This window comes from Cryptomeria japonica, chromosome 5, assembly GCF_030272615.1.
Source record: "Cryptomeria japonica chromosome 5, Sugi_1.0, whole genome shotgun sequence".
Lineage (NCBI taxonomy): Eukaryota > Viridiplantae > Streptophyta > Pinopsida > Cupressales > Cupressaceae > Cryptomeria > Cryptomeria japonica.
Genome location: NC_081409.1, coordinates 805,162,944 through 805,234,281, shown reverse-complemented (window position 1 = coordinate 805,234,281; position 71,338 = coordinate 805,162,944). Strand labels below are relative to the sequence as shown.

General features: G+C 36.2%; 2 protein-coding genes across 3 annotated transcripts; one reads left to right on the top strand and one right to left on the bottom strand.

Annotated features, from left to right (window-relative positions):
* Positions 1 to 12,223: 12,223 nt before the first annotated feature.
* LOC131042091 (heat shock factor-binding protein) lies at positions 12,224 to 41,577 on the top strand. Its single transcript, XM_057975405.2, has 5 exons — positions 12,224 to 12,418; positions 39,516 to 39,590; positions 40,504 to 40,527; positions 40,682 to 40,724; positions 40,835 to 41,577. The coding sequence occupies exons 1-5, from the start codon at positions 12,416 to 12,418 to the stop codon at positions 40,963 to 40,965; spliced, it is 276 nt and encodes a 91-aa protein (XP_057831388.1). The 5' UTR covers positions 12,224 to 12,415; the 3' UTR covers positions 40,966 to 41,577.
* Positions 41,578 to 43,584: 2,007 nt separating this feature from the next.
* On the bottom strand, positions 43,585 to 53,044 carry LOC131042080 (rac-like GTP-binding protein 5). 2 transcript variants are annotated; one of them, XM_059221759.1, is made up of 9 exons: positions 51,766 to 53,044; positions 51,454 to 51,541; positions 50,884 to 50,993; positions 50,690 to 50,753; positions 50,482 to 50,546; positions 50,283 to 50,348; positions 49,996 to 50,096; positions 48,271 to 48,453; positions 43,585 to 43,978 (listed from the first exon to the last, which is right to left on the bottom strand). In XM_059221759.1, exons 1-8 carry the CDS (start codon positions 51,868 to 51,870, stop codon positions 48,402 to 48,404), a joined length of 651 nt encoding a protein of 216 aa, XP_059077742.1. In that variant the 5' UTR covers positions 51,871 to 53,044; the 3' UTR covers positions 43,585 to 43,978; positions 48,271 to 48,401. The 2 variants fall into 2 exon arrangements, with proteins under 2 accessions (XP_059077742.1, XP_057831378.1); XM_057975395.2 differs by lacking the exon at positions 48,271 to 48,453.
* Positions 53,045 to 71,338: the final 18,294 nt, after the last annotated feature.

Sequence of the window (71,338 nt, the reverse complement as noted above, 5' to 3'; positions counted from 1 at the left end):
ACTGAGAAAAGGGCCATGGAGATATAACAGAATGAAGCTCTTGAGCTGGTGCATGAATATAATCTCCATGAATCTGGCACTTGTAGCACTTTTTAACAAATTCATGAACATCTTTTTCCAAAGTGGGCCAGTAATACCCAGCACGAATCAACTTTTTGGCTAGGCTAAGACCATTGAAATGGCCCCCACATATACCATCATGAACCTCGTGTAAAGCCGTTTGTGCTTCGTCAGAATCCAAACACCTGAGGAGGGTATGGTCAAAAGAACGACGGTAAAGAGTGTCGGCGATGATGACATATTTGGATGTTTGTCGAATAAAGGCTCGGCGTTGGTTAGCGGAAAGGTTAGGTGGTAAAGTTTGGGATTTCAAATACTGATATATATCATTGTACCAAGGGGAATTGGGACCAACAAGAACGCACATCACCTCAGCAGTCGGAATGTCAAAAGAGGGGACTAGCAATTGTTCGACCAGGAATTCACACTTGTCCATATTCTGCGGCATATTTATCATAGAAGCAATTGTAGCCATCGCATCTGCCGACTTATTTTGTATTCTTGGCACTTGACTGAAATGGATAGCTGTGAATTTGGTCTTGAAGAAGTCTACCATGTGCTTATAAGGAATAAGCTTTTCATCCTTTGTCTCGTAGTCATCATTGACTTGTCGGATGACTAATTGAGAATCTCCATAGACTTGCAAATGCTTGATGTTCCAGTGAACTGCCACTCGGAGTCCGGTAACCAATGCTTCGTACTCTGCAATGTTATTGGTACATGGGAAAGTTATTCTGTACGACTTTGGAATAGCATCACCTTGAGGGGTGACAAACAAAATGCCTGCGCCGGATCCGAACTTGGTATGAGACCCATCAAAGTATAACTTCCATTCATTGGATGGTGTGAGAGCAAAGACTGATTCATCTGGGAAATCAGTCAACATGGGATGATCGTCTGAAATAGGAGCATCTGCTAGTTGATCTGCTATGACTTGTCCTTTTATCGCCTTTCGCTCCATATACTCAATGTCAAATTCACTGAGAATCATGACCCATTTTGCTAGGCGACCTGTCAAAGCTGCTCGGCTGAGCAAATATTTTAAAGGATCAATTTTGGCAATCAACAATGTTTGATGGCTTAGCATATAGTGTCGGAGCTTTTGTGTTGCAAATACCACTGCTAAGCATGCCCTCTCAATAGTTGAATAATTTAGCTCATAGCCTACCAGTGTCCGGCTGATATAGTAAATAGCTCTTTCTTTGCCATTCTCATCTTGTTGAGCCAAAAGAACTCCTAATGCTGTTTCAGTTGCAGAGATGTACAATAAGAATGGCTTGCCTTCGATAGGAGGCATTAGGATAGGCGGCGACAACAAATAGTCTTTAAGAGCTTGAAAGGCTGATTGGCATTGCTCAGTCCATTTAAAAGCGACACCTTTGTGCAATAGATGTTGAAATGGATGACATTTGTCAGCCAACTGAGCTATGAAGCGACGAATTGACTGGAGCTTTCCTTGCAGACTTCTTAATTGCCGGAGGTTGGAAGGTGGAGGCATATCCATGATTGCTTTGACTTTTGTAGGGTCGACCTCAATGCCTCGGTGGGAAACAATGTATCCAAGCAACTTGCCAACTGTAACACCAAAGACACACTTTTTTGGATTGAGCCTGAGTTTGTAGGTTTCCATTCTGTCAAAAATTGGGCCCAGGATGGCTAGATGACTATCTCTGGTAACAGATTTGCACAACAAGTCATCAACATAATCCTCCATCAAAGTGTGCATGAAATCATGAAAGATTGTCGTCATTGCTCTTTGATATGTTGCACCGGCATTTTTGAGGCCAAAGGGCATCACATTCCAACAATAGGTGCCCCAAGCACAGGTGAATGCGGTCTTATGCTGATCTTCGGGTGCAATGCGGATTTGATTGTAGCCAGAGAAACCATCCATTAGTGAAAGCATCTCATAACCAGCTGTCATGTCCACTATGATGTCTATATTTGGCAATGGAAAATCGTCCTTAGGACATGCCTTATTCAGGTCCCTAAAATCTGTGCAGATGCGGATGCCCCCAGTTACCTTGCTAACTGGCACTAGATTTGAAATCCAGTCTGCGTAATCAATGGGTCTAATGAAGCCCACATCTAGCAATTTTTTCAATTCCACTTTGACCAAAAGAGCCACTTGAGGATGCATTTTTCTAAGTTTTTGTTTGACAGGTTTAGCACCTAGTTTCAGTGGCAAATGATGAAGGACTAATTCTGGATAGAGGCCAGGCATATCTGCATAAGACCACGCAAAGCTGATCTTCTTCTCCAGAAAGAAATTAATGAAATCAATCTTCTCTTGTTTTGACAAGGAGGCAGCGAAGTGAATGACCTTAGGGTTATCAGGTGTACCCAAATTGATTTCCTCGGTCATCTCTACCAACAATGTGGATTTGTCCTGAGTTGATAGGGGTACGTCCACTCTTCCACCTTTGGGTGCCTCAGAAAGGTTTTCACCCGCAGGTACATCTTTTAGTTTTACTTTTGTACGATCAGAGAGCGCCTTACGGTTTTCACTCAAAGATCTATTCTTTTGATTTTTTTCTTTTACTTTTTCTTTTTCTTTTTCATGACTGGAAGAGGGAGTTGACTCCCCAAAATATGCCGTTGAATCCAGGTCAATAGCAAAGCCTGCCTTATGGTCGCCTTGTGGTATACCTTCCCGTAGTCCCAGGAACTCTGCAATTGCTTCGTCATTCTGAAAGCAGTCCAACGTGAGCGGTTCTTGTTGGTCATATTGGATAAGTTGGGGATATATGAGGGGCATGTCATCATCGATTGTAAGGATAGAATGGGCTGATATGGTAAAAATGTGAATGTCCGTGGTGTCACTATCCGAACTGCTTGTGTCGGATTCGGAGCTGGGATCCCAAAATGACTCGATCCAAGCATGAGGACAGGTTTTGGGAAGAGGAGTTATTTCATGTTTATCCTCCATAGGCAAGTTGTCAGGGTCAATGAAGATATTGTCGAGGGCATAGGAGCTGGAAGAAAAGGAACTCCATTCCCAGTCATTAGAATCAGTCTCTGGTTGGGTAACCTCAGGTGTTATTTCATCATCAGAATCACGCCCTTTTCGACACGTGGACCTTTTGGTAGATGTGGATCCAATTCGTAACGGTACAAAACCTAACCCTAAAGTCGGGGGTCGCCTCTCAGGTATGATGGGTTCTATCCTTCCATTGTTTTTCAAACCTAAGCCACTACAGCCATCATATCCTTTCTTCTGCAGCATAGTAAATCCTTTGCCATATAATTCCACTGGCAACTTGACAGGTGGAGTTTCAGTTGGATCCTTATAGAGCCAATCTATGGCGTCATCATCTATAGTTTCTTTGTCAAGTTCTCCCCATCTTGCAAATGTAGTGGGGGGCTGATATTGAATAACGACCTTGGGTTCCTTTTGCAATAAATGCGGTTTTCCATATGACTTTGGAGACATCGGCAAATTCCCAATGAGGAATGTTTGGTCCATTGAATATTCTCCACACCCTTGGTCTTGTATCTTCAGTTTTCCTTTAACAGCATCCAACAATGCATTGGGATCCACATAACTGTCTGGTTTGGCTTCTGTATTGACTGGTACTTGCCGCTGAGGAGTATCCCTTAGGGTAGCACAAAACTGGAACGGATTAGGATCTCCTGGAATGGTTATCTCAGTTCCGTTGTAAGGGTATTTCAGACATTGATGATAAGTGGACGGAACTGCTTTCATGGCATGAATCCACGGACGGCCAAGGATCATATTATAAGGGAGGTCAAGGTCTAGGACTTGTAGGAAAGTATTTTCCGTCACTGGACCAACTCTGATGGGCAACACAATTATCCCTTTGGATGGGCGCTCAGCATCATCATAAGCTTTTATTGTTATCCTTTTGGAAGCATCAATGTCATTTTCTGAATATCCGAGGCCAATGACCACTCTTAAGGTGCAGATATTAAGACCCGCTCCGCCATCTATCAAGACTCGTCGGACTTTGCAATTGTGGACAAAGACTTCTAGGTGCAAAGGGTCATTATGGGGAAGCTTGTCAGGTGAGATGTCACTATCGGAAAATGCAACACTTCGGGAAACGGCTAAATGTCCAATCCGCGCTTGAAATTGGTCAACATCAATATCTGTTGGGACAGTGGACTCAGTCAAGGCTTTATCTAGGACTGCACGGTGCATGGGAGACATTTTCAACAACTCTAGGATGGATATTTGTGCAGGTGTTTTTCCTAGATGATCCAAAAGATTATACTGACTCGCAGGCACTAGTTTGAGAGGGGCAGCAGGGGCTCCTTTTACGACTATTTTGGATCGACGAGTGGTGACTGCACAAGAAGGATCTTGTCCTTTTATTCTCAAGGTAGACACATACTCATTTGACGCATGAAAACAATTAATGACATTGTGATAACTGATATTTGCATAATTAGCCGTTTGAGCAGAATTGGAAGAAGACGCTTTACCCTTGTCATGATCAAGCAAAGGAGTTTTGAAAATAGTATGATCAGTATTAGAGGTCGGATGGGTTGGATCTATCTCAATTACTCCTTGTTCCAATAAATCTTGAATCATATGTTTTAGTTGAAAACATGAAGCAGTTTTATGTCCTTTAGACCGATGATATTCACAGTACGCATTATCATTCCACCAATGCGGTTTTTCCGCTGGTTCTGCCTTAATATCTGGTAGTTTGATAAACTTCGCTTGTATTAATTGCTTCATGACTGATTCGATAGGCTCTCCCAATGGTGTAAACTGTCGGGGAGGCCCATCCCGCGATCGGAAGGGTTTGCGTTGTTGATTTTGTTGTTGGCCTTGTTGTTGATTGCATTGTTGAGCATACTGTTGTTGAGCATGTTGTTGATATTGTAGCTGTTGAGCATGCGGTTGATATTGCGGCTGTTGAGCATGCTGTTGATATTGTGACTGTTGTGTATGCTGCAACTGTTGAGTAACATTGTTCCTAGGTACTTGATTTTGTTCCATAGTCGACATATTAGGAATACTCAACTTCTTGATTGTGAATGGGGGTTGATTTGCATTTACCACTCTCGCATCAACAACACCATCATTAGTGACGTTCTTGTTCTTATACCAAAATCTGTTTCTATCCCCTGAATAATTTGTGTTGTCATTGTCCTTATTGAGCTTGATAATTCCTTTAGCTACAAGAGCTGCTTCAATATTCATTCCTTTCTTAATGAGTTTTTCTATAGTACTAGGACTTTTCAATTTTAGCTCATACATCATTTCTGGGACTAGATTTTGGATAAACAGATTCACTTGCTGTTCTTCAGGTATATCGAGAGAAGAACGACTATACAAACTTCGCCATCGTTGCAAAAAGGTCACTAATGGTTCACCTTGCTTTTGTTTGGTATTGCATAAATCCGACATAGTCACATCGCTATCGATATTGAACGCGAAATGAGATATAAACTTTTGTGCCAGTTCTGACCAAGTCTTTATATTTCCTGGCAAATGTGAATACCAATCCATAGCTTGTCCAGCAAGACTTCGTGCAAATAATCGCATTAAATATGTCTCCTCATAGCTTACTTCTGTGCATGCTGCGTAAAATGCTCGAATATGATCTCTTGGATTGCCATTCCCTCTATATTTCTCAAAGTGGGGTGCCTCAAAATGCTTGGGGAATGGAGGCATGTATACACTCTTGTCAAAGGGATTAGGACATAAATCTTGATCTGTATACAACTTCTTTGTTCCTTTAGCTTCTAATGCATCAATTTTTCGTCGCAACATCTCAAGTTGTTGCGCAATTGTATCAGATTGTAGAAGTTCATCATTAATCCCAGTTGGTATTCTTTGTTGATATATTGTATTTCCGATTGGCTGTTGATACTCCGCCATTGCCATTTTTGGCATCTCTTGCATATAAAGTTCTTGGTACTTTTCTTGTTGTTGCGGTTGTGCTATGCCCTGATATTGACTTTGTTGTTGTGCCTCTTGGAGCCCAGGTTGATATTGCAATTGAGTAGGCTGTTGATATTGCATAGGCACCACTTGCGGTTGTGAAGTAGGATAACTTGTTTGTCTTGGCACATATTGCGGCACATATTGTTGGTGTTGATGAGTTGGAATTTGTTGACTTTGTGCCAATTGTTGTCGCGGAGTATATCCAATCATTTGTAAAAAGGCTTGTTTAGATGATTTTCGTTGCTTCTCCTTAGGATGGGGTATAGCACTTACATTAACTTGCTGTGTTGTTTGTCCAATCGCTTGTGATTGTTGCAAGTTTGTGTTAACTTGTAATGGCGCCGAAGGCGCTGCAATTTCTTGTCGAATGCGACATTGTTGTTGTTGCACTTCATTTGTTTGCACATTCGATCGTACCTTCTGCGTATTACTCAATTGTTGCAACAATTGCTGATGGTGCACACCACTATCCATAGCTCTTTGTGTAGCCATTATCGAAGGATTTGTCGCAATAGTGTTTGACAAAGATACATAAGAACTTTGTTGCATCATGGAAGTGCTTTGGACATTATTGACATTAGGCATTCCAGTTGTGAAACTTTCTTGTATCTTGGATGTTGATCCAATTTTGTGCATATGAGGAACCACTTCTTGTTGAGGAACTGCTGTCGATATTTGCATAGTCTTCATTTGATCTTGTATTGCAGGCGTTGTATTGAATAATGGATTATTTATCGTCTCAAACAATGACTTTTGAGGAATAGTCACTGACAATGCCTTTGAAGTACGTTTGCTCATCAATGTAGATTGAAGCTCTTGTTGCACATTTTCTTCATTGAGATGCGAAGAGAAACTTAATGGCTCACTGCCTTGTTGTGTTTGCACATTAATTGGTTCATTTAAGGGAACCATATCACTCATCATGTGAAGATACTTTTGAGGATACGTTTTAAAAACTTTGCTCAGGAATTTATCCATCCTTTTTATTACCTTTGGATCTTGAAGGAACATGTCAACCTCATCAGAGGCATCAGAATCAGATGAAGAATCTGGTTGGACATTTGGATTCGTTTCTTGTTGAATACCTTGGTCTGAACCGAATCCTTGTGAAAGAGTTTGATCTTCATACAGTGTTTGAGTTCGAATATCATGTTGCAAATTTGGTTGATCCCAATTAAAAGGTGCACTTCCTCTTGCACGTCGGGTTCACCAATTAATGTAGCATAGAAATTAGGAATCATCAAAATATAAGTAGATCAATCAAAACACAAAATATGATAACATAATCAAAGAAATACTCATTGCAATGAACCTAATTACAATGCACATTCAATAGAGGTATGAAAATGAAGCATTCAAAAGAAAACATTATGCAAACCAGACTCAAGATTGAATACTCCTTCCATGCGGCTCCATTGTTGTTCTTTCCTCTTCAATAGTTTTGTGGATCTCACCTACAAGTGCTCTCACAATTGAAAGCAAAAAGCTCAAGAGTACTAGAACGAAAATTCAGTAGTTTGTTAGCAATTCGGATTTCAAGAAGTAATTGAAGGGGTTGATTGAAGAAAAATTATCCAATTTATAGAGAAATTGGAGAAGTGACAAGATTGGCATGATGCAATTCAAATGGAAATTGCAAATCAATATGTTAATTATGACAAATTATGCAAATTATGCACTTTCCATGCACAATTTTGATTGATTGATTATGACACATTTCATGTCAAAATTGATTGATTAATCAATTATGACAATTTCATGACAAATTGAAATGCCACTCCCATAGAATTAGGAGATGAAATAGGAGGGAAAAAGAATTAGAAATTTGAAAATTAGGAAATTTGAAATTGATGACCAATTAGGAAATTGGAATTAGAAATTGATGAAAAATAGGATTTAGTGAATTAGTGAATTAATTAATAATTTTTCATTTATTAATCAATTCACAAAGAGGAATAATTAGCCACTTAAATAAAGATTTAATTGTAATAAGAAGACTTAGGATAAATAAGTAATTTATTTAATCCTAAAGGAAGAAATGACAAATTAGGTTAAATGACTAAATCATAAAACCCTAGAAGACGAATTAGAAATGCGAAAATGACAATTAGGTCTTGATTAAAGATAATTAATGTCATGATTTGATTTTGGTAAATGACCAATACGACAAAATGATTTGATTGAGAAATACGCCAATTGACATGATTTGATCCAAATTGACACAATTGAGACAGATAATGATTGATAATGAAATGATCGCAAAATGACAAGATTGACAAGAGGACGAGGATCGATGATAAAATAGATTGCAAGATGACAAGATTGAAAATAACCACGATCGATGACAAATCGATCGCAAAATGACAAGATTGAACATGACAACGATCGATGACAAATCGATCGTTAAAATGACAAGGTTGAAGGATTGATAATGATAAGATTGATGATAAGATTGATAAGAGGACAAAACCCTAATTAGGATTGACGATGTCCAAAATGATGTCAAATAAGCATGCTCATTGATGCAATAAGATAAAATTGATCAAAATCATGACTGGATAATGTTGTTGACAAGACCAAATTCGAGGACGAGATGATTGAAGAATATAGAAGAATGACTCGATGTTCGCAAATGATAAAGACCAAGTGCGTGACATAGGAGAAATGTTAATGCGACGCAAAAACCTAAAATGAGGCAATGCGCAAATGTTAAAGTATGACTTCGCAAGCGTTGACCATTTTTGGGTGTCTACAGAAACACGATGTAATTTAGTAGGTGTCAACAATTTGCCAATTTGGGCACACACACATACTTGAAACACAATGCAAATTTAGTAGGTATGTGATGATGTATAAGGGTAACTTCTATATTGGTGCATCTGTGCAACGTCTGAAGTGGACAATATGCCCACGTGGTAGACCTCCACCTTGTCACAATATACATTCAACATGCTCACAATTAACATTTAAATGTCCATCTCAATGTTGTCAAACCTTGCCACCCATGATGCACTGCATCATAAGGGTTGGATAGCCACTTCCCATCTAGTGGGGTTGGGCACAACCACATTTCAATCAGTGCACTAAATTGGCAAAAAAATGGACACCTTGAACCAATGACCATTGTACACATATCAGATGACGTGGAAATCGACCAAAAACATTAGGCTTCATATAAGCCCAAAACAAGCAACCATGTTTTTATTATATACAACAAAACATTTGCTCTATATAAAGTTGAGCACCCTAGTAAAAAGCCAGTGCAACAAAATTAAAGTGCCACTTTAAAGTCCTAACAAAGGCATTTGTCCCATGAAGCACATCTACCCATCAACTCCATAATCCACAGTTCCCCTAGTTCAAAATGACCACCCTAACATGTATTGGCATGTGTTTATAGTGGTTCAATTAAATAAAAATTTTCTTAAATTGTAGACACCATGTACATCATTTAGACAAATGCACAACATAACATATTAATATTCAAAATTTGTGTTAAAGAACATGGATCTATGTAGTTTTGGTCTTCAAAAATATTTGCTACATTGTATAAGTGCGATGAATTGAACATATAGTTCAATTTGTAAACATAGAAAAGAAAAACTATTCGAAAAGTTGATTCTATGTTGGATCGGTCTCAATATTAGACAAACCAGGTAGGATGGGTATTAGTAGTTGATGTTGGATGGTTGGTTGATGTACCAACAAGAGCGATGTTCTCAACCCTTGCCAGTGCTTATGGACTGCTAGAAAGTTGACTTGGACATGGACTTGAAAATTGAGTGCATGTAACATGCAAGGGGACTCGTGGACTACTAGTAACTTGACTTACAAGTTGACTATAAGTAATAGGGGATGTTGAGGCATTTGAGTAGTTCATTACATTTTGAAAGTTGGGGAGGCATATGTGCATCAAATCCCTTAGTATTGGATGACTTTCAAGCATGGGATTGCTAGAACAGGTTAATAGGCTTATTCGTGCTAATTCCCTTTGTGCATCCTCAATAGCTTTTTGTTGTCTCTCATATTCCTTCATTGCCTTCTACAACTCTTTTATGGCTTCTTTATCCTTCTTTTGTTGTTCTTTGAGCTTCTATTTATTTTTACGCATAATTTCCTTGTCTAATTTGGTTTGCTCCTTCAGTTGCCTTCCCACCAACCATGTTGTCTTCTTTTCCTCAATCTGTCGTTTCCTTCGGACTTTGATCTCCTCAATTTTCTTTTCCTCTTCTCTTCCATTTGATTTCCCTTCATCATCTACAGAGAATAAGTATAATGAGAAGTCTTACTTGTTAAAGCCACCCATTTCAATATTCAATGCCACTTAATTTAGTGTATGTTGACAATGATGCTTTAACATAAGAGAATTAAGTGATGCTTGAACAAGAAGTATTATTTGATGGAGATGATAGTGAAATATGTGCTCGTAGACATGTTAGATTGCTCAACTTTGTGTTCTATTCTATTTTGTAGTCGTGGCTCAAGTGTTGAAGCCTATGTTTTGTTGTGTATATTGAAAACATGGTTGACTCTTGGTAAACATTTTTGGGCTATTTTGTTTGAAGTTGTGGTTCAGCTATTGAAGCATATAATTTGTTGTGTATATTAAAAACATGATTTCCATAGCTCTAGCTAACGTTGCCAAGAAATGTGAAGTGAAGAATGTTTGAGTGATTTGATTCCATATGCAACGAATTCTATCAAACAAACTTGCCATTTAGACAAATATTGTAATTCACAACAAGCACAATAAGTGAAACTAGGAGTAAAACACATATAGTTGTGAAAATAATACATAAAACATTTATAAATTGCATCACATACACAATTTAGACATTTACAGGCATAGTAAGCACATTAAGTTTGAACAAAATAATTAGATCACAACAAAACGAGAACAAAACACATATACATGTGAAAATAATACATCAAACTTTTGCAAATTGCATTGACATACACAATTTATACATTTGCAGGCATAGTAAGCATAATAAGTGGGAAAAAAATAGTTAAATCACAACAAAGTGGGAACAAAACACATATATATGTGGAAATAATACATAAAACATTTGCAAATTGCATTCACATACACTATATAGACATATGTTGTCACATCAAAGTGGGAACAACTCTTAACATTTAGAAATTGCATTGACATACACAATAAACACATATAGACAATTGAAAGAACAATTACATGTTTGCACTCTTAAATAAATAAGATATAAAGTGGAATAAGAAGAAAACCTACAACAAACAATGGTGTGTCTTCTTTGGTGTATTCTTAGGTAGATCTGTCTTCTTTGGTGTCTTCTTAGGCAATTGCAAATTCTTCTTGTCTTCATGAGTAGAAATGTAAGGATTTGATGTCTATTTGAAAAATTTATGATATGTTGGTTGCTTGTTTAGTACAACCTCTTTACTTTATGTCCTCTTTTTATTTTCAAATTTGAATTTGTATTTAAATTCCAAGGTCAAATCATGTTTGCCATTAATTTGCCTTGATACTTTTGTTCATTTCCTTGCATTTAGAAAGAGAATGACAACCTTATGCACTTAATTTTGTGGTTGCAGGTGGGCAAGTGGCTGAGAAGACTGTAGGTGTACACCCATCGTGGCTTAGATGGGACATACAATGCTTTAACATGTTATGGTGGTGCCAATACATGTTATGGTGGTCACGTTGAATCAAGGAACTATGGTATACAGAGTTGATGGGTAGATGGGACAAATATGTTTGTTAGGAGTTTAACAAGGCACTGTAATTTTGTTGTGTTGGTTTTTTACTAGAGCGTCGAGCCTTATACGAAGCGTATGTTTTGTTTTGTATATTAAAAACATGGTTGCGTATTTTTTGCTAACGCTATCCAAAAAAGGCCATCGTAGAATATGTTAGTGATTTGACAGAGGCTCAATGAATTGACACCATCTTGATCGATTAGATAGTTATATATACTTTTGACGATTTTGAATATATATAAAATACAAAAAATAAATGATAGTATTCATTTTTAATTTGATTAATAATAGACATTATTAAACCCAAATGTAACCGATCCTATAACACGTTTAGGACCCCCACACGTATAGGGACCTCTCCCCTATACAAATGAATTTGACAAACACAAACATATCGATCATCCATACGTTGAGAATCCTAAACAATGTAATTTGTCACTTTAAATATTAAATGGAAAATTACGTAATGGGGGACTATTATTAATAATCAAGATACGGGAGCAAATAGCAGACCCACGGCTCACTTTGTTCCATATATTTCAAATTGTGTTCAGTTCCGAATTTGAAGTCCGCGCCCCTGATAAATATCAGAGTAAAATTCTTATTTGGCAAAAACTGTTTAGCGAGGGTTTTATCCACGTCCGAGGCTTTTTCCAGCTATTTCTCATTCGGATTCTCGCGAGTTCGCCCTAAATCATGGTACGGAATTATCGACACCCTAACATATCACATATTATTATTTTGCAAATAATGTCAGCACAGAGGCTTATTAGGGCTTTTAATGCTAGGCCAAATCTGAAAGCACGATTGGAAGCCGTTGGCAGAAGATTGTTAAATGCTTAGAGGGATCTATATAGAATTTGATGTATTTATGCTTATTTATTCAAATTCTTATGTAAAGTTGAAGTTATTGACGTGAATGTGTAGCTGAGGGCAATTTTGTCTGAATTTTGGTCGAATTGTTGCAGAGTTTAATGTTTTATTCATTTGTCATTAAGTTTAGTCGATTCTCAGGCCGCTTTGGATGGCATATTATAATTTTCTCTTTTTAAGAGGATTTAAAGTTAGAAGTCTTAGGGAATCAGTTTGTTTAGAATTTGGAACAGAGCTCATGCAAATGGTTTCGGGGGTGCACAAAGGAACTTAGACTTAAATTCTTGTTAAATCTTGAACGAGGTTATGGGCCGAAGTTTGCCTTATGGCAAAATGTACCCTATAATCGTTACGCCGGAACCTGGCCATACGTTCACCAATATTTTTCTGAGGGAATCTGAAACTGGGTCAGCTTTTTGTGAGTGCGCGTTACTGCCATTGCACGGCAAGACCTTGGACCACGAAAGAATCAATATTAATTTGGCCCATAATTCGGGTTTGTTAGCTCCAAAAAAAAATGATACTCAAGTAAAACATAATGTGTAGCCTATTGTTCATTTTGACCTGAGACTCTCAGGTGTGAAGAACGATGCTATTTACCTTGACGGACGAATTGAATGGCCAGTTACGGAGAAATTCTCCAGCACGGGATACACAAGTTCCATTGATCTTGATTAACTGGAGAATGTATCTGATTTTAGGGGAGATCGCTGCAGTCTGCAAAAATGTTTTACTAGCCTCATCTTTGCATTCCACGGCAGAGAAGATGAATTACCATATAACTTTATAAACGTTTGTCAGCAATGTGCTAATTTAGCTTGTCAACCAGTCAACACAATTTCTTGTACGTAAAATGAGGACTCTGTGCCGTGTGTGTTGCTCAAGGAAAATTGTGGATAATAGTTGATAAAAATCATTTCATCCCTGGCTTCTTGAAAAGAAAAACAAAAAAAGCCTAGCTATTAGTAAAATTACAAATCTTTTCCTTTGAAACCAGTTTTTTTAAACACTCGTTCTTTACAACATAAGGGCTGATTATTTTTTAACTTAACGTGTCAAAGGAATTATCTGGCAGATCAATATAATTTAATGCTTCTTAGTATTTGCAATTCTGCCATAATTTGGGTGGCTTTCCACAATAAGGTAGCTAATATGTTTCATCTACATGCCAGTTGAGTCAATCTAGTTCATCAATTCTGTTGTTATGAAATTGACATTACTGGATTTTATCAACACACTTTAGAGTTACTACACACTTGCAAAGCTTGAATCTGTGAAGGGCCAATGCCTCTGTGGTAAAAGTGCCCAGTAGTGCCAACCATATGTCCAACTGTAGAGTATTAGCTAATCCCCGTATTGCAAAAGAATTGTCATGTAATTGCTTATAGTTTGTACGGCTACATATACATTTAAGTTTTAACTGTAGGTCCATTTTTGGAATCTTTATTGTTAGATTTCACAAGTACCTGATACTGGAAAATAGTCGGAGGGTAGGTTGATTCAGCCAATCTACAGATGTTTTGATAGGTAAATATTGGGAAGTCTATAGAGATCGCTGACCCAAGAAAACTGCAAATTAAAAATGTGTACTCAACCATGTTAGATAGGCATTGATTTCAACAAAACCATGCATGCAGAGATCAGTATGGCTGCCCCAATACCATTATTGTCAAACCTGGATGATAGTGGTTTGCTATAACTAGCAAATGTGGACTGGTACTTAGATTTTCAGTTGGACCCACCAAACCATATAATATCAATGAGAGTGTCGAGCTCTCCCTAAGTGCCTGGCATCCTCTGTTGTCATGTCTTTCTCACTGGAAGATATGATAACCTTTACTGCTACCATGGTTCTGTACTTCCTTCCAACGCTTCCTGAATTTTTTGTTCTTTGTTTGGAGCTCAAAAGTGTATTTATAACCAAGGATGCAATCGATTCCCAGGCCAAGAATTCTCCATGATAAATTCTTTTTATTTGTAATCTTTTGGTCTGACATTTCTGGTAAATTTTATTTCTGAGCAGTTAATGTGACATTACACCTGCTTATAATAGGGTATTAAATCCCCCTTGAATATGTGTTGAGAAAGTTAAATATTATAACTTTTGTGATAGTGGGCAGTATCTGTACACCTCCTTGAAAGTTTGATTGCATAATCAGACCATTCTGTAACTAAGTCTTCTAAGCCAACCTATTTGTTTGCCAGAGATTTGTTAGTCTATTGTCTTTGCTACACACATGGGATATAGAGACCCCTAGTTGGTCCAGAACGGTTCTACCTGACTTTATGATTTCTTCCAATTCACAATTTGGAGAAGTAATGTAGAAAGTACACAAACCCTTTCAGGTAAAAAACCACTGCAGATCAAAATCTTTCAATAGCCAAAAGGGCACCGACGGTGTTTACATAAGTGAGCACCAACTCATTGAGAGCACCAACCCTGCATTGCTTTAATGATGCTTGAAATGTCTTCCTTTGCGACAACTTGGAGCTTTTTATTTGATTTTTCTTCTTGAAGCATGGATAATTGTTCACCAAGGACAATGTCCTCTTGAATGGGTGGGAAATGCTCGATTCATTGTTCTTTGAATGGTGAAGTGTCGGGCGATAGTAGATCATATGGATCCTCCAAGTCGCTCCTGTTCTCTACTATGTTTTACTTTTCAATCTCTTGGTGATCTTCATTAGAATCCATATTTTGTAGAGCTTCATGCCTTGATGTCTCCACACATTGGTCCTCACTTGCAATCATCTTGGTGATTTGAATGCCCTCTATTGTTTCCTCAATTTTCTTGGACGCAAGGTAGGCAAAGCTATCACTCACTGTAACATATTGAGAATCATATTGAATTGTGCTATTATTTGGCCACTCTTCTAGTAATGTTTCAAGAGGTTGGAGTTGGATGATGAATCATGCCTCTTGCATCAGCTCGCTGGTCTTGGAACTTCGACAGTGACTCCTGTACTTCCTTCACGAGACCTTTCATCACCCTTTCGAATAGTATGATGATGATGATATCCTTGAGGGCCCCCTTAAATTGTTCTTCATATTTGGGCTCACTTGTAATAACTGGTTATTCTTCACACAACATCTCTATAGGGTTGTTTTTTCCTTCAAGGGTGCCACTTGATATTTTTTGCAATTCACTCTCAAGGCTATCCTTTTGTAGCATGGGTGAGTATTCCTCAAGGAATTCTTCCTCTTGCAATGGACATGAATCATTTTCTTCCTTGACTGCTTGACAATCATCTTGATCATTGCCTGTCCCTGCTTCTGTTTCAACCGTCTTACTTACATTATCTTCTTGTGATTCTTCCTCTTGGGATGAAGTTGTAGCGTACTCCTCTTTGAGTGCAAGCTATGGAATACATTGATCATCATGTGGGCTTCTGTTGTTGACTTGCAACTGGTTTCCTTTATTGTTCGATGATGTAGCAATGTTTTGTTCATTTGTTCTTCTAAATTCAATTGCAAGGTATTCACTCCAATATTTGTTCATGATACACTCTTCCTTGGATAAGGCTGGCAACCCATACTGAAATCTGACTTGATTGATAACCATTTTGCACAATGAGCAAGTAAACTCGGAGTGGGGTGCATTGTGAATTCTACACCATGTTGGTAGCAATATTTTTTCTAAGCATAGTTTACCTTTGACAACATGCCAACTTTTGATCATCCCTAAGAATCTTGAAAGAGGATCATTACTCATTGTGACATTGAAATTGCCTTTGTCTGCCTCTGGCCTAGGGACCTCCGAAAAGAAGATCTTTCCTTGTACTACTGATTGCATCCTTGACAAGAATATCAAGCAATGCATTTCATCATGCTCATTCGTCTCATGGATTCTACACTGCCTTGGCATTGCAAACTATGACAAGCTCTGTGGGTATAGTTGCGCATTAAAACTCCGCCAAAGTTGAAAGATATCAACTTGCTGCTCATCTTGTTGATGTTGCTGCTCCATTGAGAAATCTTTCTTTTTTATTTTTTTATTTTTGGTTTTCACTTTTTTATTTTATTTTTTGGAATAAGAGAGATCTAGTAAATCTCAAATTTAGCTTGAAAGCTCCATTGGTTCCAGTTGTGTGAACTACTTCTTTCTTTTGCAAGTCCAATTAGCGATCCAACATTCTTTCTTTCCACTGAATTCACTTGTTCAAGAGTTCGCATTTATGTATTCGCCATCATGCCCGCCTTCTACTGCCAATTCTGTTGATGGTGTTTTTAACTTTTTACGCACTATGCAACACAAAATAAAACTCCCAAATGCTAAGCTACATGATCAAGTGGGACGACTCTAAGGTTCTCGAATGTCAGGTCTTGACGTTCTCTTGGATAGACTCAATTGTGTATGATGTGATATTGCTGGGACCACAAGGTGGACTTACATTTGAATGCTTGAGTGCTTTGAATATTGCTGGAACATGGAATTTTACCTAATTAAAAAAAAAGGAAAAAGAAAAAGGGTTGAGAAGGCTAATCTAACTCTAGGAATGTAAGAGCAATGGACAATCTTTTGGTGAAACTCAACTATGTCTTGCCTTTAAATGTTATGAACATCTCCACAAGGCTAGTGCGATCTTCTAAGGATAGCTTGATGATTTTCAAATCACTACTAAAGCATAGACACCATCAAGTTGATGCATATCAATGAAGGAATGATAATTGAAGTTAAGCTTGGCTAAGATGGATCCGGTTGACTATGCAGGGCACTTTGCCATCGGCAAGGTGTTAGTAGTATGGATGTACAAATTTCACAATTGATCATACACAAAGTTCTTCCATTCATCTAAACAACATGAAAACAAATGAGAAGTAGAGACCATGCAAATTGTCAAATCAACTTGTAGAATTCACAATATCTTCAATGAAGTTTATATGCCTTTTACAACAATGTCTTGGCAACAATCTTTGCCTTCTCTTCCTACTCTACTCTAATTGCTTACTAACTAATATTTGTTTATTCACTATTAACTTTGTAATGTTCCCTTCTCAGTGATGTGCATTTAGTGGTCCATTGGCCTATTTCGGAGACCTGTAGGCTATTTGGAAAGGAGAATTAGGGTTTCCAACTTTTGTGGAGTTCTACACGAGCTTTTTAGGGTTTGTCAGAAGGGAATTCTTCAGTTCTACTTATGGTTTCCTTCTGGGTTTTCCATGAACTGTAGGGTGGCATAACATGCATTTGATTCTTTGGTGAAGTTAGAACTCACTATTTTTAGTAAGTTAGGGTTTGGTTGACGCAGTTTTGCTGAGCTTTCCAAGCTCTTTCTTTGGGTGCGAAGATTATGTTTTTTGGAGCAGTATTTCTTGACTTACTATTTTTAGTAAATGGTTGTGTTGAGCATTTCTTTTTTTAGCAGTCTCCGGACAAGGTCCCAACTCAACACAGTTTAGTGGTCTTCATCGCACAACTTCATCCTTGATTTTGGTATTAATCAGTATTGGAGTTATAAGTTATTTAATTAAATATTAATTCCTTATCCTAAGGTTTGATATTTAATTATTTTTATTACTGATTAATTGTGTTATGGGGCAACTTAGGAAAAATATCTATCTGCCAGCAACATTGTTATTTTCCTAAGTCAGTGGCATTAAAAAGGTGGCGTTGAGAAAGATGAAATATTTCATGTTTATATAATTTTATTTCGCAAAGTTGTCAGCTAGGAAAAAGTTCGAACTTTGCCTAGGGAGTTTGGGAAAATTAACGCCATGTTTAGGGGAGGCTATGACATGAAATGAAATTGAATTTCAATGGTTTTGGGCGCCATTTGCATTTGAATTTTGGAGGGAAAAATCTATAAATACAGGTGCTTGGTCTCTCATTTGATATCAAATGAATTTGCATTGTTATGCTGCCGAATTGGCGATTGAAAAATCTGAGCTTCGAAGTGTGGCTTCCTAGCTAAGTCTTAGTTTCGTACTTGCAAGATAGTACCTAGCTGTATTCATGTATTCCCAGTGCTGTTGGTGAGTGAGTTGCATATTGTGGAGTGTTTTGATTGAGATTGGAGTGTTTTCTGGTTGCTGGTCGCGGGACTTTTGAAAGTGTATTTTGCTCGCACCTCTTGGCCAGGCAATTCCATCATTCTGGGTACCGGCTCATCCTTCCTTCCTACCACTGGCGATGCATATTGTAAGTTTTTAGCATCTTATTTTGAGTGTGGATTTTTATATTGAAAATCGAACTTCCCAGGTTAGGCGTGGGGTTTAGTTAATGCATTAGGAAGCGTGCAAAATAAATATGGGTGTTTCGATGGCTTTCCTTGGGTTTGTTCTCATTGTGGCAGGTATAGCAATTGTTTAGAACAGATTTTGGGTGAATTGGGTGAATAATGAGAGAGTTATGAGCGTTTTAGTGAATCCATAGGCTGCTGGTTTTGCAAATCCAGCCTGCAGATTTTTGATGTTAGCAGAAATTTCATGTTCTTAATTGGATGTTCAGCATTACTCCCTTCTCACATTATCTTGATTATTGTAAGGTTAAGTAGTAGTACTACTAACCAATTCTGCCTTGTAAATCTCACCCTACTGAAAAGTGGAAGAGGTTGGCTTGCCGCCTATTTTCAAGTAAATTGTAATTCAGTCCTCCCACTGCGTAAGTGGTTGAGTGATGTCTGATTGTAATGGTACTCCCACTGCATAAGCGGTTGAGTTGAATTTGTTTTGTAATTTCAATCCTCCCGTTGAAATATTGCGGTCGAGTGATTTGTGCCTTGTGTGTTTCTCTTGGCTGGTTCACTCTCAAGTTTCTTGCATTCCCACTGGATAAGCAGAAGGGGATGGCTTGCCACCCAGTATTGTATTTCATTTCATCTTTCAGCAGTTTGAGATCTAACGATCCTCTATTCACCGTATGCTCTCACCTTCCCACATTGGGCACTTGGTGATCAAAAAGTGGAAGGGTTGCAATCTTCAACAAGTTTTCAGTATATGCTTTCTAACCTTAACGGGTTATTTGTTGTGGATGATTGTTATTGGCTTAAAAACAAAAACAAAAATATAACTGGGATTTTACAGTGGTATCAGAGCTGGTTTTCCTGCCAGCCTGTGTGTTCAAATTGATCAGAGCACAAGTTGTCCCTGCCATCCTGTTGGGTCGTGGTTGTTTGGTTGCATATCAGAGTTTGGAAGAATGTCTACTATAGATAAGTCTATTTGTGAGTTAATGCAAGGATTGATTAATTTGATGAAGGATCCAAATATTAAAATGGGGTTCGTAAAGGTTCTTGCAAAATCCAAACATAAGGAAGAGTCTGAAAACGATATATTTAATACAAAGACAAATGATGGAGTTGGTGTTTTGACACCTAACTTTGAGACAGTGCTTCATGAAAACTCTGTGGTGATGCATGCACCTACCATTGATGAGGTTGACATTCAAGAAGAAGAAAAAACAATATTTGAGGTTGTGCATGATGAATCTCTTAATGTTTCTTATGGAGCTAGTGACAGTGTTGAATGCACTCATGTGCTTCTAGAGGAAGAGCAGATAAAAATTGAAGATGTTAAACAAGAGGGAAAGATTAACAGATTGTTGGATGGAGGTTCATGTTATGAAGCTAAAAATATTGCAGCTAATGATGAAATTCCTAATGACCAAGAGGCTGTCCTATTTTATGAGTTTAAAATATACCAAAATGATGACATTCAAGGGGCAGATTTAGAGGACCAATCAGAAATTGCATTTCAAAATAATGGGTTTGAGACTCGTAGTTTGAAGAATGAGCTTGACCAAATTCTGAAAGTCTTTGAGCAATGTACTAAATTGGAATTTTCAGATTTAGGACAAGAAGATTGTTGGTCTAAGTTGGAGAAAGGAAATACTTTTCAGATCGTTGATAACCCATTGTTTGAGATGGGTAAAGTGAAAACATATGACAATCCATTGTTTGAGTGGGAAGATGAAACATCACTTGTTTCTAGCATTGCTCTTGGTGAGAATAGCAATGTGTGGAAATTAAGAAAAGATTCAAGATTTAAGTTGGATGATACTTGGAGCTATGGTGAGCGCTTTTTAACTAAACAAAGTATTCAGCCCTTTAGCACTTGGGATCCAGGTATGATGGCACCTAGCGATGACAAGAAACCTGTGTGGGATGAATTTCCCTTTGATCCTGATGAAGCTCAAAAAGCAGATTGTGTTGTAGAGTTAGAGGACCGTATGGTTTTTGATGATGGAAAGTTTAAAGAGGTTCTAAAATGCAAATCTGATTCACCTATTCATGAAGTTGGTAGTAAGCAAAAAGTTGAAGATTTAGTAGAATCTGATCCTCTTCATGATATTGAGCAATTGCAGCTAGTTGGTGGAGTTAGACGAGAGTCTTGGAGCAACTATGGGGGCTGCGTTTGTAAGAAACAAAGTTCTGATTTTTTCTTATTGCCTATCAGCAGTACACCATCTCTGCATACTTATGAGTGGGATGGTCAATTCAAGGTGTCTGTTAAAAAAGAAATGCAAGCTCTATCCCAATTTGATCACACACATAGTTTGATTGAAGAACTCTATTGGAAGGCTCAAATGGATGAGAGATAGAAAGGGGTTAAGGATGAAGTTACTCTCCCTAATCTGCAACTTATCAAAGACTCTTTGGAAATATTGAAATCATATTACATACACTTGATTAAAGATCGAGATTATGCCTTTGAACTTGCAAGGAAGACCACTAGTGCATTCCAAGGGGAAGAGAGGAAAGTTGAAGAGCCTACTCTTGAGCTTGAGTCAACAAAGGACATAGGAAATACTCAATTGGCTCTAATGGAGTTAGAAGACCAGTTTATTGATTTCAAACTTTTCAAGGAGCAAGAGAATGCACAAAGATCTGAAGAAATCAAGCAAGTTATTGGTGAGCTTGATAGTCTTCAAGAAGAGTTTGATCTTGAGAACTTCACAAGAAAAACAAAGGTTGCATGTGCAGATTTGGATCAACAAGATGGAAGTGAGCAAGAAGAAAGGGATGGCTTCCAAGTTCTTGAAAACCCTCTCTTTGTGCTGGATGATTTCAACATCTTTGGCATCAAGATGTTGTCTAAACACAATTTAGAAGTCGTTCAAGGTTTCATTGCAGCAGCAAGGAGTGAAGATTTCAGATTTGTTACTCACAAAGTAGGGGAGAATGGACCAGAACGTGGTGATTGCATGCATGCAATTATTCTTGGATTTCCGAAGGAAATTCAAGATTGTGAAAAATTTCTATCCTTGAATGCTTGATAATGATGCTATCCTTTGCCCTGATGTTACTTTTCCATTATTCCTCATGCTGATTGCTTGCATCATACCTAAAAAGAGAATGAAATCATGGCAAAGGATAGTGAAGGAAATCATGAAAACCTTATGTTGTGTTCCTTTGGGGTTAAAGGAAATAACATTCTCCCCATATCGCACATTTTAATGGTCGAAGGAAATGATTAAATGATTAAGGTTAAATGCGTTTCTCATAGAGCAAAGGAAGTGTCGGTGGTTGAAATGCCTTAGAAATTTTAATTTCCATCTCAAGGTTTGTGGGGCCCAAGGATATGGTGCGATGGTAAATGAGAAGTCAAAAGCAAACGCAATGTCTTGAAAAACATTTTAAATTCCCAAGTTTAAAGTTTGGTGGGGTCCAGCATATGTGGCATGGTAGTGGGATGAGGAAACAACGTTGATGAGGTGGAAGGATGCGGTGAGGAGAAGCTATGGCAGCAAGAAAAGAAGGGAAACGAGGGACAAGATAATTGACGCGGGGGGGGCTATAAGAAGTTAGGAAAAGGAAGATGCGGGGGTTATAATGGAGGTGTCGGAACATGGGAGTTACAAGGAGATAGCAAGGGGTTGGGTGTAGGGTGTAGGGGGATAGGATAGGGGTTACGAAAGGGTAGCAAGGAGGGTTATGAAGGTCGTTAAGGGGAATGGGTTAAGATAGGATAGGGGTAGGTTAAGATGGGGATGGGGTTAGTGAGGATAAGATAGGGGTAGGTTAAGATGGGGATGGGGTTAGTGAGTAAGTATAGATAATGGATGGGTAGGCTAAAGGGAGTAAGATGTTAGTGAGGGGTATGCTAAGGGAAATAAGGGGGGTAAAGAACATGAGATGAGGTTAGGATAGGTAAGAATATGAGGGATAAAAGATGAAAGGGGGAGTGGAAAGAGATGGAAGCGTTAGGATGGAAAGAAGGAAGGTAAGAAGGTGTGGGGAGTGGAATTGGAGGGAAGGAAAGTAAAAAGGAGATGGGAGAAGGTGAAGTGGAAGAGATGAATGATGGAGAGGGAAGCGATTGGGCTTGGGCACCCACTGGTAGTGCTGGGAGAGGCAGGTCAGAAGCCTGGTTAGGCAAAGGAAGTGTTGTGCTTCTCTTCATCCTAAAGAGAGAGAGCTTTGACTTGATTAGCTCTTGACCAACTACACTTCTTCAAAACAAAGGTTATTAGCAAAGACTCTACAACTATCCTAAAAAGCAGAAAAAAAGTGGGGGTCCCCATTTGCAATGGGGCGATGTGTGAAAATGTCACAACAGGCCCCAATAACATGTTACATAATTTTATCGTGAGAGCCTAGCTATAAGAAAGAAGGAACAAAGAACATAAAGCTTCAGGTTGTATGATAAGCCTATGTAATAAAAGCTCAACATCAGATTGACTGAGGTGAATCTAAGCCTTCACTAGAGAAATGACAAATTCCAGTGAACCATGGAGTTACCCATGACCAACACTTTTCTCTCGATCCGCTCTTTTACTTCTGTGCTCCAAGGGAAAAAGCAACACAGACGAATGCCTTCCTTAAGAGCCACAAAAAATTGACAGAGACATCACGTCTATGGCAAGAAGTGATAAGAATAAAATTAGCACAACAAAAATGTCTGGCTTTAGAGTTCATTCAGCTTCATTAATCTCCCACAATCTGAAATCTTTCTGCCACAACTTTTTGGTTTTTTCATACTGCAATTCATAGTCAACATTAATTTTTGAAGACGTTTCTGTAGACACCCAAAAATGGTCAAACGCTTGCGGAATCATACTTTAACATTTGCGCATTGCCTCATTTTAGGTTTTTGCGTCGCATTAACATTTCTCCTATGTCACGCACTTGGTTTTTAATTTTTATCATTTGCGAACATCGAGTCATTCTTCTACATTCTTCCTTTATCTCACTTTTGAATTTGGTCTTGTCGACAACAACCTTCAGTCATGATTTTGGTCGATTTTTGTCCTTGTCAATCTTGTCATATTGCGATCGATTCGTCATCGATCCTTGTCCTTTCCAATCATATCAATTTGGTCAATTTGTCATTGATTTTTGTCAACCAATCTCAGTCAAATCATTTATCAACACTGGTCATTTATCAAATTCAAAATCATGATCGAGTCAATTATCTTCAATCAAGACCTAATTGTCATTCTCGCATTGCTAATTTATCTTCTAGGGTTTTGTGATTTAATCATTTAACCTTGTTTGTCATTTCCTCCTTTAGGATTAATAAATTATTTATTTATCCTAAGTCTTCTCATTGCAATTAAATGTTCATTTAATTGGCTAATTATTCCTCTTTTGTGAATTAATTAATAAATAAGAAATTATTAATTAATTTACCTATTTTTCATCCATTTCCTAATTTCCAAGTCATTATTTCCAATTTAATTTTCTAATTTCTCCTAAATGTCTATTTCTATTTCAAAATCTTGTCATAAATCCTTGCATAGAAATTTGTCATAGAATTTGTCATAAATTGTCATAAAATCCTTGCATAGCAATTTGTCATAGATATGTCATAATTTTGCTATTCTTGATTTGAATTTCTATTCGAATCTCTATCATGCTAATTTGTTCATTTCTCCAATTCTTCTATAAATTGGATGATTTTCTTCAATCAAATCCCTTGAATCTTGATCCTTCACGAATCCAAATTTCTATCAAAACTACCGAACTTTCGTTTCTAGTACTCTTGAACTTTCTTGCTTTCAATTGTATGTGCACTTGTAGGTGAGATCCACAAACCCATTGAAGAGGAAAGAACAACAATGGAGCCGCATGGAAGGAGTGTTCAATTCTACGTCTGGTTTGCATAATTTTCATTTTGAATACTTTGTTTTCATACCTCCATTGAATGTGCTTTGGAATTAGGTTCATTTCAATGAGTATTCTTATGATTGAGCTATCATGTCTTGTGTTTTGATTGATATACTTGTTTTGATGATTCCTAATTTCTACGCTACAGTTTCTACACTTGTATTCTCAGCCGATAAACTCTCCCGTTCTGCATTTTTTCATATCATTCAAAAAGAAAAATCCCTGCCATCCAACAAACCGGTTCACCAAAAAAAACGTCTTGAATGATCGACGATATACTCCAGTACGGAAAGTTTTTGCCACGCATGACTGTTATTTGTAACTAGGTAAGATGGGTCCGAATAGCCTTAAGGCAACATCCGAACCCATATAGGACTGGGTCCTATCCTAAAGGGGTAACGTGCCCCCATGTTGAGCCCAACCCTATACCTTCACGCCACCCTAAATACTCCACGCCACAATAAATAAATTGGCCCCAAAAGAAGGAAGGCCGACTTGGACTTAATAAAGGTTAAGGTCTCACATAAATAAAGTCAACTTGCAAACACAATTTAGTGATCCATGAAATCAGCGAATTAGCTCTGCAAACAAGAGGTGCGAAATCACTAAAGAAGGTTGTGCGAATTTATCCAAGGATTGTGTGAACTTGTTCAAGGATTGGGCGAACTTATTCAAAAGGATATAGGGCATTTTTGGTGCAGTCTTGAAGCATGCAAAAGGGCAGATCTGATATATAAAGATCAGATTCAGAAAAGCAAGCTAAGTATTGTATTTGTGCAATAAGAGTGAATACATAATCTGACCTGTGGGTCTTTAATGCTGGGTTTTTCCTCCTTGGAGGTTTTCCCAGGGTATTTGTGTTTGTCTCTTGGTTCCTTGTTTCATTCTTGAATTTACTTGATTATAGTTTACTAAATTACAAATTTGATTAATAAACTCGGGCATGATCAAATGTTACAAATCTAATCAATAAACTAGGGCATGAGTAAATGTTACAAATCTGATTACTGATCTAGGGCACGAATTTAACATGGTATCAGAGCTAAGGTTATACTAACCCTCAGATTTCAGTAAGTTCTTACCTTCAGGTTGCTGTTCGTCTTTTATTAAGATAATGACAGGGGTGAAGTTAGAGGGCATCATCAGGTCCTCATCAAGGAGTCATTCTTTAATTCATTAAAGATTGTGGAGATTCAAGTGAAGAACCAAAGAAGGAAGTAACTGATATTTCTCCTTTCAGATTTTCAGATCTTTGGAATGCAAAGTGTATACTGTAGAGTTAGTACCTTATTCAAACCTTCAGAGTTATTGATTTTCAGAATTGGTCTAAACCCTAGAATGGTATATATTTCATGATTCTTAACCCTTGGTGTGATCCGATCCAATTTTAATAATGATTGAATCTTTGATGGTATGGTAGATTTATTTTGCTACTAGACATGCAACTACTATTTTGTATTGCTAACAAAATCAGTTGTATTCCCACCAATCTTCAAACCCTAGCTGACTGTGCCAAGGCACATCAAGAGGAGATTGCAAATTATGGCTTTTGAAGATAGATTGCAAAGATAGTTTCTTTTGGGGAAGCTTTCGGTTCCAGTGTTAGTGTTTTCTAAACATCAACAGGTGTATTTTTCTTAATTCTTTATTAACTTTGTGATGAGAGACTTTATGATAATTGAAGGTTAAGTATTCCTGTTGAATAACCGTGTCAATTTGTTTATATGGAGTTTCTTTGTCAAGTTGTAATAATAAGGGTTTCATTATCAATATTTGCTTCTTATGGGTTTGTGCTTACTTAGTTTTGTAAAACCTTTGTTGGGTTGTGTGAAAGGAAAATGATATTCTCTTTGAATTAACCCATGTTGGGCCAATCATGTTTTGAGGTTCCCTGTGACTGGTGTTTATCCTTGTAGGTTTACAAGCAAGTTTGTGCTTGTGTTATCCCGAGTTACCATTCTTATATCATCCCTGTTGCATTCGAGCTCATGTCATTAAATGTTGTGACAAATGCGGTTTTATTATGTGTCATTTTTCTGTTAAAATAACTGCATGACAGGTTGCTTTCAGTTAATTGGTTATGATGATGCTCTTTCCTACATAGTAGAAGTTAGAATGTATTGTTGTAAATAGCATATGTAGGAACAAGTCAGTGGTCTCCTTCTGTGATTAGCATTGAGATCTCTTCAGGCTGAGGTAAGCATTTTACTCGTTAATTTCTTCTAGTTCCACCAAAGCTGAATATAATGTTCAGCAAAAGTATGAAGATTTTGTTCTACTTGATATTTATCAATCATATGTATGTATATAAGGATCCTTTCAGGCATGGTTATTCAGATGGGAACTAGGTTGTATCTCAGCCTCTCGGGGTTAAAGATGAAGGTTTTCTGACAATTCACCTTGCAGAAGGTGAAAGTAAGAGAAAAGCAAGTAGCATCTTCAGTTTTATATGATTTTTGGTTCCTTTATTGATTCTTATTTGATTAAGGATTAAGAGGGAGTCCTATCTTCAATAAAGACTTAGTATTAAAGAATTGACAATCATTTGTTACCTTTATGAAAACTAACATAAAGATTGAGGACGTCTGTAGCAAAGTCTGATTTTGCTGATCCATCTTTGAAGACATGCAGTTGATTGGTGGATGCCTCAGCTAATTCGTGATCAAGGTTGAAGCATGTTGTTGCTGCCAAGCATATCTTGTTGCATTTTGAAAATCTCAAATGATTGTGAGCAGAAGACTGCAATCACCTCAGAAGGCTAACTCAGATTCTAAGTGTCTCAGATAAGGGAAGTCACTTCAATCTCTTGTTGTAACTTGGATACCCTATGATCTCTTAGGACTACAACAAACAGTCCTTAGTCACACTGAGTACTGTTGAAGCTGAATCCATTGGAGCATGAATTGTATCAAGGAAATTGTGTGGTTTTTCAAATTCTTGTTGAATGGTTTCTTATAATTATTTATTTTCAGAGTCGTATAGAGATACCTGAAAATTCAGTGTCTTATGGTAGGATAATCTTGTGTTGCAAATGTTCTCACCAAGTCTTTTGAAGCTTGAGTACTTCAGAAGATAGACTTGGAATTGTGGAGAACACCGCCTTGATTGAGAAGGAGTCTCAACCTCAGTGATACATTGTGTTTCATCAACCACCCTCTGCAGGTAATGTAAGGTGGTAGTGTAATCTTCTCAGGGAGAAGAGTAATTGTTACCATCCTCTGCGGGCAATGTAAGATGGTAGAAAAGATGGAATTTCATCCTATGCTTGTGTGCTGGATGGAAAGTGTACTAGATAGAAGATTATGTTTATTCATTCTTTGCTTGTGTGCAAAATGGAGGACGATGGTTTATGTAACTTCATTCTATGCCTGTGAGCAAGATGAAAGATTATGATTTTCTGATGTTACATTCTTCTCTGGGAGAAGATTGAGGTAAAGGTAATGCATTCTTCTTTGGGAGAAGATTAAGGAGAATACTCGTGTGCAAATAAAGTTGGTGCTGCAATCTTCTCTGAGAGAAGATTGAAATGGAAGCTCTTCATCATTCTTAGCAGGCAATGAATGGTGTATATGTGTGATAGATATCATGGAAAGAGTCCATGATGTGCATATATATACTTGTGTTTGTATTCATCCTCTACAGGCAAGGCAAGATGAATATTATAAAAAGGATCCATGATGAGTTACCATTATGTGATTTGGTTACTTATTACTTATGGTTACTGGCTGCTTGTTGTGATCCTCTCTAAGGAGTGTTGGCTAAGTTCAAATTACAGATTGCACAATGAATGTATTAGGAAAAGTACTTCGGGTACCTGCTTCAACTTGAGCTCTGCAGTGATCTCTTGGGCATGTAGAAAGCAATCTTCCGTAGCATTAAGCACTGTAGAAGTTGAGTACATTGCAGCATGTGTTGCATTCAGAGAAGCAGTATGGCTTCGCAAACTCCTTGTTGGGTTATTTGGTCAAAGTAGTGGTCCTACCACCATTCATTGTGATAATCGAAGTTGTATAAAGATGTCAGTAAATCCTGTGTTCCATGACTGGTCCAAACATGTTGAAACGCACTATCACTTCATTCGGGATATGGTGCAAAGAGGCGCCATTCAGCTAAAGTATATTAGCATAGATGAACAGATTGCAGATATCCTTACCAAACCCTTATCCAAAGTGAAGTTCGAATACTTCAGAGACAGACTTGGTATTGTGGAAAACAGAACCCTGATTGAGAGGGAGCTCCAATCTCAGTGACTCTATCTACAGCTCTTTGATCATTCTTTGCTTGTGTGCAAGAATGAATTGTGTCCAATCTATGCTTGTGTGCTAGATGGAAAATTGTAATTATGTAAAGACCCACTTGTGTATTACACTTTCTATGCTTGTGTGCTAGGTGGAAGATGTAATTCTATGCTTGTGTGCTAGATGGAACTCTAAAGGTTCAGTTTATGTATTCTCTTCTTCCCTAGTTAAGAGGGAGTGTTATTTGTAACTAGGTAAGATGGGTTCGGATTGCCTTAAGGCAACATCCGAACCCATATAGGACTGGGTCCTATCCTAAAGGGGTAACGTGCCCCCAAGTTGAGCCCAGCCCTATACCTTCACGCCACAATAATAAATTGGCGCCAAAAGAAGGAAGGCCGACTTGGACTTAATAAAGGTTAAGGTATCATATAAATAAAGTCAACTTGCAAACACAATTTAGTGATCCATGAAATCAGCGAATTAGCTCTGCAAACAAGAGGTGCGAAATCACTAAAGAAGGTTGTGCGAATTTATCCAAGGATTGTGCGAACTTGTTCAAGGATTGGGCAAACTTATTCAAGAGGATATAGGGCATTTTTGGTGCAGTCTTGAAGCATGCAAAAGGGCAGATCTGATTATATAAAGATTAGATTCAGAAAAGCAAGCTGATCTGATTATATAAAGATTAGATTCAGAAAAGCAAGCTAAGTATTGTATTAGTGCAATAAGAGTGAATACATAATCTGACCTGTGGGTCTTTAATGGTGGGTTTTTCCTCCTTGGAGGTTTTCCCAGGGTATTTGTGTTTGTCTCTTGGTTCCTTGTTTCATTCTTGAATTTACTTGATTATAGTTTACTAAATTACAAATCTGATTAATAATTCTAGGGCATGATCAAATGTTACAAATCTGATTAATAAACTAGGGCATGATTAAATGTTACAAATCTGATTACTGATTTAGGGCACGAATTTAACAATGACACCATACATCCGTTTTTAAAAAAAAAACTTTTCTGTTAAGCATGCACCCATTCATCCTACTTGTAAAAAATGATGAGATTTCTATATTCCACTGTCCACACTTAGCAGTTACATTCCTATCCATCATATGTATTCTTCCACGACCTGCTCCAATGAGAGGCTGACAGTAAAGTGCCTGTCATATGCACCCAATAGACCAATATCCAGCAAAACGAAACTGTTCCGTTGAAGGCACAAAATGTGGACGAAGGCAGGGAACAGTTACAAAAGAAAACATAACTTCCCAACTAAAATACTGGAGATTCATCACATAAAGAGTTACAACAACAAGCATCATATCGTTAGGTTCTTTGAAAAGTGGAAGATGATGTGGCATAAGATCTGACACTTGCACAACAAGCAGACAAGTAACCAGCTGAGGTAGACAAGCAGCCAGGTGAAGAAGACACACAAGCAACTCAAGCTGATACTCAACCAGCTTAAGTAAGTAACTAAGCATCTCAAGCAACCAGGCAAGCAACTAAACTAAGCAGGCAAGCAGCTGAACTGAAATTTCAATTCAATCTCTGAATGTCATCAACTGACCTTTGACATCAATGACAAAATGTTCAACAGAAACCTCATTTCGTATTTTCCCAAGTACTACCATATAACCTTGCACCGCTTGATAATTCCATAAAATTGGCCAAGTAAGACTAATTAATAAAAATAATATCATTAACAGGAAAGGATCATGCTAAGCTTTTAAGAAATTGTTAAGATAAAATGTAAGTCATGATGGATCTTAATATACATCAATACCATATACGGTAGTTGTGATGGGAGATATGAAATCAGCTGTATTGCTCTATTTCAGGAGTGCTGAAATGGACCTTTACTTGACTTTTTGGTGGTTGGAATTTACTTAGAATATGTGTTGCAACCCTTCATCTTATTTTCTATATTTATGCAAACTGTTTATCCATGTTTTGTTGGTTTTTAGGCTCATTTGAAATCTCCAAACACTAGGTTCTGACATCCAAAAGAATATCTCTCCACGAACAACATAACTGTGGATCTTTGCAAAGTTTACTGTAACTAAAAAGCATTAAAATATCAATCTGTGGAGTGCTAAGCTGGATGAAAACAAAATATAATTTAAAAATTAAAATATCTAATGTTTAGCTTGTTCCGAAGATTGGATGACTGTTTGGCTTGAGTTCTTTCTCATGGCTGGCTTATCTTGGAGAAAGCTTGTCCTTAAAGATATCTTTGTACTTTTAGAAAAGTTTTATGAGGTTTGAACTTGTTTGCCTATTTGTTGTTTTCTATGATTTTGGTACTTGATGAAGCATTCTGTAGTATAATCACCATTTTTTTAATTTCACTGTCCTTTCATTTGGAATACTAAAATATCTATAGTTTATCTGGTTCTGAAGGTTTGACAACTGTTTGGCTTGAGTTATATTTGACGGTTGACTTATCTTGGAGAAAGGTTGTTTTCCAAGATATAGTTGTTTAGAAAAGTTCAATGAAGTTGAAACTTGTTTTCGAACTTGTCTACTAAATGTTTTCCATGTGGTACTTGATGAATATTCTGTAGTATAATCACTTATTTTTTATTTTTCAACATCTTTTTATTTGGAATGCTCTGTTAGTGTATAATGATTAAGCTATGTCTAAGTTATGGTTTTTGGAATTGTAGTATATATAATCTCTTTGATGGGTTAATATTTCATACACACATCACTGGCTGTCTGTAAAGATTGCATCTAACCTTCCAAGTTTTCACCATACGAAAGTATTCGTGACTTGCAGTTTTGTATTTGTAACTATCTTCACTTTGGGTGTGCAGTTGTCCCAATGTGGAATTACTCTTCCGCTTCCTCTTTCTACCATGTATGAATATAATGCCTGCATTGTTTGTTGTTTTGCACGCATGGAAAATATTTTAGATATGTGAATTGTGTGTGCATCAGAATCTATTAATCTGAAGCTTTGTTTTGTTGCTTTTGTAAAATATGAAGAATAGTTTTGAAGGTTTAAAGCATTCCAAGGCTCTCATATCTATTAGCTGTTGGTTAGATTGATCTGATGTATTGATTCTGATTTCTTATAATTATTTTGGTAGCTATATTAGGCATGAGTTTTCCAGAGTCCATCACTTTAGTACTGAGCGCTTCTTCATTCAACTGGGTATTTTTGCATATGAAAAAAATCCATCATCAAGCAGAGTAGAGGAAAGATATGGATTGCAAACAAAACTTTCAAAAGGGAGGTAGGTGACAAGACCAAAAAGTAAGGTACAAGAGAGGAGAAGAAAAGATAGAAGACAAACAGGAAGCATAAATGATTTACGCACAAATTAAATAAAATATATAAAATAATCTATTAGGGAATATGTAAAGTTGTTAATAAATGGATGATTATTGATGAAACCATATAACAAGATAAGGAATATATCTTGATTGCATAATTTAGTGATAAATGTAAAGACAAAATTATAGGTATAATTATGATATAAATTTTTTAGTGAAAGTTCTAACACTACTGGTCATTGATATGTGATATAGTTCTACATTGGAGTACTTAAGATAAAAAGTATAGATAGGAGACACATTAGCTAAGAGAAAGTTATACACATTAATGTATAAATGAAGGATAAAGAAGTTGGGAAACAAATATGTTGTAATGTCCCCATTTTAAAATAGGATTTAATAATAAATACTAATAATAAAAATAAAATATAAAACAATTAAAATAATTAAATGAATGGCAAAAGGCATGAAATGAAAAGTTGTGCCTCCCTCAAACATGAGGTATAAAAGGGAGAAAGAGAACTTCATTTAAAAGGGGATTTTTAATCAAGAATGACAAGTGCAGATCTGATTTGAATAATAAGATAGCAACGAGGAGACATGACCCTTTAAAGGGATGTCTCTTTCCAAAGAGATGTGTCTCCTCAATGAGATATGAAGGTATGAAAAGAATAAGCAATTAATATGAAGAGGAGGGAATATGAATTCTAATTCTGAGTCTAATAGAGAAAAGTGCAGGTATCGATCAAAGAATGGAATGGAGGAAGGAAGAATGGAGCATAGGGAGTAAGGAAGGATTAATGGAAGAAGAAAGGAATGAGCAGATAATAAGGAAGTGACTTTTCAAGGACAAGAATGATGAGAAGTTGTGACCCTTTGAAAGGGTGGTAATTGTGAAAGGTTGTGATCCTTGCAAAAGGCATGATGAATAGATGTGAATCTCCCCCACTGTGGAAGTTATAAATGAGAGAAGGTTTCATTTGAGGGGACAGAAGGAAGATCAATTTGGAGAATAATTTATTATTCTCAAAGGCAACAATGAAAAGAGGTGACTCCTTTCTTATAAAAGGTGGGGACCCTTTTACCATTAAGGTATAAAGGAGAATTCATTCCAAGCATTGAAGGTTCACTCACTCAATCATCAATCATCACTCATGAATTCCATAAAAGCATTCATCGAGCAAGTCATTCTATCAAATTTAGCATTCATTTAATCATATATCAAACCAGCATTCATTACATCATCACTCCTCAATCATTCAATCAACAATCACTTCGTCATCAATCATTTAATCAACAATCACTTAGTCATCACTCACCAATACCTCAAATCATCCAATCAAAGGAATTTATTGAATCAATAAATCAATCATACAAATATCAATAGAAGGAAGTAGAGATCTGATTTAAGTGAATAAGATTCAAGCTATACAGCCATTGTGCAATATAATGTAACTGGTATGAAATCTAACTGTGTTATGCTTTAATTTTTCTATATGCATTGTTTCTAATAGGAGTTCTACTTGAATTCTATGTCTTTAAGTCATAGTTGGACATTCCTGCCATTTGTGAATGTGTCGAGGGGCAAGTTGTCATAGTTGGATGCTATGTGTTCTTGAGCTTAGTTGGGTGAGCAGGATATTGGTGCCCTTTCGAGTTTTCCTACCAAACTAAACTATGATTGACTTTGGTTTAACATTCCCTATGATACACTTGTTCGCTAATCCATGTATCCGTTCGTTATTTCTTAAGTTATTAATGATTAAATGAATCTACTTTAATATGTTATTATTAACAATAAATTATATTGTTGGAATTGTTGATTTTGGGCACAAACAGGTTAATCCCAATTTGGGGACATTACATATCTGATAGTAATATATTACGTATTAGTTTATCAATGAAAGGATACGCAATAAAGATGAGAAAGAATGCAATTGTAAAATGGCATAAATGCTGATATGTGATTCTATAATTATATTGTAAATTTTAATAGAACACAATATTATAATATTCTATTAAATAACTGGATTGATTATTAGTGACATTACAAACAGTTTCATCTCCTTATATAGAAATTGGAGGAGAAACAACCCAAATGGATAAACATTAAATGATGGACCAAAAAGTGAACTAGAAAAGAAGAAAGAAAACACTTGCCATTAAAGTGACTTTATTATAACTATAAGCCTTATTTATTAATAATTTAATATTATTTTAATACCCCTTAAGGCTGGCTTGATTTAAAAAATAAAAAAATAAAAAACACCTTGAACAATGAATATGCCATTCTTAAGAAGCTTTTCTTTGAAACAGACCATACACTAGGTAGAAGTCGATCAAATTGCCTCGAACTTTTGTAAAGGTGTAGCTCTATAGCTGAATTCTTGAGTTTTTGGATTAAGTTGCCTCGAACTTTTGTAAAGGTGTAGCTCCATAGCTGAATTCTTGAGTTTTTGGATTGCCACCTTCCCAAATCCCTGAATCATAGATCTCTCAAACCATTGGACAAAAATCCATGTTAAGCTACTTAATGAAGCTTCGTCAAGTTGTCTCATAACCCTTGTAAGGGTACGATTACCAAGATCACAAACTCCGAAGCTGATTAGGCAACCATATATTTTGAGTTTTATCTATATTGGATTCCTTCTCGTCTTCAAAGTGTGGGCTTCTTAAAATACTTGCAATTCATTTGACGTAGTAATCTTTTTAGGCTCTCCTAGAAATGCATCTAAAGGATCTTCAACATGGTAACAAATTTATTCAGCATTAGCTTCAATAAGTACTTAAACACATTTTACTTCAAGATAACCTTAGACAAAGTGCATGGTTGTCCAACCTTGTGAGTTTGCTCCATCTTCATTGTGTTGGTCATTTTAGCAACTCCAATTAAAATTTCCATTTCATAAAAAATATAATAAAATCGAATATTTTCAAACCTTATAACCTTCTTGCCAAAATTTTGAGTAACTTTAGGATGTTGATCTGCATAAAATCTTCACACAGAAGAAAATCCATTGCAATCCATAATCCTTTAACAATATGCAATTCCTTCTAATAGATTCCCAAATGTTAGCCAGGCCAAAAATTGTAGTAGATGAAATACTCAAAACTTTAAACATTATGAATCTGTCATGTGCAATGACATGCAAGCAATATGCGAGTTCATGCAAGTTATTTTGCATGAAAAATTCAACATGGTTCTTTGGAAAAAAAAATCTGGCCATACAAAAAAAGCCAACCTGTAATTTAAGCTTGAAATCCTCACGAGTTTTTCTTAAGAAATAGGCTATGAATTATATCAGGAACTGCCTTATGACTTTCACCCTTTGTTGCATCTAGTATGTTCATGCGACCCTCTGCTCTAATACCATATTTAAAAAAATAATAGAATACAATATTATAATATCCTATTAATTAATTGGATTGATTATTACAAAGAGTTTCATCTCCTTATATAGAGATTGGAGAAGAAGCCTTCCAAATGAATAAATGTTACATGACTCACCAAAAAGCTAACTAAAAAATTAGAAAGAAAGTTATACACATTAATGTATAAATGAACGATAAAGAAATCGGGAAACAAATATTTTCTTAAGTGACTGGTACTGGTTCTGGTGCTGGTATGGAAGATTGGTACTGTTATGAGTACGTCTCTCTTAGAAAATAGGAGACCGAGGTACTTGGGGAGGCCATTTTTTTATGTAATGTAATCATTTACAGAAAATACCATGACATTGAACTTTCATGTAATGTCCCCTTTTCCTCAGTGACCACATGAGAGTTGATTAGCCTATTTCACATCATCTCGATAGGCTGATTAGGAGATATAAGGGATGATATGCTGGTCATGTCATTAATTTCTATTGGTGGAGAAATAAAAGGTGGAATATTATTTTATAGGATCTTATATTATTATTTGGTGAAAAAAGTTACTTTATGTTATAAAATAAAATTATAAAAGTAAAGTGACTTTATTTATAAAAATGATAATAATGACTTTATAAGTAGTAAATAAAATAAAGTGAATTTTAATGCCACATTGAGAGTGGAAGCTCACCAATGGTTTGGGAAGTCTTTATAAAGGAGCCTTGTCCTCCTCCAAAGGGGATATTATGTGATTGTTTGATACTTGATATTTCTCCTTAGTTGCTGGTGTGACAGTGATAGCCATTTCTGAGGACGAAACCCCTTGGATATTTGTAGGTTGGACAGAAACCCAACTCTACTTGTGAGGTGGATTCATTCAGAGTTCATCATTGAGCTTATTTGCAGAATTTTGGGCAGATTTGTGGAAGTTCCAGCGCTAGGGTTTGGACACAATAATGGAGCCATGTTGCAAGTTGAAGGTTTCATGAATTTATATGATATTTCTAGCTTGGGCAACCCCTTGTAGGGCATGTTTGGAAATGATTGCAGAATTGGTTGTGTGTTGCATGTATTGTTTGTAAATTTCTGAGTAATTGCAGCATCAAATGCTATTGTAATAAGTGCCAAAATTCACCATTCCAATAGTAATATACAGGGGTTTACAATTCCATTTTGAAAATTCTGTTATTTTCATTTATTGCACGTTCTTATTGTTGCATGCACAAGAATATTCAAGATATGAAATAAACACCAAGCATATATCTAAACGAATTCATAAATTCCATCAAAATCCAGACAATAGGATATTTCATTTCAACATTACAAATCCTTTGGCAAGGGTACTGCCCAAATACTAAATAGCCAATGAAAAATATTCAGGAGAAAAAGTATCAAACATCCAACAACAATCCAGATCTATAAGATAAGGAGGCAAGCGTTCATCTAGAACTAAAACATCCATCAAAAGCAAAGGAAACTTTATAGCAATCAATCAAATTTGACAAGTGTATAAGAAAACTGAACGCAAGGGTCCAAACCAACAAGTTCAATCTTTCGACATTTCAAATCCTTGGCTATTCTGTTTGATTATATATATGAGAATATGAATATAGACGTACAAGAATGAATCTAGAAAATGTATAATCACAACCAAATTCACGACTCCTAAGGATTAGTATAATTCACCCCCATTGTGTATATTGCAAAGTCTGCATAAAGGAATTAAAAGAACAGCAGCAAGGATATAGAAAATATCTTTTGAGTTTTGCATCAAACTGCAAATAGCCAAATGGCAATTACTTGTGGTCTTGTGGGCTCACATTATCTCTTGCCTTGCATTGGCTTTTGTTTTGCAGCTTCCTAATGCGTTTAAGTTTTGAGTTTTAGGTTTTTTGTTCTGTTTTGTGTGGGCGCCTTTTGTGTGGGAGAGGATGGGAGACTTCAGGAGACTGCAATTGAAAGTCTTCTTTGACCAAAGATTCGTTGGCAAGGTCTTTGGCATCAGAGACGTGTGCAAAGGGGTCGGAGATGCATCTCATAGCAACACAGCTTATTAGTTTATCAATAAAGATGAGAGAATGCACCTATAATTATATTGTGTAATGATGCAAAAGTACAGAGTTGATTTGGTAATTGTTTGGTGTCCACTTCTATTTGTTTCTCAGTTTCTTTGTCAGGATATTTTAAGTTTTTTTTATCAACATCAACTATATTATATTCTCCAGTTTTTATGGTACTGGTATCTATCAGACATTGTATTTTTTGGTTTCATTGTGGTAGTTTATAATATTTAATTTCATTGGAAGGATAGTTGATTGAGAGGCCTTTTTTTTTAACTTTAGTTTTAGGGCTGATATGATGTATTCTACAAGTGTAGCAAGCTCAGTTGCTACTATTTTTTCATGTGGTTTGAGGCTACCATGTAGTTGACTATTTGGTATTCTATGAGTATGTTTGATTTTATAAAGTTTTTTATTTTTGATACAATACATCTTTGTGTTTACTATTTTTGCAATAAACCTTATACGTGCCTTTTTTCTAGGATCTTACTGAATTTGTAGGGTGTCAACATTTTCTAGATTATTCGCTTTCTTTTTCTGTTCCTTCTATATATAATTTGTTAGGACAATGTTTGTACACCTTGCAAGTCCTTGTAATATTTAATTAATGTGATGTGTTGTAAAACTTGCTTCTCATGAAATGGGGTGCCACACTTGGGGCCAAACTAACTCCTTGGATGACACATCACGTTACTTGGCAAATGTATTATGATGGGTTTAGGAGAGCATTGATACGAGGAGTTACATAGTGGGCTAGGAAAGGCATCTTGGACTATCTATTCAGGTAGTCTGTAACAGCATCTTGGAAGATTAGTTGCATCGTACAAGTGGATGGCCTAGTTTTGATTAATTGACTATTCATACAGTGGGATTTACCCATGAATGCATGATAGGTGCTGCTTGGGTTTGAACAATGCTCTTGACCCTGACTTGGGCTGCCCTCTTGGAAGCCCAACGTTTTGAGGAAACCAAAAATGATTTCCTCAATGGCTTATACCATATAAATATAGGCCTTGCGGTGGAGGTTTGGCATTGCATTGGATGGTATTCCAGATATACCGTATAGGATTGGCTATTGACATGTTGCTGGAATGTTGACACTGGTCTTACATCAGTTTTGGGTTCTGCTCATTGTATTGTAAGACTTATTTAGAGTTATCGTAGTGAGACTTGCATTTGAGTCTGACTTATCTAGCCATTAGTGTTTTCCTAGTGTATATGTCATTCTACTTCTTGCCACTTATTCAATTTTTATTTTTCAATTTGGTTTAAGCTATATTACTGACTTATATGAGCACATAAGATCAGATTTTAAGATAATTTTATTGCTCCTAATCAAAGATATTAACCTGTACATTGAACATAATTGAACAAATATTAGGAAATAATGTTAGTGGATTCTGCTCGGATGAGAGTAGAAGTTGTACTGATCATAAGTTGGATTTCAGGTAATGAATTGCATGAATAATGAAAGCCCCATGAATTAAGCTATGCATATTCCAAATTATGCGTGCATTTTACATATATTATGCTTAGGGAATTCAGAAGCATTTTTCTTTGATACTATCGGTGTTTCAAAGGAAACACTTTCAACATGCAATGCTCAGTTCATTGTGGGTTCAAAATAGATTATGACATCTATCAAATTAGTAAGAATAACGAGAAAGAAATGTTTTTCTTCTAGTAGCCCTTGATCGCTTGGAATAATTGGATTCCTTTCTGGCCAGAATGTGATGCTTGAAGTTCATGCTTTTACCACGTCCAGTCCTTATGTTATTTATAGCATCAGTTTTTATATGTGCATCCTATAATGTGTACTATTTTACATCCTGTAATGAAAACTAAAATTTCTTTTGAGACATTTGTTGACTCACCATTTTATATAGGTTTTGCTAACCGATGCTTTCCACAAATTTGAATAAACAGGACGGTAGGCATGGACAAAATCAAGGTCATGAGCCTGGAGAAGCAACTCAAAGTACTGCCGATATGACTGCTTTTGTAAGTTTATAATTTTACTGTCATTAATAGTATATAAAAAATGGGTTAGTATTAATGTTTATGGTGGTTTTAAGAAGCAACCAATGGGGAGATGACAAATGCCCCTTGTATGGATTCTCAAGGCTGTGCTTAAAGAAATGCAGAATTATGTAAATAAACCATTGAATGTTGTATTTTTGGCTATGAGTAGATGGAGAATGCCTTAAGTGGAATACTGTTGTCATTGATCTTTGTTAGTTGCCACAGGTTTTCCCATAACTTTCTGTGAATATCTTTTTTGAAGAAAAGTTTGTAGCCATGGAGATGCCCTTTAGTTAGCAAATATTCAACTGCCAAAGTTGGTATCATGAAGGAAAAATGCATAATATATTTTCCCTCAAAATGAATCGCAAGAAGGTTTTATGATAATGTTAATTCCTATGTTGTTCTCTTTCTATGATTTATAAAAAAAACATTCTGTCCAATTCACCAATCATTTGTGCCCTGCCTGGTCCTATTGGGGTTCACTACACTCATTCAAATTTTTTATATTCTCAACTCTTATTCATCTTTTCCCACAACATTTTACCACTGGAGCTCATCGCATTGGACAGTCCGTATGCTGTTTTTTATTTTGTTTAGGCATTATTTGTGTGTTAATCTCTTTTTTAGTCTTATTCGAATCTATTTTTGAAGGCTTTAGACTGCTGTCATTTTATTGCTTGATCTGAGAAAAGTGGCGATTGTATGATAATTTAATAAACTGAGAGTTGAGTTGCTAGTTGCCAATTATGGGCTCACTAGACCAGTCCTTTGGTTTTTTTGTGCTCTTCTTGCCCTGTTACAATTTTTAACTGCATGTTTTCATGTCATTAAGTAATAAAAAAACTAAGAACTGAGCTTGTATACTGAGTAACATTTAATTCTTGTACAGGTTCAGAACCTACTCCAGCAAATGGTGAGTTAAACTTTACCATATAACTGCCTTGATTATTTATGTTTAATATCATGCATAAATTGTGAGCTCCATATCTCAAAAAAGTACAATGCTTGTGAGTTTTTGCACCAGATTTGATAAGTTGTAATATTTGTCTTGCTTTTTCATTTTACAGCAAACCAGGTTCCAGACTATGTCGGATTCCATTATCACAAAAAATATCCTTTGTTTGTTATTATTTACTAACATTTTTTGTGCCGTTATAATTCATTATTAACAAATATGAAGCTGAAACACTGAAAATTGTGTTTCCTTGACTGCTTTTTACTTGATGAAATGGGATCTCGCATTGATGAGTTGGAGAGAAGCATTGGGGAACTTACCAAAGAAATGGGAGTGGAAGTATCTCAGGCAAATGCATTGCCCCCCAGTTCCACCCAAAGCGGTACTCCCAAGTAACATTCACCCGGAGAGCAAGCCATTGTAGCAAGATCTTTAAGATTTGTCTGGTTTTAGTTATATATGTTTGTAATGTTGCCTTTATGGATTTAAAGGGTTCTATATTAAAATTGTGGCGGGCTTAAGCATGTATCACTGGTTACAATGTGTTGTAAAATTGCCTTATTGAAAGACAATTTTGGTTGTAAAAGTGTAGTACTGAATGGTTTCTAGAATCAGGGGAACTTACCATGTTATTCTCAGCTTGTGCCGGCATGGTAATGGCATTCACCAACTTTGTATTTTCTAAGCAGGAATGAGTGAAATCAAAGAAATCCTTGCACATTACAATGTGTCTGTTTAAAGTCGAAATGATCTCCCACCAGCATGGGACTAGAGGCATGCAGTTTTAGTTAGAATCAGAGTAGTCCCTCCCTGGGCACGCGTATCCCCGTATCTGTTCCTGTATCCAAAACGGATAAGTATCCGATACAGCCAGGATACATGTCGAATACTGTACCCATGCATGCCCAAAAAAACCTTGATTTCCAACCATGCTAGAGAATATGTAATTTGATTTTTAAAAAATTTGACATAAATCTTCCTAAATTTAATTTTAAAAATTTTCATTCATGCATTTATTTAAAAAAAAATTGGTATAAACAAAACCTACACCAAATGAGAGAGACAAATCAAATGTTTTTCTATTTCACTGACCCATTTTTTGGGTTAATTTCCAATGCAACTCTACTATTTTTGCAGATTGTAAAATGTTAAATCAACTTATCATTATTTATGTAGCAATTATGTGTCTATATTGCTTTTGAAGTAGTGAAAGTCTCCTCAAATAACTTAGAAATTTGTGTTAAATATATGTGATGTGTTCTTTATGAATGATGCATACAGTCGTATCCATATTAAGGGTCTTAAAAAATGGCCGTATCCATATCCGATACTGTATCCATATTTGTATCTATATCAGTGTCCATGCAACTTTGGTTAGAATCTATGAACTGCGTCACATAAATAGAAGGTTGCTTAAGTTGTTTTATTTTTGGTATGATGATCAATGCATAGATGTTCTTGCAGATAGCATATTTCAAGTTCCCATGGTTGTCGAGTAGATGGTGTTAAGTGCTTTTTTGGGTTCACGCACATAATAACTTTGTTGATAAATCAATTACAGGTAAGGTTCAAGCCAAGTCATGTATTTGTCAATTCTCATGCAACATTCTGTAATGATTATTTATAGGGAATGCTTTCCAAACAACCGAGTGACAACAAAAACTATATTCTTGGGGTGTGATACTAAATGCAACCCTTGTCTGTAAAAGGTGACATGTATTGGAACTAAATTAAGTTGGAAGCCATGTTTTGACATGGTTATGGTCTTGTTAGGAACATTTAAGTTTGTATTTGTTCTGTTTCACAATCTAATTTGGAAATTCTATTTGAGATGGTTATGGTCATATGATGAACAATTCATCTGCTATTGTTCCATTTAACATTGCATCTATGCAAATTTCAGAGTTTAGCATGGTTATTATTTACATTTTACTAATTTTTAAATTTGTTAACATTTTGCATAACTCATTCTATTGCACATTGTCTATTCAAGAATATCACTTTTGGTACTATTATTTGAATGTGGAACCAGCCCACAGGGATCGTGGAGTTGGCTTGGGTTGTGGGTTTGCTTCCCATTGGTTTTGAGTTCAACTCCAAGGTCCAAGCCTACCTGATGAACATTTGCAAGTGATTGTGTGCATCACCAAGGATCTGGTCTTCACTCCAGTTCGCACCTCCCTGACCTCATCTTGGTCTTCACTCCAGTTCGCACCTCCCTGACCTCATCTTAGCAGTAAAACCAAGGCAAGCCAAATTTGCAGAACTTTTTAACCACAAAATAACTAGGGCTCACCAGAAAATTGGATCTTTTAAGTCCAATGTTACTTATCTCTAATTTTCGTTTCCCTATATTTAATGTTTAGAATAGTTTATATTTGGTTTGACTTCATATCATAGTTTATATTAAGAATATTCATTAAAAGTATTATTAGTTTAACAATATAAAAAAATTAATGGTGACCAGAATATTAAAACTAATTTTAAGATTTTAGGGTACACGTAACCTCCTAGCTGTCCCAAATCAAATGCCCGGTGTAAACGTTAGGGGAAGATAAAATATTCAATATATATCACATTTGTAATATTAAATTCAGTAAATCAAGTGCTCTGGTTTATTTCTTTATGAAGGGTGACGTTTTTTGACGTTTTTTGAAGACCTGCCATTTCTGATTGAATAAATAAAGTATGCTGAAAACTTGTTGCTTCCTCAAATAATTCATTGCTAATGTGGAGTGACGATAATTTTTGCTCAATAAATAAATAGCAAATAATAGTTTTATTTAAATGTCCCACCTCAACATCTAACCAAAAACAAACGAGGATAAAAAATGTTCTTTTCGATGAGATTCAAGAATTGTTGCTAATTTATTTATTGCAATATCAATGGTGTGTAATTTCAAACCACGTCAAGTTAGCTTCATTTATAATGAAAAAATAATAAATATCGGGCATTTCATAATCCCAAGAATCAACTATTGATTATGGAATAAAAATTAATCGTGACCCAAAGTATACAAAATTTTAGCCATCACAGTGTAAGCAAATATTTTTTCACCAAATCTACAAAGTTTTTAATGTAAGTAACATCAACATATAGCGTAGCATTTATCCATGGATAAATCATTACCAGTTAAAAATATCTCGTTTATACAACTGCCCAATAAAATATTTCAATTCAACACCCACAGCAGTTGAGAGTCCAACATCCGGAAAAGGGAATGGATAGAGAAGCACTTTTCCGCCTTAGTAAATCTCACACAAGATGTATCAAAATATCTAAACAATCGGTGTCAAGCATAGCGCACTTGATCAAACACTGAAAATGTACAGGCAAAGTAAATCTGTGTCACACTGAACAACTGGTGTCTACTCAACGCACAAAATATTCCTTCCACAAAGGATCCTCCTGCAAGACGAGAAAGAAAAATTAAGACACACACTATAAACAATAGCAAATTAACAAGTTCTGAGACATGCATGAAATATCAAAAAGCAGAATAGGGCAAACTTATTTAAACTAGCAAACTAAACTTTAACATGTTTAGTTTAATTTATGAATTGAAGAAAACTAGATATATGATAAAAGCAACATTTATTTATTCCAACATGTACTTGTTATCTAAAATTTAGATAATAAGCATTGTGTTTGAATCCTTTTCTTCAACATACCATCGACTATTAAGGTGATTTGAGTGCAGCAATCTGCTGAAAACTAGCTAAACTCCAAAAAAGTCAGAATAGTTCTCTTATTTAAAAAGTGTGTGCAAAAAGGGTATCATAAGAATATTGTTTACTCCTGCAGTTGTATTTGTGTTGTCATCATCCTATATATTGCCCTCCTTTAAAATACTATTGATCACAATATTGTATTTCGTTATGGCTAGCATCCATATCTGTTATCTATCAAATGACTTTGGACTGATGGAAAACACAGAGATATGATCCATCATGAAACATGTGGACTGCATAAATACATTGCATGATTCTTCTCTTTCCATTTCAACATTATGTAAGTAACGTATGCCAATCCTTCCTGCAAAAGATGGAATTTGTGACGGGGAATGTCTATGCTCTCCTTGTATAGGTGTCCATGCTCTTCAATTGTAGTTGTCTCGTGCATGCACTTGAAGATTCACACCCTGCTTGCTCTTGCCCAATGCTCAAGTTTTGGGCAAATAAGAGTAAACTGTAAAAGATATTAATAAAGACAAGGATGCATGCTTAAAGCTGATAAAGAAATATGATGATGGTTATAAATATTCCAACTAGGAATTGATGATACTACAAATGAGTGAAAAAAAGTTCTCTCAACAAGGTGACAAAATTAATGGTTAAGATTACGAATTCATCATCATTGAGTAATGAGATTTCACCAGAGGCCCCAATTGTGTCAAGAATTTATTGAACCTATGGTATGCAAAGCAAAAATGCCTCTGACACCAATAGTTGATACAACTGACTCTCATGTGTATAATTTATCTTGAAAAGAAATTGGAAACTTTTGTAGGAAAGTTGCCGGCTTTCATCAAGAACTCCACCAATTTCATCAACTTAAGAATAGAGAGAGTAGTTGACCAAGCATTCGTTGATATTAGAGGCAGTGAAAATGTTTAACCTTGTTTTGTCTTAGGTCAACTTATTTCAGTTTCTCAAGAAAGATTTATTAATAATTATATAATGGGTCACCGTGGGCTCTTTGATTTCACCCATCATAGCAAACATGTCCATGATATCATTTGAGAAGAGTACAGTAAATTCATTTCATCTTATAAACCAGAATGGTAGCAATTGTATATAGATGATACAAACACAAAACAGCCTAGTGGCAAAGAGAATCTAAACTGTATTCTAGCTCACCAAAATTGTACAACCTAGACATGCAATTCGAAATAAAGATCAATAAGAGGAGTATGTCTTAATTATAAGAACTGAAGATGGATTCCTCTCATAACAGGTTTATGGAAAGAGAACATGCAAACATGTGCCTAAAATTTGACTCCCCACGATTTGGTTTTCAATTAAAATGGGATATAAGCAAAGTACTTGAATGAGGGATGAGATTCAATAGGGTACTCGGACAAGGAATGAAAGTCAAACCAACGACCGAGACACAAAGGCTTTACCACCATAAGTTTAAGGTACCTCTAAATTAGCTACGAAAATAAGAAGAAATCACATTAACCCTTGGTTTTAACCTTAAACACCACTGGAAGCAGATTTAGGAACCTTGAAGGATAGATACTTTGGACCTAAAAGAAAAGGAGTTACTTTTTCCTATGGCCCTACTGAAATATCCTCTCCCAGATAAATATAGTATTCCCTCTAGATTAGACTTAAAAAAGGAAAAGAGAATGGCACAGATTTGAGGAATTGTAAGACTAACAGTTTAGCTCTAGCTGAATATGAAGACAAACTTCAAAATTCAGTCTGCATAAATGGTGGTGTCAATCTGAATTGAATATGGAATAAGTAATTGTAACTAACATAATCGTTGGATGTGATTCATCGTTCTATTCTTAAAGGTGCATGATAAGCAAACACTCTGATTATTTTCTTGAATTGATAAAGTAAGACAAATGAGAGATTGACTTGCAAAATATATTTCAGATTTCAGAAATATGAATACAACAGTAAGATGGATTGATGATAAGTTAATAATTATTCAATTGTCGTTTATATGGGTCAGCCATTTAGATAAAAGATGCCAAAGGCATTGAAGCCTCAAACTCTAAAGGAAGAAATGAAAGTGGCCTAAGCGTTGTCTGAAGAACACAAGGTGAAGGTTGATAGAAAGGCCAACAAGCAACTGGTGATCATTCCTCCCAGTGGAATTGATATGATGCTAAGAATTGAGTGTTTGGCTACTTCACAATTTCCATGAACCTTGAAGTTTGCCTAATGCTCTTCATGCATATAGTGGGAAAAAGATACGCTTAAAGCCACAGAAAAGACATTCAAAGATATTATTCAATTAATGGGATGGAAAATGTATCAAAGACCAAAGAGACATATTTGTTGTTTATCAAAAATGTTTACAAGATGTCACTACTATTACCATTGACATGGATAAAATAGCTCAAAGTCATGAGGATGATGCAATGATGGATTTATTGTAGAGTTACTTAAGGATATTCAACAAATTGCTACAGTGTCTTCAACAGGATGGATCATGTTAGTGAGTTGATTCAGGTATTCCTATTCTTGTTATTCACTATTGCTGTCCTTGATATTTGGAAGATGAGATAGAAAATATTGCTGTCCTTGATAATGGGGCATATCACTCGCCAAAGAAGTCTCTGGCCTGGTTATCATGGTTAAAAAGGATGGTTCCTATAAAATGTGTTAACCAATCAGACAATGAAAATTAAAAATACAAATCGCTACTTAGATGATATATGGAGTGAAGTTCCTCACAAAAATTTACTTAAGATGTAGTTACGACCAAATTAATGTAATCGAGAAGACCCACAAAACAACCATAGGACATCTGAGTTTCTAGATATGCCTTTTGCCTTAATCAATGCTCCCACAACAGTCCAGGCCATAATGAATAGAAAATTTTAACCTAACCTCCATAATACTATACCACTAACCTCTGATAATATTTTAATATTAAGTTCAGATTTAGTTATTCATTTTAGGCACAGCAAGATCACATTATAGGCTACCTAACGATTGTGAATTGCATACCAAATTCTCCAAGTGCACTTTTTGCAGTACAATCTAGAATACTTGGGGCATATTACCGACAATGAAGGACTCAAAGTGGACCGAGTGGAGAATAAAGGTGTGTTGTATGTTAGTGGACTTTGATGGGATCAATGACGTGCATTCTTATGTAAAAAGGGGCTATTCATAGAATCATAAAAAAGGTGGAACTAATTAAATCAAATGTATATTGGCTTTGTGTACTCCAAAAAATATAACTCAGCTAAGGGAATTTCTTGGTTTATGCATGTATTATTGCAGGTTTGTGAAGGGTTTATCTAAAAATTATAGCACCATTAAATGATTTGATGAAGCAAGAGAGGTTTAAAATTTAAATGAACAAATACAAATAAAGCATTTATTGACCTCAAAATGGCTACGACTACTTGCCTAGTTTTTGCACTATCTAATCTTCTAAAACCTTTGTGCTAGATTGTGATGCATCAGGTGTTAGGTTGTGAGTTGTCCTAATGTAATAAGAAAAACCACTAGAATATGAGAGTAGGAAAGTTAATAAATAAAATAATATAATGATATATGATCCAAAAATTTGATAACCATGCATGCATTGATAAAATTCAGGCAATACTTACTTGGTGCTAAGTTTACAGCAATAGACCAAGAAAAGTTGAATACTTAATGCAGCAGCAAAAAGCTTTGACATCTACTTGCCAAAATGGGTCTATAAAATTTTGCTATATGACTTCATTAATTAAGAAGCACAGTTTTACAGAGTTTTGGAATGGGGACATGTTAGAATGGGGGAACTCAAGACCTAAATTTAGGGACAGCAGCACGCGATATATATAATAATAATATTAAATAAATTATGATGTGCAATACATGATAATAACTAATAAATATAATAAAGATAAAAATATAATTCTCTTAAGTTACACAAATTTACTATAAAAAATATTGTACGAGATGATGTACATGTACTCTAAGCTCTATGGAACACACTCCAAGCTATCTGGATTTAATCTGCACCTTATATGTATGGAAATTTGTGCAACTTTCATTAAAACCTCCTGGTGTAGGTAGCATATTTGTTCCGCTAGTTTTGCCTAGGTATTCTTTTCTCTCTGCTGTTCCTTCTCATATCCAGCTCCATGCAACAATCAACAGTATGTGTTTGCAGCTTCTTTCACAAGGTTACCAGTTTTCAGATTTCTGTCACAATCAAAAACATCTATTGCAGATTTAAACCTGAATATTATTATATTTCTCTGTTCCAAACAAACTTTCAAAGGGTGAATGAATTTACTAAAAAGTTACAGAATGGTTTGATAAATGCCAGGGACTTCTCAGCATCCCCACAACATCCTCATTAGGAGAGAACACCTCTGAAATATCCCCTCTTTGAGGGGAACATCCCAGGAGAAGAGAGGAAACATCTTGGGAACAACAACTCCTCATTTATGGGGACAAGGAGGCATTTCCTTGGCATTTTGGCATTTAAGGATGTCCTAGAAATGACAAGATTCAGGGGGGAATGGATCCCCATGGAACACTGTTATCAAGGTTGTTGATGCACTAAGGTTACGTAAATTGGTTGAAATGCAAGGAATTTTAGTAGCTACTAATAGCATTTCTACAAATATTAAGGTTGGGTATATCTAAGACGAGGAATTGTGAGGGTTGGTTATGGGGAGTCATTACCCTCTAGCTATAATTGAAAAAATGGGGTATTGTTTTATGATAGTGAGGTTGTGATAATGTCTAAATCTGACCTCACCTACAAATTATTATAGGAATGTCATAATCATAGTACCAAACATCTTTCTCACAAATAACTTGGCAAAACAAGAGATCAATATTTTTTCAACTAATTGAAAAAAATTTAAGTTATTGTTCAGGGAAAAATGAGAAAAAAATTGCCACAGTAGTAGAAAAAACCAGAAACTTAAATTTTGGAACAAAAAATAATGGAAAATTACCCTAAATGATGTATGTCAACACCACTAAAACATGGACACATAATAGACACATTTTGTCTTCAGTAGAAATCAAACCCTATGAAGGTGTTTATAGAATTTGGGGAGAACCATTATGGTATTTAACATAATAATTATTTCCTTGAAAGTACTGTACAGCTTGGGTGTGACTTTACAAAAAATATATAGAATATGAAAATTCTTTCAAAGTAAACATATTTAGGAATAAACAAGATTAACCACAAAATAAAATAAAATTTATAACTACAAAATGCCATCATTTTCAAATGAAGATTTTGTGCTCTGAAATGATGGCATAAATGGCCTATAGAATAATGAACTAGTTTTGGATAAAACATAATAGCTAATTTCACACTATATTGAATTTGCAAGTGCACTATAGACCTAATGAATAATATAAACAATTGCTCAATGAATGTTTGCAAATTTGGGTAATGCAATTATCATAACTAAAAGTTAAAACACATGGATATGCTGTAGTTAGTTGCTCCAGCTATGCAATTCAAACAATATAACCTCTAAAGGAAGGATTTTAAGCAACATCTGGACTAATAACATAACAGCATATATAAAAGTGAATGTTTGGAAGATAGCGTAATGCCCACTTTCATGACAAAAACAGGCAAACAAGGCAATCGATCGAACTATGCAATTCAAACAATACAACCTCCTAACACTGAAATTTTTACAACAGCATGCATCTTGCAGCAGATACATTCTTCAAGGATAAAGATTAATCAGGCAGCTATGTACTTACAAAATTGAACAACCTCCACGGGACTTTTTCTTTTTCTTTTCCTTCTGCTTTGGTGGTTGAATTACAACCTTGATTGCCGCATCAAAGACAGCTTTAATATTCTGAAAATATAGAAAATTACTGATTTAGAAATGGTCCATTACTAGAACAGTATTGATCCTAAACATACACTGCACTTTTTGAAATTGAGTAGCTAAAAGCCAGCCCTAGCCCTAACACTGCTTAGGCAGTGAACGTATAAAAAAATATAGGAAAATTAGAGACGATATAGGTTTCAACCTCATTACCTGCTGGGTTTTTGAGCTGCACTCTATATATGAAGCAGCTCCAATCTGTTTCCTTAGCTCCTCTCCCTAATAGCAAACAGACCAGCTTAAACATCATTGGCAAGACATACTACAAGCTTGCACAAAACATGGTGCTCAAAACCTGAAGCATTATACAAGGTAAAAATAAGAAAATAATTCTTCAAAGTAAGAAACATACTTCTGCAGTTGTTACAGGGACTGAACCAGGATGGTCAGATAAGTAATGTTTATCCTCACGGAGATCTGCATATCAATATCAGTCAAGATATTAAAGGAACATTTTTGGATCTGAATAAAACACTGAGAAACATACTTACACTGCCTGAGGAGATTATAATAATTGATATAGCATCTTTAGAGCCAAAAATGTTCAAAATTTTACTAACCTAATTTTGTTCCGACCAAAACAACTGGCACACCAGGAGCATAATGCCGCAACTCAGTTACCCACTGCAGAAAAAAGAAATCAGAAACTTTTCTATTAAACTATTGCTGTACAGTTGAAATCAAGAGTAAAATAAAATTCATTTAATGCTTGCATAACCAGAAATTACACCCTGACAAAAATAAATATCTATACCTTTTTAGAAACATTTTCATAGCTAGCCCTGCTTACTAAAGAAAATGCCAGGACAAACACATCTGCTCCTCTATAACTGAGCGGCCTCAGCCTGTTGTAGTCTTCCTGACCTAGAGAGATAAAGACAGACAGCTCAGGAAAATTAAATGCATCCCCGCAAAGGCAAAAAACAAATAAAACAAAACATTCTCATGCACAATACAGGAGATTCTGGTGCAATCGTAACGGAGGCCATTCATAAGTGTGTGACCCAAGATAAAATTATCCCATGACAATAAGGTGGCTACTAAATCCACGGTACACGTGGTGATTTTGTGGTGTAAAGATCCTGGGGAATAGTTAACTATGATCTATTTTCACAAATCTCAGGAATGTGCTTCAAATTTTTCCTAGCCCAAAAAATAGATTCTCAATATCTATAAGTGAAGGCGGGGAGCTTCTGCAGGTTTCTGTCAATTTAATAAATGCATCTGAAACCATTGAGAAACATCTACAAGAATAGAATAAGCCAACTAAACAGTTAATAAAGTTCAGTTAATAAAATTCTCCACTTGTTGGGAAAAATATTACCTGCCGTGTCCCATAAACCCAAATTTACAGTGTTTCCATCAATAACTACATTTGCACTGAAGTTATCAAATACTGTTGGTATATAGTCCTGCAAGGATGCAAAGACAAATAAAAATCCACGTTTACAAGCTGAAAGTATTGAAAGAAAGAAAAGAAGAAATTATATTAATATCTATAGATGCCTGAAATGGATTAACAGGACTTGAGATTACAACCAGTATAAGCAACATAAAGAACCCCCAAAAGTGGCTACAAGCTAAAACTAAGTAAAAACGCTACAATAAACAGTACGAGGTAATTCTGTGAACTCACAGTAGGGAACTTGTTGCTGGTGTAGCAAATAAGCATGCAAGTTTTCCCAACAGCTCCATCTCCCACTGTCACACATTTTATAAACCTGGAAGGGTTCATTGCCATTCTACACCAGTCCCAAGTACCACCACCAAATATGCAAATTTTCCTTTTCCGCCTTTGATCAAACAAGCTCAAGTCTTCATTGCTTGAGTTAACCGGAGAATCGAGGCCTAAAATCAGCTTTAACTCGGGGTATTTCTACAGTTTACAAAGGTTTTAACTATTTTCTGAAATATACAGGACGATATTGCAGAAAGGCGCATTTCGTACCACAACGCACCGAATTAAACAAGGATAATAGTAAAACATGACATAAATGAGGATATGGAAAAGAATGGCACGATCATAGTACAAGCGTTCGACCCAAAATTGCGGAAATCTATGAAAAGCTGAAGAAATGTTGACACAAATGCACCCTCAAGCGAAAAATGCTGTCAAATTTGACACGTTTTTGCAAACAACTGCAGTAAAATGACAATTTCGAGTCCGAAAACCAAGAAGCACCAGAATACACGTAAACTTTATAATCTTTAATGAGTAGCAAACTTATTCCAACGTCTATGTAAAACCAATTTGGAATAATGAAAAACCAAAACAACAAAAGTTTTCACGAGAAAAGCGCAATGTTAAGGGAGATAAAAACACTTACAGGCGATACACAACTACTATCACAAAGAAACGTACAAGCATACAAAGATATCCCAGAAAACGCCCAAGATATAACAAATTAACACCAGAGAAGCTCAAATGTAACGCGAAAAGCGCAGTATGTAAATCAAAGGTAAAAATTCAAAGCCAGAAAGCAAATATTCTCACGAAGGTTTAAAGCCAGTAAGCAAATATTCTAACAAAACGCACCAAACCATGAGAATGCATCCGAAATTTCAACAAAACTTTTAACAAAAGTGCAGCAAAACGGCTTTCAATGAAAAATACGGCAGATTTTCTGGTTAAAACGTATTTAAGCAACCACAAAATTGCAATAAAAAACTCACGAAATGTAGCAGGAAACTTGAGGTGAAAGCTTAGACTAGTGTTTGAAAATGGCCGTTAAGAGTGTTCCGCAATACTCGCAGAAGTATTTTCCCGATAAACCCCTGCGGGATTTATACGCATATCTCGTTAAGTAAAAATACAGAGCAAGTTGAGAGCGCAAAATACAGAGTAGGTCATGTAAAGAAGAATAAAGAGAAAGGTAAAGCGAAGATAAAGGCAGAGGAGAACTTGAGGTAAATGAAAAAACAATGAAAATCATCATATCATGGAAGAGATATTTTTCCAGATTTCAAAAAAAAAAATTTATTTTTTAAGATATTTTAAAAACAGTAAATTTGAGTTACCAAGGAGGGAAGCAAGGGTTGTGTAATGTAATTTATACTTCCCTCGTGAAAGACTTAAAATGGTTCCCTGTTGATTCGGTGATTTTGATATGCTGACCGGCTGGGGATTTCCAAGATTCGGTGATTTGACATGTTGACCGGTTGCAGTCTTCATCCTACCTAAGATTTTGAATTATTATTATTTTTTAAAAATTTGGGGTTAGTAAAGGAGTGAGCTGTGAAGGGGCAATACGGTGTGTTGGAATTATATGGGGAACATTTATAACGGTTTACGTATTTGGTTTTGAATTTGTTCTCTTGAAGTTTCAATATTTTATTTAATGTTATTTAATTTTATTTGGGGTGATCTCATCACTTTTGCAAATTTGGCTTGGCCTTTATTGCTACTAGATCTTCGCCTCATATTATTGGAGAATGGATTTATGTGGATTTTTAATGAATTAATTAATTTTATTAATTTTATCAAATGAATTTATAATTAGTTCAGTAGGTAAGGGGTTGTGGTTAAGTGGTTAGGTTTTTGGTTTTTAATATTGCATATTAAAGTTATTTGTCTTAATATAGTAAGGTATGTTGAGTGATAGCTATGTTAGGATTTTAGGTAGTCTATATAGATAACATTAGAGGATGCAAATGTAGTTTGTGGTAATAGTTGCAGTTTTCATATTGGATATTGGATGTTTTATTGGATATGTCATTGATATGTGGATGGTAAGTGTGTTATCAATTAAGTTTATTATAAGATTGATCAAGAGGTGTTCATGTTATAGGATAAGAATGAATATTGTAAATATGATCAAATAAGTCATTAGTTTTCTTTTTGTTTATGATTAGGTCCTTAAAGATGATTTTTGACATCACCAAACTTAAAAAATAGGTGCAAGTGTAGACAAATAAATAATGAGAGTAAATTTGTGAAGGACATATCCACTTTGGGAAGAAGTGTCCAAGGATAGAATTATAGACAACCTTTTTCAAGACATTGGATATCGAAGTAATTGTGTCATTATAATGTGACACAAAATGCATTTATTATCTTTGTAGTATCACTTCAAAGGGGCAACCTCACAATAAAGCTTACTCTCTAGTTACTAATATCCAAGACACCTTCCCCACTCATGAAGTGGTTACAATATATAAAGTCTTGATAAAGGCAACTACTACCATTTTATGCATGTGAAATTAACTAAATAGTGAGATGACTTATAAACATATGCATAGAAGTAATGCTAGCTACTATATTACAAAATGAGAATCATAACGACCATAGTCTTCTAACATTAGTCTTATATCAAATCTTAGTTTATAGTCTTGCATCTCAACATCTCAATCAATCAAAAGAGGGCAAAGTTCATCTCAACCATTCCACTTTCTTCACCTCAATTACTCAAATCTCATATATTTCTATCTAAGTTAATTATATCTCTATACTTGATTTGCTTAAAGTTAGACCTAGGTTTTTTATAGAGATTTTTTTTTAATAATAATCTAAAATTGTGTATGGGTTATAAACTAGAAATCCTTATCGAAAAATATAAAATGTAAAACATAAATATTCATAATCATTATTTTATTGATGTTTTAACGATTAATATAAAAAATATTGACAATATTAAATTAATCTCTTCACTTTCACTAATCAATTTGATCAAATCATTAATTCATTATAATCTAATCAATTTTCTTAGCACATGTATGATGTTTGAGACTCTAAACAAGTGTCGAATCAAAGCCAACTTTATAACTTTATCACACTTAATGTCAGTAGTATGTTATTTATTCCATTTAGAGATTGAATAACCAATTTCACCTATGTATGATAATCCACATAAATAATTATTTAAATGAACCCACATTGCTTAATTGGCTCAATACATTTGTTGGTAAATAGTCAATTTTCTTATCTTTTATTGAGATAAATGTAGAGTTAATGTTCTTATCAACACACGTTTCCCATCACTTAGGTTTCAAGTCAAAAAAAGTTGAGAGTTATTGTCAAATATAAGTTCATTAAAAGCTAGCAACCAATAGAAAAATTGAAACCTTGTTACAACACCTTTGATTGTGAATAACCTCCATAAGTCAAAAAAGTTGATATTAAGTAAAGTTCAATCAAACGTGAGTTTTTAAATTTAACGACTATTAAACTAGTAAAAAAGACATTTGTAGGACCCAAAAAATACTTTTAATAATTTCTATATAATCATATAACATATTAAATAGGTCAATTGTTGTATGGTTAAATTGAAATTGTCACATTAGGTTAAATATTCCAATCCATTACAAATGAAAATTAAAATAATATATACATTTAAACATAAGTCCAAATAAAATGACTAAAATAGTTAAAAAATAATAATATTCTACCAGCTGGTATGTCACGGTATTGACATAGTGTGAAGGTTAAATGTGATGTTGCTCTTGCCTACAAGATTCAAATTCTACTTAGATTATTATATTGAAGATGAGGTCTCACTTTTATGACCTCACGACTCATAACTCCAAATCAAAGACGTTTACCCTTTTTATTATAAATAAAAATAATAATTTTGGACTATAAATTTAATTCACCTAAAATCCAAATCCATCCAATGTGATAACTTCAAATTGAAGCTTTGCAAATAGTATATTCGCTTCTTATTTAATAAAAAAATGGTCGTTGTTTTGTTACATTTAGCACAGTCGTCGTCTTGTGCAATTTGTTTTCTAGTAACGTTGTGATTTGCCAAAGATAATAATAATTGATAAAACTGAATATTTTGTTTGGGGCATATGTCGACAAAAAGAAGAGACATGCTTAGTGGGATTGATTAGAGTTATTGAAAATCTCCAAACTTCGATTTGATAGAAAAGTGCATCTCCCCTAAATGCTTGCTTTGGCTTTATCATTTTATTAAAATGTTAGTACTCTTTTGAAATTTGGATCCTATATTTATTTTACAATTAAGCAAGCATGTTCTCATGTGGTTTAAAATAATTGTTCTCCCGTGCCCTAACCTATGCTATTTTATCTTGTCTCTCTCTCCAAGCAAAGAATCTTGCATGTACATGTGCACGTCTGCATCCCACTCTGTTATGTTAAAATAGCAGCCTTATAAGTTGTAGGGCAAAAGCTTTACTTCTCACTTACACTTTGTAAAAATGGATTTATTCTAGGCAATGTCAAAATCAAAATATTTTCATTATTTGGATTGGGGTTTCTAAACGTTTATATCGAGGATTGGATTTCAAATTTTTAAAAATTTGTTGTATATTTGAGATTTATTTATTTATTATGTTGAAGGTGTATTAGATTTATATATGGATGTAAAAAAGTCTATTAATAAAATTAAAAGTATTTAATTTGATGTGTTTGTGACACTTATGCATAAAAAATAACAAAAACATTTAACTATTTTTTTTTTTGATCGGTAAAAGGCCTAAGTCATAAGATTTTATTAATAATTTAAAACATAATACAACCCGGCTCACTAGGGGCACCACTAGGAAAGAGTCGGGTGGAGAAAATCTCCAATCTTGCCCCATAAAAATTCAATTGTTCGTATATTGATACAATTAAAAAAATTGCATAGCTTAACTATAAGCCTGATACAAATAACATGAAGCAATATACAAAAGTATGTATGTGTTATGGCCACATGTTAAAATCCGAAGAGGCTATCTCTCATAGCTACGACCATCCCTTGGAGTAAAAATTTGTCCAATCCAATCCAATATGACAATCTCCTTTGGATGACCTGTATAAATAATAATCCTGCATAGATGCAGTCACAAGCAACCTCCAACCATCTGGTACTATAGTTAGTTGTTAGCACAATCATGCAAGATAAGAAAGCACCTTCATTTTTAATGCATATCAATCTTAGCATATCATTATCATGTAAGTATAAAGAAACACAAACCCGAAACAAAGCCCAGGCCAGTCTGAGGTCCCTGCCCTTATGTATGCAAAATCTTTATACAAGTGTTATTTTTAGAGACCCAGATAGCTAGAGAGGACCTAGAGCAATGCCAACAAAATTACACTATAATCCTCAGGAAACAATATTGCATAAAACAGAAAACCATAGTGTAATAACATTACTATAGGAGAATGTCAAACTTTAACCATAGAAAAGTCTAAAATTATCCATATAAGCAAAATCTTATCAGTCAACCCTATATAACTGCGAATAGTAAAATCTTGAAATAAAGTCTTAAAGTGTCAAAAACGCCACATGTCTAAATAACCATAATAGAAAGCTACCACGTAATCCCCGGCTAGTGCTGCAAAATTCCTAGGGATTCCCAAAAAACTGAAATTGACAAAAACAGGGGATAAATTGTGCCCTTATTCCTTCAAGATCCTATCAACAAAAACACAATCCCCATGAGGAGGATGAAGATTTGCAGAAGAGCTCGACGGGATAGCCTCCACTGTAGCTCTTCGAGTCTTTTTCCTAACCTGAGAGGAAGGTTTATCAGTCAAGTGAGATGCCTTGATAATCACAGGAGGAAGCACCTGAAATTTTTCGATATCCATTGTAGGGGAGTCCGGTGGAGGCGAAAAGCCTTCCTCAATCATATAATCAACCCACCAATTTGTACCCTAAGTCGGCTTCAAATGAAGCCATTTATGGAGAAATGCAATGTTTCTTGTAGTTGTCAGTTTCCTCGCTTCGAAGGAGGAGATATCTTTGATAACCAAGGTAGGACGCATCACCACATTCCAAGCATGATTCTTTTCACCCGGCTCAACATAGTCTTTAGGGTAAGGCATCGTCAGGTTTTCATTAACATTATGAACTGCAAGTTCTAAACCAGTTAACAAATTCTCCTTAAAAATCGCCTGATAGAGAAGAATTGCCTCATTTTTTAGTGTGCCCATGACAAGTAAGATGACTACAAATGTAGCAAGAATGTTGTAGTTAACCCTAAACCTGAATTCATAGTTCATATGTTCCTCCCCCATAATTTCAATAACAACCCTCAAAGCAAGATCATCAAGGTCGTTTAAAATCATGCTCCAACATTCCTGTTTAATTTGGCCCCTAAAGGCCATCATTATGATTTCATCCTTGGGAAGCATGAGAATTGCAGACTCCATTTTAAAGTATTCGACATGATAACAAAGCCAAAGTCGAGCCAGATTGAACTTAAAGAAAGTTGAGAAGGCTCTCAAAACTAGGTCACATAAATGTCGCACATGCCGAAGGGAAGATGATGAAGGTGAAATAATTACAAAGACAAGGAAATGAAAGGCTACACCTCAGACGTCGCCACCTTTAGAAACGAAGTCATCTAGGCTTAAAGGATAATGATGAGGGCGAATAAACGAGGAGCCTAAGGCCATATGGTTAACAATCCATAGATACGTTGTCGAAGATATAAACAAAGAAAGAAAGAAGGGGGCCAAAAGCCTAAGAAAATCACACAACTAAAATTAAATGCTAAGCTATGACATAGCAATACTGGAAATAAAACTGACGAGAGAGGGGGGAAAAGGGAAGATAGAGGAAAAATGAGTATAGAAGGAAAATAATATATATATATATATATATATATATATAAAACACACACACACACACATATATATATGTACATATGAACATATACACAGACATATATATATTTCAGTATAAGTATATATGCCTATATAAGTATATTCATATACATATATCTGTCTATATGCGTGAATATTCATGTATATGTCTCAATATATATTAATATATAAAGGAATAAAAGGAGAAGGAAAAGACAGAGGATCGGACAGGGAATGAGTAGTAACACCTACATGCCAATGGTGGACAGAAAAGAATAAGAAGGACTATGCAGTGGACACAAGTCCAATAGCCAAGAACAACTCAAGGGGGTTTAAGGTTTAGGATCATCTTACCATCCGCCCCAAGATTGGCCAAGGAATCAACCTTATTGTTGCCTTCTCTATAGATATGATTTTTACTATACCTCTCAAGGGAGCTGAGAAGGACAATTGCCCTCTTCAGTTGGCTATTAAGTTTCCAATTTGGTGTAGAGCCAGTTCTAATAGCATTAATAATAATAGTTGAGTCCCCTTCGATTTCTAAATTCTTAATTTGTAGATCCTTGGCCAGAACTAAGCCTTCGCAAAGGGCTTGTATCTCGGCCATGTTGTTGGTGTCTATTCCAATTGGTTTGCAAAGGCTAGCTATCTCCTGACCATCAGAGTTGTGGATTACACATCCAATTCCTGCCATCCCAAGATTGCCTTTGGAGGCACCATCAAATTTTAGTTTTAAACAACCCAAAGAAGGGGGGGACCAGATAGCCTAGGATCTATCGCTGATATTGTTAGGGGTCCCTTTGCCAAAGAAGGGAGGAATTTTAAGGTCGTGCCACTTACTTCTAATAGATTCATCCCATCTCGAGAACTTGGAATTATTCTTCTGTGATAATAGTAATATACTGTTGACAATTTCCATAATTGAGTCTTCAATTTTATTGATTGAAAGGTTCTCACATAGTACTTTATTTTTAAAAATTCTTCCATTTCTTTCCTTCCAGAGCTCCCAGATGAGGATTGAGGGTGCAATGTTCCGAATAATACTGTAAGTCCCAATGTTCTCATGAGATGGCCAGCTTTGAAACCACTTAAGGACATCATTATGATTTGGGGAATACCAGCACAAGTTTTCGCCTAACCAGTCCCAACATACTTGGCTATATTGGCAATTTAAAAGGATGTGGCTAACAGTTTCACTTTCTTTTTCACAAAGAGGGCATCTAGAGGGGCCTTCAAAACCTAACGTAGTGAACCAATCAAGATTTAAAATTATGTTTTGAAGTGCAGCCCAAGCAAATGAGTCTGCTTTGGGGAGCCCTACTTTATACCAACAAAATTTGATCAGGAGATCAATTTTGGGTAAGGAAAGCTTCTCTTGCAATATTTTATAACCCTCTGTCACACCGTAAGAGCTTGTTTTAGATGCTGCCTGAATAAGTTTATCTCTGCCATGGTGAAAGGTAATCCTCCTATCATTCAAATGTCTAGTTAGCACCACAATATCGTGATTAGGGAGGCCAAGGTTAATTAGTTGTTTCCATTCCCAACCCAACAACGGGTCGTCATTGGGGAAAGTTACATAGTCCTTAACATAGTGTCCCCATACCTCCTTTAACCGAGTTATAGCCTATTCATTAATTCCTAAGGTATTGAGAGTCGGATAACCACCCCATGAGTCTTCCCAGAAAAGGGCATTTTCCCCATTGGCAATGTCCCAAGAGAGTTTGTCCATGATAATGTCTCTACAACCTAGCAAGAAGTTCCAAATCCTAGAGCCTTTCGAAGGAGAGGCAGTCCTAAAAATGCAACAGGGGTCATTATTAGCCAGATACTTGGACTGGGTAATTTTTACTCATTTGAGATTTGGTTAATTGTATATTTTCCATAGCAATTTCGCTTCGAGTGCCCTGTTTTGCATGACAAAATCTTTCACGCATGCCCCCCTAGAATCTATAGGTCTACATATTTTATACCATGCAATCAAGGCAAGCTTCTTCCTATCAATAGTGACATTCCAAAAAAAGTTTCTTAGTTTCTTAGCAAGTTTTTCATTAATGCCTTTGGGAAGTTGTAAGCAGGACATTTGGTAGATGAGTACGACCGATAGAACAAATTTAATCATTGTAAGCTTTCCAGCAGAAGATAGCCATTTTTTTTTTCCAGCTATCCATATTCTGGTCCATTTTGTTCAAAATGTTATTCCAAATGTTTTTGGTCCTATGCCCTTTATCTAGAGGCATACCAAGGTATTTAGAGGGTAGCACACCCTTATTAAAGCCCAATATACTACATATAGCTAGTTCAATTCTAGGGTTGGTGTTAAAGATGAAAACTTTTGATTTATTGTTGTTAACCAATTGTCCTAAAGCATGCAAGTAGTTCTCAAGGATAACACTAAACCTCTAAGCTTTAGCCACACTAGCCTCGCCCATTAACATGCTATCGTCTGCAAATTATTGATGAGTGATGGGATCGATATCACTAGTTACTTTGATCTCATTTATCTATTGATTTACTCTTGAGTAAGAGATAGATCTATCTAAAGCTTCAACCATAATGATGAAGAGGAAAGGAGAGATAGGGTCCCCTTGTCTGAGGCCCCTAGAGATCTCAAAGAAGCCCTCAAGAGAGTTGTTAACCAGTACAGATGTTTTGGGACTAGAAATACATTCAAAGATCAGATTGATCCATCAGTTAGAAAATCCAAAGGCTTCCAGACATTTGCACAGAAACCTCCAATCAACCTTGTCATAGGCTTTCTGAACATCTAATTTAATTAACATTCCTGCAGAATGATTTTGTTAGAGAGAGTGAATGGTTTCCCGAGCTATGATGATGCCATCAAAGATTGATCTTCCTGGGATAAATCATGTGTGTTCATTAGATATGATGGCAAGGTAGTGCCGATTTAATTTTGTTGGCTAGTGCTTTGGTTAGAATTTTGTATATGGTATTACATAGTGATATAGTTATGGAATCATCAAAGTTTCCTGCAATTGTTTTTTTAGGAATGAGAGTAATGAAACTATGGTTGATTTCTCTTAATAACTTCCTTCCTAATATATGCCAACATTTATGGAAGAAACAGGCTGGGAACCTGTCAAGACCTGGGGATTTGTCAGGGTACATTTGATTCAAGGTAGTAAAAAAAATTGCTTCTGTAAACTTACTATTTAACATCCTATTTTGGGCTTCTGAAACAAGCCTAGGGATGCTTTCCAAAACCTTAGATTGTGCTCTTGAGTTAGACGAGCCCCAATTATTCAGAATTTCCGTGAAATGATTAACTGCTTCTTGAGCAATCAATTTGGGGTCATCAATGTCATTGCCAGTCCTATCCTTTATAGTTGAGATCCTATTTATGTTCCTTCTTATTTTAGTGCTATTATAAAAAAAAATTAGTATTTTTGTCTCCATTTTGAAGCCAGTTCTCTCTAGATTTTTGCTTCCAATAAATCTCTTCCTTTACTAGAATGTCGGTGTAAAGTCCTACAAGTTCTTTCTCTCTGACATATCTCTGTTGATTCATACCATCCTTGATAATTATTTCATTAAGCTCTCGTAGCTCCTTTTCAATTATAGCTTTTTCTTCAAAGATATTGCCGAATTTTTCTCTGTTTCAATGCATAAGTTTTTGCTTAATAGTTTTCAGCTTAGCTACAAAACAAAACATTTTAGATCCTATAAAGTTTTCCTCACCCCACCATTTTGCAATTAAGTTAAGGAAGTTTTCATCTAGCATCCACATTTTTTCAAATTTGAAGGGGCATCTAATAAGATGCCTATCTTCTTCATCAAAAGGTGTATAGGGAAGTGATCCGAACCAGAAGCTGAAATAATATGGGAATTCATGACGTGAGGAAAATCCAACAAAATTTCCTTTATAAAAGAATCTATCAAGCTTCTCTGCAATGTAGCTGAAGCCTGATCTCCTATTGTTCCAAGTGAAGCTACCATTACTAGATTTGATTTCCAAAAGCTCATTGGTGCAAACCCAATGTTTGAAGTCTTTCATTGATTGAGGAATTCTTCTGACACCACCCCCCCCCCCCCCCCCCCCAATTTTCTAAAATGTCTAGCAAGGCATTGAAATCACCTCCAATAATCAAGTGACAACCTATATATGAATCAAAGAGGTTGCTAAGTTCTCTCCACACCAACCTCTTTTTATCATCAGGGATGGGACCATAGACGTTTAATAATAGTAAGTTGAGATTAATATTCATGCTCTTAACTATCCCTCCCATCCATTGTTTATTGTGTAGGAGACCCACTTGGGATCCCATATCATACACAGACCTACCGACGCACCATCAACCTCAACATAATCAATTCTCCTCAAACCTAGTTTCTTACCAAAGCTAATAGAGTCATCTAGTGTAAACTTTGTCTCTTGCAACATCAGTAGTTCAAATTTCCAGGAAAATATGAAGTTCTTGATAGGTGTTTTTTGTTAGGGGCCTTTAGTCCCCTAACATTCCAGGTAATTATCTTTGTGGCTCTTTGGGAAGGACCGTCCCCTTCCCTGCATCAAAGAAATCAGTAAGCTTACCTTGGTGTCCGACCAAACCATCCAATGTTCTAAGTTCAACTAGAGACTTTCTGCCTCTTTTTTTACCTTCAACCACATAGTCAAGCAGAACAATACTATGGCAATTTTGATTGATCCCCAAGACAGGATCCGGGTTGGGGGTATCAACAATCCTAGGGCTTCCAACCCCATCAACCTGAGGGGCCACTCCAGGGGTATCTACCTCCACTTCCCCATCCTCCTCCATAGAATCCAAATTTTTTTGAATAAGGAAGTGTTTGTCCTCTACCTCCTCTGGACTTAAAATTTCCTCATTGTTAATTCCAACTAAATTTAATGCTGACTCTAATTCCAAAGGAATATCTTGGTTAATTTCCTCAACCTAAATGTGAGACTCAAGGTTATCTGACCCTGGTTTAGCAGGGGAGAAAGGTTTGATATCTACAAAAATGAGTTTATCTAGTTCGTGAACCATGTGAGATCTAAGGGCATCGGTTTCTTTTAGAAGGATCTCTAGAGATTCCTTATTATTGTTATGGGGCACTAAATTAATATTTGAGTGTTCATGGGGGGAAGAGGTCAAGAGTTCTAATTGGGTTCTGTATACACATAAAAATGGCTATGAACAATTATTTATTTAATAATTATTTTTCTATTAAATAGTTAATTTGAAAAGATTTATTTATTTAATTCATTTCGTGTCTTTCTATTAATTAATATTTTATTAATTAATTCATCTATTCTATTCCTCTAAAATAATCAAACATCTAATATTTAATTATTCCTCTAACCAAGTTAATTAAATATCTAATGTTTGATTATCTCCTCTAATCAATTAAATATCTAATATTTAATGGTTATTCTCCTATCCTATAGTCTCAAATATTAAATAATTTCTTAAATTATTTAATCTTTCTTATCCAACTCATTCTTCCATCTCCACTTCATCTTCCCTTTGCCAACTCATCCATCATGTAGCTAGGGAAATTAGTATTAATTCATCATTTATCTTCAACCTCCAAATTCAATGAATATTGTGTACGTACACATATTTCATAACCATCTCCTATATTCTCTCCAACACTCCCTACATCTTAGGAAGGACTTGAGTCCACTTGTCCTCTCATGCCTAAATCTTCTCCAACCATCCCTAGATTCCCTCAGTCAACAACCTAGTCAAGGTGAGATGAGTGACACTTGTCTTCTCCTTCCCCCTTTCTCTCAACCTTCACCTTTGCTCACAACCATCCAAATCTACAGATCTGATCATGATCGTTGATCTAAGCCACATCATCTCATCCTCAAGGTCTATAAAATCAAGAGCTTAAGTTGAGAGAGAGTTAGACTTCAAGTGCATTTTCAAGCAAATCATTTGTAAAACTTATGCATCCGTGAGTTTTAATCTTGAAGCAAATAGCAAATAGCATTTTAGCATAATCATGTAGTATTACATATCATAGTATCAGTTAACTATCAGTTATCAGTCCATTCTTCATATGCCATCTTGGAAGCTATCAGTGCATTGTTTGAGAGCACGCCATCTGCAACCAGGAACAGTGGAGTTAGGACACAATGAAACATAAAACATGAAGGTAATATTAGTATTTTTATTTTATATGTATTTCATGTAGTTTCATTGGCTGAGTTTGGATTTCCTGTAGCATTTCCATTGGTATTTTGTGAAACTAACTTGTTGCAAGTAGCATTCTGAGGATGAAATTCAAGTCGACATAGGTTCCTTTGAGAGTTTCAAGATAGAAACCACCCTTACCTTCATTAAATTTCACAGTTTTTATAGGTCTTGTGGTCTGAGATTCCACATTAATATGATTGTCCTTCTCTATCTTAGAATTCTTTATTCAAATGTTTGTTATATCGATGAAACCATTATAAAGAATTGGATTATTATTCCAAGATCCTCGGTTTGATAAAATTTCTATTGGGTCGAAGGATTTAACATCAGGTTTGAATTCTATAAGCAGTTATATATGTTTATATTGGTCTTCTCTATCGAGACCTTCGCATTCGATGTAGGTTCCCAGTTTATTGCCAATAACTTCTAAAATTTGGGGGAGGTGGCCCAAATCCACCCAACTCTACATCCTCCTAGGTTTAAAATAAAACATGTCAAAATTCAGATGCCATTCAAAGCAGGAAAAATAATGTCCCTGAAATAACCTAACTTTGCCCGAAAGAATTTCTTTTTTAATGTCTGAATTCTTACACAGGACGAACAAAACATCATTTTCAAGATGAGAGATACTTACCTCCCACGGGAACCATGAATACCACCAATCTATTGCCTCTCGAGAAGGGAGGTCCTTGTCGTTCCATTTGGCCAAGAGCCCTAATCTGTAATAAAGGTTCCACATAGGGTTGAGCATAGATGATGAGATTTCAATAGAGCATTTGGCCTTAGGTTGCACAGATGTTTCCTGGTTCGCTTTGTTAGATGAGAAAACCCTATTCTTTCCCAGAGAAACATAGTTGGCACCTGAAGCTGGGGGAAATGAGGGGTTCCAAACTCTGTTTGTCAAAAATTTCCTAGATTTATTGCCATTTTGTCTATTAACAACTCTCTCAATAGATGTTGTAGAATTGTGATGAATCTTCTGGAAAAGAGGAGCACATTTATCAACCCAACCCCCATTTTCAAATACCCATTGGGGGCGATGATTACTATTCAGGTTCGGCTTAGGAAGAGGCACAAAAGAACATAATTCCTTTGTCAAATTTTGTCTTAAATTCGCTCCCTTTTGGGTGTTGCTAGGGTAGGTTGCACGCCGTCCTTGTGGAAGCTCACCCCGGGGACTGGTAAATTGAGCTCGCAGAGACTAATTCCTTTGTAACCATTTCTTCCTTTTCTTTCTAACCATTGTGTGCCATTCCCCAGAGGTATCGTTGCGTGAGGGTGCACTTTTGAAGAGCGGATATTGAAAGATTAGCATATTCGCTTCACATAAAAAACATTGTGAGATTTTGCCAAGATCAAGGGCATAATGAAAAGTATAAAAGAGAGACAAAAGAATGACAAGGACAAACTGTATTCTCATCAATATACAAATGATCAACTGGATTAACCAATACAATGAATATAGGCCTGCTTATATAGGCAAGGCCATATGGATATACGAGCACATAATCATGACATGTGGCTCAATTAGAAACAAGGGTAGGTAAGAAATAATAGGGGTAGGTAGGAAAAATAATATAATATTCCACAAGAGGTGGATGACCCACCGAATGTGGAGTATAACAACAAAATAAGACCACAAAAGGTGGAATTTCTCCTACGAGCTATATCCCTATGTGCACACTTCCCTAAGTGTATCAAATCCAAACTAAGAAGAGATGCATTATCCCTATCATGGCCTAGTAGTCGGGACCCATCTTGCATTGTTGACTCGAGTCTTCATTCCCCTAAGTTGCACTTAAGGGGGGGTGTTGGTGTAAATAAATATTCATTATGGATATTATTACACTTTACTTAAGTTAACTTAGGATAATGCATCTCTTCATAGTTTGGATTTGAGACACTTAGGGAAGTGTGCACATAGGGATATAGCTTGTAGGAGAAATCCCACCTTTTGTGGTCTTATTTTGCTGTTACACTCCACATTCGGTGGATCATCCACCTCTTGTGGAATATTATATTATTTTTCCTACCTATCCCTAGTATTTCTTACCTACCCTTGTTTCTCATTGAGCCACATGTCATGATTGTGTGCTCGTATATCCATATGGCCTTGCCTATATAAGCAGGCCCATATTCATTGTATTGGTTAATCCAGTTGATCATTTGCATATTGATGAGAATACAATTTGTTCTTGTCATTCTTTTGTCTCTCTTTTATACTTTTCATTGTGCCCTTGATCTTGGAAAATCTACCCCTTAAGTGCAACTTAAGGGAATGAAGACACAAGTCAATAATGCAAGATGGGTCCCAGATACTAGGCCATGATAGGTACCCATGTACAAAATGCAAATGCAAGAAAAACTATGCAATGCAATCTCTCACAAACGGAGAAAGGGAGAAAACCCAGTGGGAAAAAACTCCCCCCCAAAAGAGAGATGAATGTACAAAAGACTCTCAAAGAAGAAGGACAAAACCTCAAAGAGGAAAAAGTCCCCCCCATAAGAGAGGAAAGAGAAGTCAGCTGACCCCCCTATTGAGACATCCTGCACCCCTAAGAGAGCTCGCAACTGCTAGAATTTACTCTCAATGAAAGGTTTGGTAAAGATGTCTGCAACCTGCTCCGCTGTAGGACAATACTGCAAATCAATGACCTGCTCCTGAATCACCTCTCGAATATAGTGCATATGGATCTCGATGTGTTTGGTCCACTGGTGCTGGACTAGGTTATTCGAGATTGCAATAGCACTCTGATTGTCGCAATGTAGAACTGTCAATCGTGGAGTGGTGAACCCAAACTCTGTGAGAATCTGTTGAAGCCAAATGGTCTCAGTCGCTGCGTTAACAGCTCCTCGATACTCAGCCTCAGTCGAAGAGAGAGCAATAGCATGTTGCTTCTTGGTCTGCCAACAAATGGAGCCTAAACCAAGGTGAAAACTGTAACCTGAAGTAGACTTACGATCATCAAGATCGCCAGCCCAATCGGAGTCTGTGTAACCAACCAAGCGAAGTCTTGTGCCTGTAGTATAGTGAATCCCATAGTGATGTGTACCCTGAATGTAATGAAGGATGCGTTTGGTGGCTTTTTAATGAAGCTCATGTGGTTCCTGCATGAAGTGGGAAACCATGCCAACCGCAAATGAGATATCAAGGCATGTATGAGTCAAGTAGATGAGACTACCCACAAGTTGACGATACAATGTGGCATCAACTGGTGGAGAAGAACACTAAGCCTCAATCTTGACTCCTAAAAGAAAGGGAGTAGGTGTAGGCTTACAATCAACCATATGAAAGCGTGCAAGTAGATCAAGAGCATACTTAGGCTGCGATAGTGTAATCCCGAAAGGTGACTGTGAAATCTCTATCCCGAGAGAGTAGTGAAAAAGACCCAAGTCAGTCATAGCAAATCTATCATGCAAAGCAGATTTGACCCTGCTAATGATGGATGCGGTGCTCCCTGTAATGATCAAATCATCAACATAGAGCACAAGTATCAAGTGAGAGTCATCCTATCGCAAAATATAGACATTCAGATCAGAAAGACACCTGATGAACCCTGTTGAGAGAAGAAAGGAATCCATCTTGGCATACCAAGCCCTCGGGGCCTTCTTGAGGCCACAAAGAGATTTCCTTAGTCTGCAAACCAAGGAAGTATCTTGGATGAAACCCTGAGGCTGCTCCATATAAATCTCCTCATCAAGGTCACCGTGAAGAAAAGCACTCTTCACATCCATCTGATGTACAACCCAACCATGAGTTGTAGCAATAGCAAGTGTCAAGCGAATGGAGTTTATCTTGGCTACGGGCGCAAAGGTCTCAGTATAGTTAACACTTGGAACCTGAGAGAAACCTTTCGCAACAAGTCAAGCCTTATACTTATCTACACTACCATCCACTACAAACTTGGTCCAATAGATCCACTTACATCGAACCATCTTTCTCCCCTTAGGGAGATGGACTAAATCCCATGTGTTGTTCCTTATCAAGGAACTATACTCTTCCTCCATAGCTTGGTCCCACTCAGGAACCCTTGATGCTTCCTAAAATGTCTGTGGATCGGAAGTGGTAGCAATGAATGCATGTGGAAGATCCTGATGTTGTGATCGAGTTCTCTGTGTATCTGAAGAATCCCCAACAAGGGAACCCGCAGAATCAAGTGTCTGTCGAGCCCAACGAGGTCTAGGTGGAGGTGGAGAACAAGGCTCCTCAACTGCATGTGGACCCTACGGAGGTGTAACCCTGCGAGTCAGAGTTGAAGGAGTCTCATCATATGAATCACTGGCATCACTATCCACAATGGAGGAAGGTGGAGGAGGTAGAGAGGCTAAGCTAGGATAGCTTTCCTCAAAGTGAACACTCCTCTCAATATCCTCACATGTCTCAGGATCCATCAATCTATATGCCTTAACACCCTTAGGATATCCAACACATATGCAAGACCGACTCTGAGGTTCCAATGCCTTGCGTTTCTGTGGAGGTATGCGAGCCCATTCTAGACACCCAAAGACTTTGAAATGTCTCACACTCGGTTTCCTACCAGCCCAAGCCTCAAAAGGAGTAATACCTTGCAAAGCTTTGTGAGGAACCCGATTCTGGATGTGTGTGGCACAATTGATAGCCTCTGCCCAAAAGGTGGGATCAAGAGAACGTGCCTGTATCATACAACTAGCCATTTCTTTGAGAGTTCTATTCTTGTGCTCTGCAACTTCGTTCTGCAGTTGAGTGTATGCAACAAAATGCTTAAGATCAATCCCCTCAAATGGACAAAAATCCTCAAGTCTTTATTCACATATTTCCTTCCATTAACTGTACGAAGAATCTTGACCACTTTCCCGGATTGCTTCTCCACACGAGTCTTGAAGTCTTGAAATCTATCAAATACTTCACTCTTATGAATGAGAAAGTAGACCCAAGTGAAGTGGGAGTAGTCATCAATGAAGGTGAGGACATAGCGAGCCTTACTAAATGAAAGTGTTGGAAATCGACCTGCTACATCGTTGTGAACAAGTTGAGGAACTTCCAAAGCTCTCCAAGATTTCCCCTTATCAAACTTCTCCTCAGGATGCTTTCTCATGGAACAACTTGAACATACACCCTCTGAAAAACTTATTCGAGGTAGACCTTTGACCATGTCTTTAGTGTTGAGCTGCTGAAGATAGCGATAGTTGAGGTGACCAAACCGCTCATGCCATAGCTTACTTTCTGAGTTTGAATGAGTAAGCAAGGCCCTAGAAGGAGAACTTGGCACAAAGTGGGAGAATGAATAAAGCCTTGAGTTGTCATTGACTTGTCCCACTGCTACCAAGGCATCATCATCAAGTTCCTTTACCACAACCGAATCAGGTGTAAACTCAACCTTTTTCCCATTCCCATAGTGAGTTATTTGGTAGATAGAGAGAAGGTTGGTAAACAAGTTAGGAACATAAAGAACATTCTCAAATGTTCCATTATCCATGTCAACTAAACATTTCCCTTCAACCTCTACTTATGTATCATCACCTATGTAAATGTGAGATACCTTAGATGGCTCCAATGAAGAAAAATGGTCCTTTGTAGAACCCATGTGATAAGAGGCACACGAGTCAAGTATCCACTATTGTGAAGAACCCGTTGTAGCCACAAATGCTTGCCCTTTTCCCTTAGATTGTGAGGAAGAGGAAGGAGATGAATCCTTCTTTGTCTAGGCGGATGACAAGTTGATGTTGTTTTTCTTAAGAAGATTTGTCAACTAATCAACTTGCTTGGTGTGGCATCAATGCTCATCATGACCATACTTCTTGCAATATGCACAAGTTGGTTTATCCTTCTTAGGTGGAGTCCCCTTCTTGCAAGAGGATGAAAAATTGCCTTGTGATGGAGAGGATGATTTCCCTTTTTCCTGTTGTGGCTTTGACTTTGATTGCTTCTTCTTGTTGTTGGAATCTTTGCCTTGACTCCCTTGATTAGCCACCAAAGCCTTGGACTTTGAAGACTTGAGAAGCCCCATGTTCAACAACTTAGATTGTTCCAATATCAACATTTCTGTGAAAGCATCAAATGAAGGCATAATGTAGGAACTCCCCACTGTCAAACGATGAGTTTGGAGGCTAGACACAAATGCTGCATATTCTGGTGCAAGCTTGTCCAACAAGTTGAATATCAATTGAGCATCCTTTTTGTCAATTCCACAATCATTAAGATTTGCTATTAGCTCATTTGCTTTGGTGACATAATCTTGGATTGTATCAAAACTCTTGGGATCCAAGCTGGCGAGCTCATTGTCAATCTTGTAACCTCTGATTTCATCAACTTGACCATACAATTTCTGAAACATGTCGCAAGCCTCTTTGATTGTTGTACACTTCTCAATGTGAAAAATAAGGTCATCTGATACATACTTACGCAAAGTTCAAAGAGCCATGCAATTATTAGTGAGTCATTCTAACTGAGCATTAGGATCAACCTTAGGATTAGGTGGTGCTGCTATAGTTCCATCTATGTAATTTGTGAGACCTTTTTTCATTAA

Excerpts from the sequence above, each read along its gene's own strand:
- LOC131042091 (XM_057975405.2), top strand. Across the intron at positions 40,528-40,681 it reads AGAACCTACTCCAGCAAATG|CAAACCAGGTTCCAGACTAT; the intron begins GTGAGTTAAACT and ends TTCATTTTACAG. Across the intron at positions 40,725-40,834 it reads GGATTCCATTATCACAAAAA|TTGATGAAATGGGATCTCGC; the intron begins ATATCCTTTGTT and ends ACTGCTTTTTAC.
- LOC131042080 (XM_059221759.1), bottom strand. The coding sequence starts at position 51,870 with ATGGCAATGAACCCTTCCAGGTTTATAAAATGTGTGACAGTGGGAGAT. Across the intron at positions 50,547-50,689 it reads TTTGGTCGGAACAAAATTAG|ATCTCCGTGAGGATAAACAT; the intron begins GTTAGTAAAATT and ends ATTGATATGCAG. Across the intron at positions 50,097-50,282 it reads GCAGCTCAAAAACCCAGCAG|AATATTAAAGCTGTCTTTGA; the intron begins GTAATGAGGTTG and ends CTATATTTTCAG.